The sequence below is a fragment of the Acomys minous genome, assembly GCF_964271855.1.
Source record: "Acomys minous genome assembly, chromosome: 1".
In the NCBI taxonomy this organism is placed as follows: Eukaryota; Metazoa; Chordata; class Mammalia; order Rodentia; family Muridae; genus Acomys; species Acomys minous.
In genome coordinates, this window is record NC_140483.1 from 30,035,487 (window position 1) to 30,107,575 (window position 72,089).

The 72,089-nt window shown below is 40.3% G+C and overlaps 1 protein-coding gene across 2 annotated transcripts; it reads left to right on the forward strand.

Moving 5' to 3' along the window:
- Nucleotides 1–2,332: 2,332 nt before the first annotated feature.
- MROH9 (maestro heat like repeat family member 9) lies at nucleotides 2,333–54,456 on the forward strand. 2 transcript variants are annotated; one of them, XM_084800880.1, is made up of 21 exons: nucleotides 2,333–2,438; nucleotides 7,710–7,756; nucleotides 13,826–13,905; nucleotides 14,464–14,599; nucleotides 15,155–15,241; nucleotides 18,353–18,457; nucleotides 23,703–23,838; nucleotides 25,699–25,823; nucleotides 29,581–29,730; nucleotides 32,246–32,400; nucleotides 33,315–33,480; nucleotides 34,561–34,706; nucleotides 35,710–35,847; nucleotides 37,808–37,928; nucleotides 38,368–38,505; nucleotides 39,431–39,607; nucleotides 45,428–45,580; nucleotides 45,674–45,790; nucleotides 46,600–46,702; nucleotides 52,458–52,520; nucleotides 54,122–54,456. In XM_084800880.1, coding segments are annotated over exons 1-21 (2,664 nt in total). In that variant the 5' UTR covers nucleotides 2,333–2,437; the 3' UTR covers nucleotides 54,442–54,456. The 2 variants fall into 2 exon arrangements, with proteins under 2 accessions (XP_084657006.1, XP_084657007.1); XM_084800881.1 differs by lacking the exon at nucleotides 45,428–45,580.
- Nucleotides 54,457–72,089: the final 17,633 nt, after the last annotated feature.

The window sequence follows — 72,089 nt, forward strand, 5'->3', positions numbered from 1 at the left end:
GTACAAACCAATGTCCAACAAAAAGTACAAAATAATCAAATGCCACAGGAGATCCTGTCTCTGGTAATCAAAATGAAATCATAAAACAGAAAGGCCAGATGATGTAAATGAAAAAAAAAAACACTAAGTTCATCAACAGCAGATTTGAGTAATGGGGGAAAAATCAGTAAACTTGGTGATATGTCTATTGCTAGCCAACTTAAAGAACAGAAGTAGAGAAAAAGGGATAGAAATTTATTACTATGGAACATCGTGAGGCACACTAACATATACATAATAAAAGTCTTAGAGAGAGAAGAGAATGAAGGCTAGAAAAAATCTATAATCATAATGGCCTAATACTTCCCAAATCTAATGAAAACCATCAATTCTATGAAGTTCAGCAAACTTCAAAGAGAATCTCTGATGAGTTCTAAAGGATCTCAGAAAGAAACAAGTAAAAGGCAACATATTAGAACAGGACATCATCAATCAAGGTAACCTGATCTGTGATCAGAAACCATGGGGGCTGAAGACAGTGGGATGCCATTTTCAAAGCACCAGAAAATATTCATCAACCAGCATTTCTAAATATAGCAAAATCACTCCCTGAAACTGGAGGATTAAAGACATTTGGACAAAAATTGTGTTTGCTTGATTTGTCAGGAGAACTTCCTATAATAAAATAAATGTTATAACAGGTAAAATATGAAGGAATACCATTCAGTAACTCAGTAACATGACAAACACTGTATCATGCAGAGATGAAACCTGTAACAGCAAATACAGTTATCAAGAAAGAAGATAGCTGGGCCTTTGGTACAGGGCTGCAAGCCCAGCTACTCATGTTAAGGCAGGAGTATCACAGGTTCAAGGCCAACCTCTGCAACTTGATGAAGCCTCTATCTACAAATAGGTAGTTATATAGGTAGGGAGGTAGATAGACAATAGATAGGTAGGTAGACAGACAGACAGATGATAAATAGATAGATAGATAGATAGATAGATAGATAGATAGATAGATACATACATACATACATACATACATACATACATATTAGATACATAATAATACATGATAAATAGATACATAAATGAAAAAGCCTTAAACTTTAACTTGCCTTGTTGAAAAATAGAGGAGATTGGGCAAGATGATGGTTAAGGAAAACCCTCCAGTGGATATGTTTCCATAGAATTTCAACACTATTCATACACTTAACAACATTCACAGCAACAGAAACAACCAAGTAAGAGACCACAGTACCTGGTCTTAGCATGTGACAATAAGTGCATTAAAGATGGCAGGAAAGAACTGTTCATATAACATTTCCCTCAATTCCAAGCAATGTAATATGGAGAGAGACAAGAATGAACAGCAGACCTTGGAACCTAGGATGAGGTAAGGCACAGTGAGACCTAGCATGACACAGATCCCATAGCTCCTGAATTGCAGCCTGTGTGGGGGACCATTTATAGCTGTTAGCCTAGCATCCCAGGGATTATTTCCACCATTCATCCCAAAAGGTCAGCCATTGTCACATGGCCCAGAGAAGGATTCCAAGCATTGAGCTGAGTAGAATGTAGAAACGAACATAGGACTTTGTTTGGGAATCCAGTGTTGGGTCTACTGCAGTGAACTCCACCACCAGACAGAGTCAAGTGGCCCTTGCCCTGGGCCAAACACATGGTCATAAACTCTGAGCCTGACAATACCAACCATGGACTCTGTCCCTGTGAGACATAGTCGTATCAGTCTGTCCTGGCAGCAGCTGTGGAGTGGGCCTGTGACATAACCTCAGAAACTACGTAGATCCCACTAGCTGTGAAGTACAAATACAGGTCAAGTGAGCATCGGCCTTGATAACCAAAGAACCCTGAAATGAACGCTGCCCACCCCCAGCTCTTTGTGCATACATTTTATGAATATTTTTGTGGACAATGAACCTATAATTGGGAATTCTAGGTGTAGACTCCAATTTTGCCATAAGCAGACCCAAGATTTATTTATTATCAATATGTACTTCTACCAACTGAGTAAGAAAATATACTTTTTTTATTCCTTGCCAATATTTAAAGAGATGCATTTTATTTTTACTTATTAGCTATAAAATAATAATTAATCGGTTTGTATTTCCACAACATCGAGTATGACTAATCTTCATTCCATATACTTATTAGCCATTAGGTCTTCTCGGTGAGTCTTATATTGAAATCTACCCAACTTCTACTGAACTGTATGAACAGTACTGACAGGGAGAACCAGCCACTGGATGGATATGTCAGTACATTCTACCCAGGTGCTGCATCCATTCTAGAGTGGAATCTTTAAACCATGCTGTTGCCATGACAGGTGTCAACCTTTCCTCAGAATCTCATAGTTGATAACTATCCAAAAGTGCGTGACCGAGTTTCTCTTCACTACTCTGTGTTATCAGAAATTACAGAGAAATTTCAGACAAGTAAGTGGTTGTTTCATTGTTTCTGTAAGCAGCTAAAGGCCTGCTTTTACTCTTTTCTTCTTCTCTTAGTTTGTACCTATGACTGTTGCTTTGTCTTTAAAAACTTATGGATAAAGTACAGACTGATGACAGAAAAAGTCATACAATCTCCTGTCTAGAAGCTGGAAACCCAGGAAATCAATGAGATCCTGAGAGCCAGAGAACTGATACCATACATTCCAGCCAAATTCTATTCATCTATTTATTTGTTTGTTTATGTATTCATTCATTCATTCACTTCACATCACAAGCATAACCCCCTTCCCTCCTCTCCTTCCAGTCCCACTCTCCCTCCCCCATCCTCCCCTTCCCTATTCCTCAGAAAAGGGGAGCCCCCCCCTACTCACCCACCCCAGATCATCACGTTGCATTAATACTGTCTTCTTCCCCTGTGGCCTGGCTTCAGACTTCACAGGCCCCTCTGGGCTCTGGTTAACTGCCTCTGTTGGTCTTCTTGTGGAGCTCTTTTCACCTCTAGGTCTTTTTATTCTTCCCTCCACTTTTCCACAGGATTCCCTGTGCTTCACACCCAGTGTTTGGCTGTGAGCTTCAGCCTCTGTTTTGAACCACTGATGGGTGGATCCTCTCACAGGAGAACTCTTCTAGGCTTCTGTCTGAAAGCATAGCAGAGTATCTTCAATAGTGTCAGGGGCTTGGCTCTCTTCCACGGGGTAGGTCTTGGGTTGGGCCAGGCATTGGTTGGACATTCCCTCAATCTCTGCTCTAACTGTTCTATCTTTATCCCTGTACGTCTTGCAGGGTTAAGTTTTAGATCAGAGTTTTTGTGGGTGGGTGGGTGTTCTCCTCCCTTCACTAGGAGTCTTATCCTCTTCAGTCTCCATGGCTCATGTTACCAGGAGTCTCAGCAATAGTCCTCCTCATACACTCTCAGAGGCCTGTTCTGAGTCACAGGGATGACTCAGACAACACTTTCTTTTTCTCTGCAGGCTTTCTGTCCTCCCACACCCCTGCTCTCCTCAGGTCTGATCTCCACCCTGACCTCTCTCTGTGCCCCTTCTCCTACCTTGTTCCCTCTCTTCAGCCACTAACTCTGTCTATTCTATTTCCCCTTCTAAGTGAGATTTAGGCATCCTCCCTTGGGTTCTTCTTGGTGCTTATCATCTTTGGGTTTGTGCATTATATATTACAGTATGTTTGTCCTGTGATAAATGATTAAAATCCACTTATAAGTGAGTACACACCACGCGTGTCTTTCTGAGTCTGGGTTACCTCACTCAGGATGATCTTTTCTAGTTCCAGTCATTTGCCCACACATTCCAGCCAGATTGTAAAGGTGTGAAACTAGGAACGGTAAGTGTAGGATGAAACCAGTGTCCTGGCTAAACAGCCAGGCAAACAACAACAACAACAACAAAAATCAAACAAACAAAAACTCTGGGGTTTCTGTGCTCCATGCACTCCTCAACAGACTGGGTGATGGCCACCCACACTGAGGACGGCTGCTTGTTTATACAGTTGAAATTGCAGTCACTCCAAGACACATTCTCACGGGCACACCTAGCTGAGACTCCAATAACTCAGTCAAGTTGGCACAGAAAACCTACCACCACCCCAATATCTATCTTCTTTTCCACCTTCAATCGTTTATTTTCTACTTTTGGGGACATTTGTATTAACTTTTAACTAAACCAGTTAGGTACCCACCAGAAAAACTTTCTCTAAACAGCTAAGTTCTAAAATTTCAGAAAACCTTTTCCTTATCAAAGCTAAGTTTTAGGGACTCAAGAAATAGAAAAGTTCATTGCTAGTTAAAATCAGACGATATAGTTTAAATAATGAAAGGGCTAGGCATAATGATGCCTGCCTGTGGTCCCAGCACTTGGCCAGCCGAGACAGAAGGGTTACACGTTCAGTGCCAGTGTGAGCTGACACAGAGACCCATTCTCGAAAACATCAAAGATCATACAATCAATAATTATTTTAAAAAATCACACATAAACAGAATGGCAAAAATTATATCATGGAGAAAATTCTAGACCTATCCTAGGATTTCTTCATGGGAGAATTTTGAGGAACAAAATTTACCACAGCAAGATCTTGATCTATCACTAACCTCCTTTAGTGAAGCATATAATATTTAGAAGCTAAAAGAAAATGCGTGTGTTCCTGTTATGTGAAGCAGCAGTAGATTTGAGAGTGCGTATGACATGTCTAAAATGTAATTTTATCCATACCAAGGTCCATGGCTGCTGCCTGCAAATGACTTTTCTTAGTTGATGGGAACCATGAGGGAAAGAAAGCTGAGCAGCTTAGACAGGGAAATAGAATGTATTCATTAGAAGACTGTCTATGGCTCAGTGCTGAACTAAAAGAAAGCTGGTGAGACTGGACTAACCAGGAAACCATGGACAAGTTACTGAGACATAGAAAGGGCAGGGGGAGGTCAACTCTACAGTCATCCTAGGGCTGCCACTAAACTAGCAGGAAAATAGTAAAGCTCTAGCTGAGCACGGTGGCACACGTCATTAATCTCAGCACTCAGGAGGCAGAGGCAGGTGGATCTCTGTAAGTTCAAGGCCAGCCTGGTCTACAAAGAGTGTCCAGGATAGACAAGGCTACATAGAGAAACCCTGTCTCAAAAAACAAAAAACAAAGAAAAGAAAAAATTAAAGCTCAAAGTTATGGAATAAGACTAGTTGTCCATGAGTGGATGAATAGATAAAGAAAATTTAAGGATACATACAGTATAAAGTATTGTTCTGTCATAAGGAATTATGTTATTTACAAAAGGTCTGTAGGACTAGAGATCACTGTGCTCAGTGCAGTAGGGCAGACTCTGAAGACAAATATCCCACGTGCTCTCTCCGGAGCAGAATCTGTACTTTATGATGTGAAAGTCAGAGGGAGACTGCAAAGAGGAAGATCAGCAGGAAGGCTGATGAGAGTGAGCACCATGGGCATAAAGACACGTTATATATACATGCGTGGAACACCGAGGGAAACCCTTGATTTTTTACAATTAGCATATGCTCATCAAAAGTAAGCTTAACTATCAAGTTCACATATTTAGTTCTGGCACAAGGGGATCCTCCATGATGCAAAGCATTTGATGTGAGAATGCTGTGTCTTCATTACAAACATGTAATAATTTAAAAGGAATCAATACAGGATATGAACAGAGATTCTACTTAAAACAGAGAAGTAGCAAAGTCAATTAAATAACTGTGAAGACGTTGTTAAAGAGTAAATAACTAAGATCTTTACATTTAATGCACAGATTTTTGTCTACAGAAAGTGAGCTTAAAAGTAGAGATGGAAGAATTTAAGGAACAAACTTTGCAACTTAGAGAAGCAGAAGAGAAAATAGAGCAAGGAATGTAATTGCCAGGAGCCCGTCAATAAACTAATAGAAAATGAACTTTATTAGCCCAGCAAGAAATGACCTGTATGCACAAAACTTATTCAAATATAGAGCTAAAGCATAAAAGAAGGTGAGGTGTCATTAGCAAACTGTATAAATATTATGTAAATGACTCACTAATGAAATAATGAAGTAGAAAATATGTGGAAAGTCATATAAGTACAAGTTAATCTCGTGCTATATAATAATATAATATAATCTCAGGTTAACACATAGTGTTAACTAATCAAGCACTGTAAACACAAGGTGTAAGATCTCATTAAGTTACTAAGTCAAACATAATTTTATGAGTGAAGAAGAGGAAAAAACACACGTGCAAAAGTCTTGTATTTGTTCCTATTTGGAAGCAACAAGTTCTGCCTAAAGTTTGACTTAAAAGGTAAGCCAATGAACCATTATATCAAAAATATAAACCCTTCATATTAAAAGAGCACATGAACACACACACACACACACACACACACACACACACACACACACACACACATACACACACACTGAAAAATAATAAGAGATTTAAAAGTAACAAGAAAAAAACCAGCCTAAGATGCATTAATAAATGGCTATGGATTGGCTATCTATTAAATAACACGGACCTGGTTAAATTGTGACTAAATACCAGTGATAGAGTTTATAGTGGTAGCATTTATAAATGAAATCTTTCAAAAGGTTGAAAATAAAAAGACAGGGGAAGACCCTACTGCAAACAGAAGAGTGAGATCAAGACAGAACAGAAAGGCTTTGATCTGAGCTCCAAAGTGCATATGAATGTGTTGTTGTTACTGTTACTGTTGTTTTACAAAGAATCACACACTGAGAAAGTACAATTCATATTGAATATTATTATGAAAAGCCTGCCTGTAAAAAGACAAGCCTCAAATTTCTTCATCTCGATAAGGATAAGAGCTGACTGAGCCTCTGAACAAGCCGCCTCCCATGTGCGGTACACATCAAGGCAAAGGGGCTTCAGCTATGACCAATTGCCTTTAACTTAATCTATAGAGCAATTATCTCAGTGGGCCTGACTGAACCTCAGGAGCTCTGTAATTCTGTCTCTAGTCTGTAGGCAACAAGACAATGTGGGTGCTCCGGGGACAATGTCTTTGTGACCAGGGAACTGTAAATGGGTTCTAGAAGCTAAGCAATGCCCTTGACCAAAACGCCCAGAGAAGAAGGCACAAAACTGATGGGCTCAAGAAGTCTACCAATAGCCCAGATGACCCTGAAAGAGGCTGGGAAAGAGGGACCCTGAGCAGAGGGCACGAAGAGCCTGTGCTTAGCGTTGTGCCTACAGAAACTGAAATGATAAAGCACAGGTGTGCGGTACTAGGAGACCTAGGATGGGACGTTAATGCCACTTCCACATTCTGTAATAGTCAACAAGAATAGATTGAAGCCTTATCAGGAAACTGTGCCACAATACAAATTATCATGAGCATTTTCTTTTTATAAAAATTAATGCTGAGATTTGAATCATGCATAGGTTGGATCATAAGCTCCTGTACACCCTCTGTTTAGAGTAAATGCCACTTAGCTAAGGCACATTGCTCTTCCATGTGACAACCTAGTGTGTGCTAATTTCTTAATTTCTGTTAAGTGTTACTCTGGAATATGATAACTTTATCTGTGGAGAGAGAGAGAGAGAGAGAGAGAGAGAGAGAGAGAGAGAGAGAGAGGGAGAGAGAGAGAGAGAGAGAGAGAGAGAGAGAGGAGAGAGAGAGAGAACGTGGTGTGTGGTCTTTCCATCCAAGTGAGTATGCCTTCAACTTTAGAGATAAGGTCTAACTAGTAACAAGAAAGAGAATTAGTTTCGTTGCTCTTTACATACTTTCTTTCCTCTTTCTGCCTAGTGGCGTGTCTCCAGACTCTGCAGTCTACCGTGAAGTGCTACAACACGGTATGTGCTATTCTATAAGGCCATTTATTAGTGCATCTGAAATCTTCCCCAAGGGGGGGGGGATTACATTCATTGTCTCTATTGCAAATATGTTCAATATTAATACTTAACTTGTGTCGATAAATAGTGGAGACAACTTAGTGGGAACTTATTTTTTTATGCTATCCTGTCCTATAGCATTTTGTTCTGATCTCATCCTCCTGAGTTTTTGAAAATGACCTTTAGCACCAATTCAAAAGGATCTCCCCCCAGTCCCACTGATTCACCACCCACCTGCCACACCCTGATGCCGTTGTCATGGAAATCAACAAGCTGCATGGCCTGCCCCCCCCACCACATCTGTCAGCTTCACTTCAGATGACATCAAGCCACCCTGCCTTGCATCCCTCTTTTTCTATTTATCTTCTACGATTTTTTTTCTAGGCCTTTGGACACTTTTCTTGTCCTTCACTTCCAGATGTCAGAGAAGTAATTATTCATTTTTGTGCTCTTACAGTGTGTAAACTACCCAATGTCTTAGTAGTTATTCATATATCAGTTTTTAAAAAGACATGAACTATAATATTAAACTTTTAACAAACTCTATGCCATTTTAGTATCAATATTTAATTTAAGTCAAAATTAATACAAAAATACCACCACAATAAAATGTGTAATCTTTCAGGAATGGGCCAATATAGTTATTAAAGCTCTTATAGACAGTTTTATTATGGTCCTAGGTATAAAATAATCACTGATAATTAAAATTAAAATATTGATGACAGTTTACGGACAAGTTGAGTTTTGACAGCCAGGACATGAGATGATATTTGCCAGCATCCTTAACTCAGAGGAGGAAAAAAAGGAAGGAAGAAAGAAAGAAAGAAGAGAGAAAGAAAGAAAGAAAGAAAGAAAGAAAGAAAGACGAAAGAAATTCATGTATTTAAAAGTAGTTTTAGAGTATCTGTGATGTGGCCAATAGCATGTTGTAGTTTTGAGATGCAATGCAGAATGAAATTCAGAAACTAATTTCAAATTGCCTGTGGTCCAATGGAGAAGGGTATTAATGCTAAGAAATGCCTGTAACTTATTAGAAAGGTGCAGCAGGTGGAATAGACAGGCACATGCTCCAAGAGACCTTAGAATTTACCTGTGTTTAGAGAAGACATAAGTGGATTTGGTAGGATGGGGAAAATATCTGATTGAAAGCACAGCACATCCCAGGAAGAGGATGGAGCACGGGTACGCAATAAAGCAAAGAGCGTCACATGCCGAGCAGTCATCCACTTTAGGTACGGTTCCCTGGCACACAGATTCTAAATCGCATTTTTACATCCAGCAGTTTCTTGAACATTCAGGAAATCTTCCTGAGGGTTAAGGCTGGGTGTGGACAGAGCCTCAGGATTGGGTAGAGTGAAGAAATACAATGCTCTGCAGTTGGGAAACTGTCCTTAGCCAGGGCTTCACAGGGAGGAACATCTAGAACCAAGGTGGCTTTTCAGACCTGCTTTGAGACAAAGGGGTGGAGGATTAGCTGCCTGCTTTACACCAACCAGTCATTAGCAACTAGTGACTTCAGCTAACGAGTAGAGGGAGGTTGTCCCTAGAGACGGCCATGTTCTGATGAGAGGAGGCTCTCTTGCTGATGAAAATTTCAGATTATTCCAGAGAGCTCTCTGCTGCCAACCCTAGCAGCAGCCAAGAAAATGTGTTTTAACCCTGAGGTGGGGAGTCTTGATCAACAGGGCTTCACGGCCTCCACCCGTGACAACAGTTGCATGTGCAACAAAGGCTCGAGGAAGTGGTACAAGCTGTGGATCTAGTAGTCTGAGCACAAAACCCATGTTCTTCGAGACTTCCTAACAAGTTTTAAAATGCTGAGTCATTGAATCAAGGGAGTCGCATTGCTTCAGAAGAATAATATATTCCAGGGCTGGAGAGACAGCTCACTTGTTAAGAGTACTCGCTGTTCTCGCAGAGGACTTGGGTTAAGTTCCCAGCAATCACACTGGACAGCTCATAGCCACTTGTAACTAGTTCCTGGAAAACGAATGTTCTCCTCTGGTCTCTGAGGGCACCTGTATGCATGTGGTACCTATACAGATAAGCAGGTGCACACACACACACACACACACACACACACACACACAGACACACACACACACACACACAGGCACGCACACGCACGCACGCGCACGCGCACGCACACGCACACACACACACACACACACACACACACACAAACACACACAAATAAATCTTTAAAAAAGGAAAGCCCAAATGATTAACTCTAAAAAATAAACCCTCCATAAAGAAACTCATTAGAAATCATAGGAAACATCTGACTGGAAAACTGAATTAAATGCAGATGGCGAAAACCAAATGCAACCTGTAGCTGGATCTTGAAAGTAACCCTCCCCCTAGATAATGAGTTCTTCATTAGGAGGGACTTGTGGCCACCACCTTCGGGAACAGAAGTGATGACCAATGGGAGGGAGATAAGACATCATGGCATGAATGGAAAGAGAAAGATGGAAAGTCATGAACAGGGAAGAGAGAGGAAGGGCTAGTGGAAGAAAAAAGGAAGGAAGAAAAACATCAATTCCAGAGCTACATAGAACCTCAGAGTAGGAAGAAAGGAGAGAGACAGAGACAGGGACAGAGAGACAGAGAGACAGAGTCTCAGAGTCAGAATCAGAAAGAGACAGAGACAGAGGGTAAACTTCCCCACTCAAACAACTCCAGCTAATACTCAACACTCACACAAACTAGTGAGTGTCTCCCCAAGGGCTTAAAATGAGTACGAATCATTCAATCCTCATAACTGCCCACTTAGGGGGTTGGGGTGGGGAGTGCTTCTGTCATCGCACTTTGAAAAGAAGCAAAATTGGCTGGAGGTGACTTGCCTGGCAGGAGAGTTGGTAGCCTAGCAATTGTTGGCACTAAAACCAAAACACTTACCTGCCTGGCCTGGGGACTGAGGAAAGCCATCGAACGGGTGAACTATAATGGTAAAGATTTTAAATAAACAGGATTCAGAGTTGACATCGATGATGAAACTGCTTTTTTAATTAAAATTTTTCATCTAGTATATTTTGTTTATCTTTGTCCTCATTTTACTACCGTGGATTCTTCCCACCTCCCTACCTATCCAGACTTATGGTCTTTCTCTCCCTCTATCCCTTTGCATCCCTCCCTCCCTCCCGCCATCTCTCTCTCTCTCTCTCTCTCTCTCTCTCTCTCTCTCTCTCTCTCTCCCTCCCTCCCTCTCTCTCTCTCTCTCCCTCCCTCCCTCTCTCTCTCTCTCTCAAAAAGAAAGCCCACAAAAATGAAAATCAAAGCAAACAAAGAACCAAGAAGAAAAAAAAATGTACCAAAACAAAATAAAAAGCACACAAAAGAGATCATAAATGCTTTTATATCGGCCAACTACTCACGGATGCGGGGCCTATCCTAGAATATGGTTGGTATACCCAATGATACTCCACTGAGGAACACTGACTCTCCCTTTGCCAGCCAGTATCAGTGACAAATAGCTCCTCGCTCAGTGGCGGGGCCCTGTGTCCACTTCCCCTTCTCATTCCTGGAACCCAATCTACCTTGAACCTGTGCAGACCTTGTGCCTGCTGCCATGGTCTCTGTGAGTTCATGTACATTGTTTCCCTGGAGTCACTCATGGCACTGCTAATAACCAAAAGTTATAGGCAACCTTTTGAAATTAGAGCTATCAGTAAGGAGACAGCCATCTAGTAGGGTACAGTGGTGTGCTTTAGAGTCACTTGGGAGACTTAAGGTCCACTGGTAACTGCCCTTGATGACAAATATTTAGGAGTGTAGCATAATAGTAAAAAAAAAAAAAAAGTTCTGTATTTTTAGTTTCTCAATGCACTACAGGACATTTTTGAATATTACTAACTGATTTCCAAGGGCATGAGGCCAATTGGAATCTGAGAAAAGACCTGGATGGTCATGCTATTCAAAGACAGGCTGTTAGGTTAGTCAGTGCTACAGGGACAGGAGCCAGTGTGGTTTCGGCCCAGTGGAAGAGGGTGAGGGTTGTCTGCAATGCAGATGCTATGACCTTCCCGCAGTGTGTGGTATGGTAACAATTCACCTCACCAAAAGTCATTCCCTAGAGGCTAAATCAAATCATACTTGGTATATTGTAAGAGAGGAAAAATAGTATCTCAGAGAAAGGAAATTAACTCCTCTATGCCTTCCAGTGTAAGTGAACCCTGAGGAGGAAGGGCTATGGAGTGTTTGTTGAGCTGTGTTTGAGACAAGAGTGCTACGCTTGAAGGGGGAATGCCATTTTATTTATTCAGACCACAGTCAGGAATCTCCTCTAATTTAATGCCTGGGAAAGAAGCGCCCCACCGGATGGGTTATTGCTCACACAGAGGCAGAACACAGATTCCCACAAGGCTCAACCCTGGAGACCCAGGAAGAGCATGTAACAAATAGAGAAGAGGTTTTCTGCCAAAGTAGTAATTAATCAATGGTAGGCATTTGTCTGTACATTAGAGGGACTGGGTCTCATTAGAGATGTCATATGATATATCATAAGGAGGGATCAAGAATTTCCATGGCCCTAAAAGCAGGAGTAACATGGCAGCAGAGGCTTTCGTGTGCAGGAGAGGTACAGAGTGAAAAGAGGGGCTCTTCAACTATTCTTCCTTAAAGTCTTCACTGTTAGGTGGCCGTTTGTCTTTCACTATTGAATTCTTTGTGTATTTCAGCCGTCAATGCTTTGTAAGTGTGCTTTGCTTTTCTTTTTCCCCACTTCATATGTTATCTTCACAGTGCTTTTAGTATTCCCTGTCTCTGAAGAAACTTTTTAGTTTAATTAAAATCTGACTTATTTTCTTGTTTCTTGTTTATGGTTTAATGTCACATCCAAAAAATCAATATGAAGTCCAATTTCAGGGATGATTTTTCTTACCTTTCCCAAGAGCTTTACATCTTTTTATATTACATTTAAATCTCAGTAGATTACTACTTAATTTGTACATGGCACAAGACAAGGGTCCAACATCACATACCACTAACAGAGGCGACCATTCCTTTGTCATTTTGTGCTCTTGGTACCTATACCAAAGGTAGACTGGCCATCTCTGGGTACCTATACCAAAGGTAGACTGGCCATCTCTGGGTACCTATACCAAAGGTAGACTGGCCTCTCTGGGTACCTATACCAAAGGTAGACTGGCCATCTCTGGGTATAACTATTCCTGAAACCTCAGCTCCACTTCATTGATTTTTGGGTTTGTTTTTAGTCTGCCTCTCTCATCACTTTACAATGTGCAAGAGATCCACTCTTCCTTCTCTGCATTGCTTTGGCTAATTGGAGTCTAGTTGTCCAGTTTGCAGGGGGCAGCCTTACCTGTTTCTACTGAGATCTCTTCAGTTACCACGTTTAGTGGCCACATGGTTATATTAGATAGCTGCACATCAAGTGGCACCTGATCTGTATTCTCCAGTGTGAATTTAGGTGGTCTGCCACAAGACTCAATTTAAATTGCCCCGCTGACATTTCCATAGCTTGACTCTATAGAATTGCACTCTCACCTACACCTGTAGATTGCACTCAACTTTTCAGTGGTATGCAGACACACACCAGGTATTGACATCCTGGACAAACTTAGTTTGAGCTGCTACAAAAGTGTAATGGCTGGCAGTAAAAAGCCACCAACACTGTGGGTGAAGTCACAAAACTTCTAGGTTTGGGTTTTTGGGTTTTTTTTAAGTTGTAGTTTTTTTTCTTAAGTTCTTATTTATTTATATGAATGCTCTATTTGCATGTACACCTGCATACCAGAAGATAGCATTAGATCACGTTATAGATGGTTGTGAGCCACCATGTGGTTGTCTGGAATTGAGCTTAAGACCTCTGAAGAGCAGATATGCCTTTATCCTCTGAGCTGCCTCTCCATGCCCAGAACTCCTAGTCTTAATACTGTGAACTTTTCCACCACAGTCAGATTTGCTTTCTTTATTTCTCTGTTTTGGATGGTGTTATGAATATCACTTGTCCATAATTGTTGATCTGCTGGTCTTGCTTTGTTTTATATTTGCCCCCATGGTCCTTAGGCATTTAAAACTGAAATCCTATTGGATATCTACTCGGGCCTGTTAAGTGATCAATCCATGATCTTGGCCATGAACTCCAGGTACGTATGCTAGTCTGCTCCCTGATTTACTAACTAAATATCATGCAAATGCTGTAGATTTAACAAAATAATCACAAGAACTTAATTATTCCCAATTCATCAAGCCTATTTCATTAAGCATAATTTCTCTCTGAGAATTTCAGGATTGCCTGGATACACAGATCATTGGGTGATGATGGTGGTCAGGTTTCTTTTGCAATGAGTTTGAAGATGCATACTAATATAGTGCCATTGGTTAGAAAAATGTAATAAGAGTACTGTCCAATTATGTGAGGCACCATGTAGCTTTGTGGATTTACCTGGGCATGTAATCAGCCTATAATGGTATTTCTAAGGAAATATATTCTTATTTCTAAATAACTGTACACCATATTTTCAAAGAACTTCATTCTTTTATATTTAAAGCATCATTGTTAAGAGAATATTGCAACTTGTGTGTCTTATAAAGCCCAGAACTGTATCTCATGCTTAGTACTTTTATTCTAAGAAAACTGCAATCAAGTTAGTTTACATTTGAAATATCACTGACTTACTAATTCTATTCCTTTTTCTTGTCAGTTTTGTTGATCCTTCATCACAGTTTGACTCGCAGTTGAGGATAATAAAGGTGTCTTTCAAAACGGTATTTTCCATGCCAAATCTTAGCATAATGAAAGCAATGAGGAACAGCTCTGAGGACATTGAGGACCTGGAGGTAGGCTCCTCCTTCCTTTGCTAATGTCAAAGCCTTGGCACACATTGCAGCAGGCTACATAGTGCAGCTCTGTGGCTGGAGTCTGTCTCTGTCTTTGTTTTTTTAAACATATAATATTTTCTTTCATTAAACCTATTCCTTGAAATCCTCATGACTATATCCATTGGATTCATCAGATAGTACAAGGTTTATAGACCAAATGCATGAAAAGAGCTTGAGTTAATTGGTTTAGCAAGACAAAGAAGCTTGTCGGAAAATACTGAAGGGCAGGGTAGACACAGAAAAATGCAGTAAGAAGAATCCTAAGATCAGCAATATTTGTGGCTTCTGTCTTGTCTACATTACTACATGGTGCACGTGGGCCATAAGCTGGAGCTGCAACTGATGAAAGATGCTAACAAGTGAGGTCTTAGCAGCAGAGCCACCAGCCCCTCAACTTTCTTACCTTCACTTTACAGAGAGAAACTAGGACACTTAAATGCAAAGCTATACATATTTGGTAACATTTTATTGAAGGCTGGCTGGTTGATGGCACATTTCTGTTTTGTGTTTCAGAATTTATATGAAAATATTTTCAACATATATGAAGACACTCTTCTTATTTTAGTGTCTAAAGACTTCTACAAGTTACAAATCTTAAAGGTAAAGGCAAGACAAATGGTTTTATTACAAATATAAACAGTTCAGTGCATTCTTCCAACTGGCCATATTTGTCTGTTCATCTAGTACTGAAATGTTGGATTTTTTTTTCTAGATTTCCAGTGGTGTGAAATTACAAAGTTAACCCTTTCCTTTATTTGAGTTGTTAAAAGATTAAGTTTTAGGAAATGGTATTAATGGCTGCTGACAAGTCAGGTACTCTGTAGAAATGTATGAGAGTTGAGGGCAGTGAAGAACAGTATTGGCTAAGCTCTCTTCCAGTCTACACAACAATAAAAACTCCATGACGATGCCTGTCGGTGTTCTGTTGACCACTGCCACACCTAAGGACTCTGTCACAGTTTGATTTCTGTTGCTGTGATTAAACACCTTGACCAAAAGCAGTTTTGGAGAGGAAAGTTTTGGGTTTTGTTGGTGGTGGGTTTGTTGTTGTTGTTGTTGTTTGTTTGTTTGTTTGTTGTTGTTGTTGTTGTTGTTTTCTTTTTGGCTTACAACTGAAGGTTGCAGTCCATAATTTCATTGAAGTCCTAGCTGCAAGAACTCAAACAGCTGGTCACATCATATCCATAGTCAAGAACAAAGAGAAGTGAATACACCCCCGGTCCCTGCTCGGTAGGTTGCCTGTACTCAGCAAGCTTTCTTCACTCCTGTAGTCCAGGACTGCCTGCTCATGGGATGGTGTCACCACAGTGGGTTGAGTCACTCATCAGTCAGGACAGTTCCTCATAGACACAGCTAGAAGCCAACCTGATTTAGGAAATTTCTCAGTTGGGTCTCAGGTGATTTGACGTTATGTCAGTTGATATTTAAAATTAACCAGCACGGGGGGGCGGGGAATACAATTAAGCAGCACAGGCATCCACGGACAGCTTATCTTCATGTCTACCACTCTCTACGCTTGACTACATCCCACCAACATTCACACGTTAGAACCTCCATTCTCCAATGCAACAGTGTTGAGAGCTTTAAGAGTTGGATGGGTCATGGGAAGTCTTCCCTCAGCAATAATTAATTCCATTATCATGAGAATAAGATCTTGATAGAAAGAGTGGCTTGCCTCCTTTCTTCTCTTTCTCCTTTAAACTCTTCCTCCCCTGCTTTCTGCCATGGGATGTGCAGCAAGAAGGGTCCTTCCTACGTAAGAGCTCACTGACCTTAAACTACCTCATAACCTCAAGAATTGTAAGAATTTCTAAGAATACCTTATTTATAAATCACCTAATCTCATATATTCCATAATAGCTTTACAGATATTCTGTAATAGCCTTAGATAGCAAATTGGTACCAAGAAATAGGACTATTCTTATCACAAGACATAAATACACAAAATCTGTTTGGGAAGTGGGTGATGAGGGTGGAAGAATTTGAAGACACCATCTAGAAAAGGCCTACGGTGCTATGGATGGAAATTTATAGGCCATTGTAATGAGAGCCAGAAGATGAGTGAAGCAGAAGCCTAAATCATCTATGGGCTATGTGTGTGATCCCGGTCAGGACACTGGTGGAAAGATGCGAACAGTGGCCAAGCGGACGAAGACTCAGAGAGGAGGAACTGGTGCTGGAGACTAGAATACAGGACAATCTTGATACACACCTACTGACACTTGGAGGAAGCGCTCCCATGTCCTAGGACTTTAAGGAAGGCAGAACTTCAGTGTAAGATCGTCTTCTGGGTGGAGAAGCTAAGATGTCAGTAACCCCATTTTGTCTGCCTCCCTTTTGGGACTAGGTTATCCAGAAGAAGTTTCTAAGTAACAAAGTACCTATTTCACTATATGACTTCTTTTGGATCCTTATAGTAAAACAAGAGAAGGGAAACAAGATTTAAATATTAAAGTTTAAGTGGAAAGTGTTGTACAATGAAAATATCTGGATAACTGTCACCCTTGGCTTGTAAACTATAGCAAAGTGTGCTTGAGAGACAATGCTAATGAATTGGTCAGGTGGTTACTTACTCAGGAGACTGAGCTGCATAGAAGTAAGCCAGGTTCTGTCCAACAAGTCAGCAACGTTAGAAGGATCCTTTCGGAGGCAGCTAGGTCCTCAAAGGCAAGGTTTCTGGGACAGTACCCGTTAACTGATCTGCACCATTTGGACGCTCCGCTACCTGAATCCCGGCAAACGATACTTCCACTGACTCAGGCAGGTCCAGGTCTGGCTCTGCCCACAACTCTGGACCGTATGAGCTATAAATCTTAGGGGTGACCTCTGGCAGTTCTTTTTTAAAAATTTTTATTAATTTATTCATATTATATCTCGATGGTTATCCCTTCCCTTGTATCCTCCCATTCCTCCCTCCCATTTTCCCCTTACTCCCCTCCCCTATGACTGTGACTGAGAGGGACCTCCTCCCCCTGTATATGCTCATAGGGTTATCAAGTCTCTTCTTGGTAGCCTACTATCCTTCCTCTGAGTGCCACCAGGCCTCCCCATCCAGGGGACTTGGTCGAATATGAGGCACCAGAGTACTTGTGAAAGTCAGTCCCCACTCTCCACTCAACTGTGGAGAATGTCCTGTCCATTGGCTAGATCTGTGTAGGGGTTTGAAGTTTACGGCCTATATTGTCCTTGGCTGGTGCCATAGTTTGAGCGGGACCCCTGGGGACACTGTCAAGAGAACAAAGCAACAGCCTACAGACCTCTGGTAGTTCTACAGGCACACAGACCCCAAGAGACTGTCAGCCGAACACACAAACCAAGAAGCAGGATCATTGTGAGATAAGTTGATGTTTCTAAACTAGATACAATTTCAATTCTCTCTTGAAGGCGAAATACAAATTCTATAGCTTTTAAAGGGAAAACTCGAACTTAAACAAAGAAGTGAGATTACATCATCGTCTCATTCAAAACGTTTAATGATACCCGGAAATTTGGATTGTTGTGAATATTAATAACTTGCATAAATTTTGTGTTCGTATATTAGTGGAAGTTGTACAGTAGTTGAAAGGTTGGGTTCTGTTGTAATTTTGCATTAAGTGAGATCAATAATCAGGAGACAATGTTGCCTGCCTTGGAAGAGTTAAAAACTACAAGGGGGAACCTTTCAGACAGGTCAGTACCGTGGCTCTACAACAGCTGTTATGTTTCCGGCAGGAAATGATCACCTGGATGACTCAGAATAATCTGTATCTGCAAGAACGAGCGATGATGGCCATCAACAGGGTGTTGATCTTCGCATCCAAGAGAGCCAAGAAATATGTAAGTCGCTGACTTCACTAACGCTGCCAACCCAAGTCGGCACTTCTAGAGGGCTGCTTGTCAAGCCCGAGGCCTGAGACCACTGATGCCTGCTCAGTGTTGGTGGGCAGGGGAGCAAGGCTCTGTGGAGAGTGTCAACAGCTATATGACTGTGAGTCAATTAGAGTAGTGTCTTTTCCAGTGATTGACTATACATGCGTTCTATTTCACATACCTGTGAGCAGGTCAAAAGCCCAGGTTTTCTATGCTGACACAGTGCTATTTGTAACACCCCAAATACTTTATCCTTACCTTCTTTTCTTTTTCTCTAAGATATTTTAGAACTTTTCTTATTTTAAATGTGTACAACTGACGGGGGGGTGTGTGTGTCAGACGTTTTGGAGTTTCGTCATATGTGATCACTCCCTTCTTTCTTTCTTTCCTTTGATGCAGCATAGCACATTCACCTTTGCTCACACTTCAGGTGTGAAAAGTGTTATCTCATACACTCAGGTATGAATCCAAAGTCATACAATGTTAGCTTCAGTGTCATACACTGTTATTTGGGAAAGTCCAACTAGGATAACTTAGAACTGCGGTGCTTTGCAGTGGTTGCTAAAGGCCACAAGGTGGCAGCACAACAGCGTGCTTCAGAGCACTGCTCGCTGCCCAGCTGCTTAGATTGGTCATGAGCACATACACTTCATCAAGTCAGCTTTCTTTTCAAATTAATGTCTTAGGAAATTGGTTAGGTCGGTGAAATATATAACAACATAACTTGAACTACTGATGATAAATTAAAAGCTAGGCTTCCCGGGCCTATGTCTACCTCAAGCTCTAGCACAAAGAGTATTTGTTCTGTCCTCTGACGAAGTCATTAAGACAACATATAGTCTGTGTGACAGTGTTGTCTAGACACTAGACAGAGCACTTTTCTTTATAAACCACTGTTGTCTAGGTCATTCCAGACTTCAGAGGCTCTTGGCCTGATAAAGAATCTTGATTTCCACTTATTTCTTGTTAAAAATACTTTTTAAAATGGTGATTCCCCTCACATAATGATGTAGTCATTAGAGGACCCCCCACATGCCACGGACACCTGTTCATTCAGTTAAACAAAGCAGCTCTCTGCAGGCACAAACATGTAAGCCAGGAATGTCTTACTGTATCTTTAACAGAAAGATCGCTCCTATAGTCGTTTCCTTTGGCACACTTAAAGATGAATGCATTGCTACTGCCCCCTAAAAAGACAGAAACAAGAGAGAACAGAAAGCAGCACAACAGTGTGCAAAATAATCAGGTCCAATGAGGCAACGTCTGCTCTGGGCAAGGATACGTCAGGGAAAAGTCAAAGGCAGAATTTGGGCTAAGTCTCATGTATTTGTAATTTATTGGTGTGTAACACATTACACTATTTGAGGTGTTGCCTATAAACTACACAACAAATTTAATATTAACAGTTTTAGATGACTACTATATTTATCCAACAGTTTCTGTTGCCAAGGGTCCAGGTACAATAATTAGATGCCTCTGGCATGTAAGCCTCTCAGGGGCTAATTGAGATTAAAGGGAATCCAATATCAAGTTCACTGAATTCCTTCTTTGTAGGCATTTATTCCTCAGGAGCCATAAGCCCAAATAAACTTCTCTTCCTTAAAACAAACAATAAAACAAAACAAAACAAACAAACAAACAAACAAAAACAAGTGAAATAAGGGTTTAGAAGCACAAAATGATAGTGTTCTTATTAGCCAAATATGTGCATACACAGCAATAAAGGGAATCAGTGAAGGGCTTTCACTGGTGAACTACTGGACGGCAGACTAAACAGAAGTGACAACTAAAACAGCAGACAGAGGAGGCCAGAGGCAGCAGCCAAGGACACTGCAGCTGCACAGCTGTAAAAGGGACATGGGTGGGGGTGGGGAGGTGTCCAGAGCCATGAAAATAGAGAGACAGTGAAAACTTACTGCCAATAGAAAAGATTGACTATTTATAGGGAAGACTCTGTGTCCCGCTTCTTGACACAAAATGAAGCTCAGTGGCAGGCCTTTGTGAGGCCTCGCTTTCCTCTGAGCATCCTTGCTAGGCATTCTGAGGAAAAGCAGTTCCTTAACCACAAGCAACATTTCCCAGGTGATGCCCCTGCTTTCATTTAAAACCCTGACCATGGCGCATTATTATATTCTTTTTTTTTTCAATTTTAGAGGTTTGGAGACAATTCTGTACACACGTCCAATGTATGATGTATATATCCACCCCTATCACTTTCTGATCACCCATCCCCACGCCACTCTGCTGACCTCCTCCTCCCTCAGCCTACTCTCATGCCTTAAAATATAGCTCATGTCTTGCGCAGGAAACCAGTGGTGCTGTGTTTTCCTGTTTGCCACAGCCATGGTATATGGAGAAAATGGTATTTCAAAGCAGTCCTCCCCATCCTTTGGGCCTTATAACCACTCGTTTTTATCTTCCAAGTCTTCTCAGGGCTTTGAACAATGCAAGGAGTGGATACGGGTCTTAAATTTAAGGCTGGGTTCTCAGTGGTCACTTATTTGCTGCCTGAAAAGAGTTAGTTGCAGGAAAATTCACAATAGCCCCAGCAGAAGCAACCCCAAAGCCATCATCTGAATGGGAAAACAGGACAAGACAGAGCCATACGATGGTGTTTCACTCACATAAAGTCTCATAGCAAAGGAGAGAAGATTAGCTGGAAACAGTTTCATATGTATGATCCCCTTTATGTAAATAGCATGATGGGGGTATCTTTAGACAGAGAGCAATGTGTAGGTGCCAGAGCCCATAATGAAGGAATGGTGAGTAGCTTCTTTGTGGGCAAAGGGTGACTGTCTACTTGAAAACACTGTGGTGCTAGGTGGTTGCAAAGCATTGTGAGTGAATGCCACCACTAGATTATATATATTCTATATATATCTAGTGGATATATATATATCATAGTGGTTAAAATAGCAAATCTTACGTACACATCAATTTGCCACGATAAAGATGGCAAAAGTATAGTTCAGGGAAGGAAGGCGATAGAAGTAGCAGAGAAAAGCTGAGGAGAAATAACAGCCCTCCAAACTGCATGTCATAAAATAGATAGCCGACACACTGTCTCTGTCACATGCGACAGGAAATAAAAGCACAAGCAAGAGAGATGGCTCAATGGGTGAAATGTTCTTACCTCCAAAAGTGATGACCTGAATTCATGCCCAGGACCTGCATGGTAGAGCCAGCTCCCAACTCCCAACTCCCACAAGTTATTTTCTGCCCTCCACACATACTCCATCTCTCTCTGTCTCTGTCTCTCTGTCTGTCTCTCTGTCTCTCTATCTCTCTCTCTTCTCTTCTTCTTCTTTTCTCTCTCTCTCTCTCTCTCTCTCTCTCTCTCTCTCTCTCTCTCTCTCTCTCTCATAGACATTCCACAAAAGCAGGGCATATCCTGTCAAAGTTCTCAAAAAGCCCAATGTCTGAGAAGCTCTAACTGTGACCGACTCCCTTCTCTGAAAGGACTGCTTGCAGTTTAACAGTCTACCTTGCTCTTCTCTTGGTCAATCCTAACTCACACCCTGGTAGGCAGCAATCTGGACAGCCACCCCTCCTGTGCCAGAGCTATAGGCCTAAACAGATGCTGTCCAGCAAACAGAGAGAGATCACAAATAGCTTTCATTACAAAGGTAAGTCTTCAGAGGTTCACACCCACACATTCATGGGAAGGAATAACGTGACAGTTGAAAAGCAAGAATATAATATGTATACCCTTAGGGCCTTCCCTGTAAACGGTCCCCAGCTTCAGTGACCTAAGCTATGAGAACTATTTCTTTTTCAAACCTAACAGAGAATGAAATCTTCACCATCCCATCCCTTAGGCCCATAACACAGGAATGGTCCTTAAGGTCTTGCCTGTTGAAGGCATCAAGAAACTCAGTAGGCTGACCCAAAGAATGGGGATGAGAGCACAGCTCCCCAGAACCACATGGCTCCTGCTGCCTTCTTGGAGACTCTGGGTTGTAGAACTCCCCAAAGTGGAATGTCCTAGGACAGTGTCACACCAAAGTGTGGGAGGGAAGACTTCAAGGACGCCAGAAGAAAAAGGAGATGTATTGTCTTCCCTTTCTCCCACTGGGACTATCCCTCTAAGCATCTCAATTCAGTTACGGCCCTGGGATTCACAGAAAACAGAAATGGCTTAAGAAAGGTGAGAAAGAAACAGAACAGGCTTTGAGATCATTCTAAAAGATGCATTTGATGTCCAACTCCTTCCATCAATACCTGCTACAACAAACACCAAAACCATCTGTCTAGGATAGTAATCACTCATCTTAGTTACCAGCTATGCGAGATGAAGACTGATGAAGAAGTTTATGTTTAAAAAAAAAAGTACCCCACAATTTGATGAAGGGTGTTCATTTGTTTACAAAAACACATGCCTTCCATCGCATCTCCGTTTATGTCTCTACAACCTTATGTAATTGCAGCCACAGAAATAATTCAAGACAGAAATCTAACTATTCAATTGCCTACTGTGTCAAGAAAGTGTGGGGAGAGACGCTTCCCTGGTGAGGACAGCCTGGAAATTGGAAGTGTTTGCTTTAAGGGTTTTGTTTTGTGGGGCTTTAGAAATTAATTGCTCTGGCAAGAGTCCATCAACTCAAGGAAGAAAATAATTTCACATTTCACTCATAGACTCATTTAAAGTGTTTCACCCGGGAAAACTGGAGCTTTGCAAGACCTCAATCCTGAGCTGTACACCGACAGGCGACTCACGCAGGTCTCTGCCTACGGGCGGCTCACTCCTCCCCAGAGGCATTTGCTACTGACCAATTGCTACCTGGATTAGGAGATTAAATGAGCTTTGGATTGCTGGTACTTCTAGGAGCCTCCCCCTACATTGTCTTTTGTCACTACAGCACCTCTACAAACGCAGTGTTTGCTTACTTTCATTTCACACAACAGGAAGCTGAGTCTCAAAAGCAAAGCGAGGATCTGTGTACAGATTAAGTCAGTGGTTCTTAACATTCCTAATGCTGCGGCCCTTTGATATGGCTCCTCATTTTTGTGGACCCCCAACCATAAAATTATTTTTGTTGCTACTTCATAATTGTAATGTAAATATCTGTGGAGCCAGAGGGTTGCCAAGAGGGTTGTTACCCCCAGATTGAGAACCACTGCTAAGTGTTACTCTTCCTCTCAAAAGGGTCCAATGTAAGTTTTAATGTCAGTATACAAAGCTAATGTTCTTTCTCCTTTATTCTCCAATTAGCGAAGTGTCAATGCTCCGTGCTTAGGTCTCCTGGCAGCAGAGATCTCACTCTTGTGTTTCCATAACGACCCCTTAATCATACAGCAAGCATTGGCCGCGATGAACTACATCTTCTACATCGCCATGTGTCAGAATCGTAAGAACAGCTCATCCTCTTTTTCTTTCTGCTGTTATGAATTTGTTCTAAACATGCGACTTTTGAAGAAGCCTCTATGTCTGTGATTTATCTGTAAATTCTACCCCAAGATCCATGACTTCATTTTCTAAAATATGGCTTTAAAATGACTTAAGTATTTTAAAGGACAATTTTTAATTAAATAGTTGGTACGTCAAGGTCTTTACAGCTTCAAGATCTATCTATACTTCTTGGACTAATGTTGCCCATTAATAGTAAGGGTAAGGATAAGTGTAGTGGTAGCAACAGGAAGAGAGGGGAAGGAAATTTTTACAAATGAAGAATTTAGAAGAGGCATGTTTTATCCCAATGGTTATTACAGAGAAATATTCAAGGAGCTGACAGAGTCTATATTGAGGGCTCATAAAGCTGTAACTTAGCATTGAAAATCTTGTAACTCACAAGTGATGTGAGTTAATCTTACTAGGAAGAAAAGCTATCCCTAGATTATGATAGTTGTCATTTAAGACTTTAAAACACAAGCTAGTTGTAATCAGGGGAACCAGTTCCAAATACTCTAGTTGCTCACCAGAACAAACCTGAAGACTGCCTCTGAGGCTCAAAGCAGCTCAGGTTCAATGAGGCAAACGTAAGAATGCCTGGCACCCAGTACGATTTACAGTGCTGCAGCCAGGTCTATAATCTCTGCCCTCAGGAAGCATATGGAAGATTTAAGTTTAAAACCAGACTAGCTTATACAGTCAGATACTTTCTCTAATGAAAAGCAAACAAGAAAAAAATCAGGCAGGAAAAGAGAGAGTAAAATACAACCCACTATGAGGATAAAACTAGCCAAAACTTATCAAACCACCTAACTAGTGGAGAGGGACCCTAAAAACAGCTGTTACAACTATATTTTACTTGCTTAAAAACTTAAGGAGTCAACATGGTACAAAGGGACACAGAAAATTTTTTGAAAAAACCCACAGTGCCCCACTACTTAGCAGACTGTGGCAGAAGAGCCATGAGATTGATGATCTCTGGGATTACATAAAGCAAGTGGGGGGAAAAAGAGAGACGGGAGGGCAGGATGGGAAGGAAAGAGAGAAGGACAGAGAAATTCACGAACTCATACTGAGCTTCTAGAGGACAACACACTATCTAATATGAAAAACACTTGGGCAGGAATTAACGGCAATTAGACTTTGCAGAAAAAAAAAAGTTCTTTGAGACTACAGCAATAGTGATTATCAATGGTTGAACCCAGAAGTAAGAGCAAACAATAAATGACTACATTTTATAAATTTTATAAAAGCTACAACTTATAGATGCAGAAAAATTAACAAAGTAAAAAAAAAAGCAAAGAAATATCTCAATTAAATTTTTTATCACCAGAGATAAAGATTTGATGGTCTTAGATTAGAAACTAGGAGAAAGAATGATTTATTTATGGATAATAAGATTTCTCATCAGAAACAATGAAAGTCTGAGAATGAAATAGATAAAGAAAAATTATCATATTGTTCTCTAACCACCAAAAAGACCTTTCGAATACAAATTTAGTAAAGAAGTTTTTCAGATGTGCAAGCAAAGATAAAAATGAAACAAAAGGCAACAGAAAACAGGAAAAGAGGAATGACAGATTCTTTTTGATGGTCATGGGGACAAGAAGAGAGAAAACTCAAATTGCCAGTGTTGAACACGGCCTCATTTAAGCATTTTATAAATTCTGGCTCTGTGCCACCTTAGGCTTTTGTGAGGATGAACCGTCGGCAGTGTTGAGTAACCAGAATGTTGTCGTTGGGTAGGAAGTGGAAATAACGTCGTCATATGTGAAAGCAGTGGTGTAATGGGAACCTTATCTTTCTTTCATCAACACAGCCAACAGTGTAAAATACAGAGCCATGAAGGTGGTTAACGAAGAAACCAGTAGCTCCAAGATGGTAATGTCTGAGTTTGAATTACTCATCAAGTTCACACAAGAAGACAGAAACAAAATTGCCCAGGTATCCTAGCTCCAGCTTTATTCTATGTAGTTTGTCTTAAATGTGTCGTTGCCCTTAGCGATCATTTATTTCCTCAAAGCTAATGGTTTTTTTTGACAAGTTTCCTTTTCTTTTTTAAAATATATTTTATTAATTTATTCATATTACATCTCAATTGTTATCCCATCCCTTATATCCTCCCATTCCTCCCTCCCTCCTATTTTCCCCTTACTCCCCTCCCCTATGACTGTGACTGAGGGGGACCTCTTCCCCCTGTATACGCTCATAGGGTATCAAGACTCTTCTTGGTACCCTGCTATCCTTCCTCTGAGCGCTTCCAGGCCTCCTCGTGAAGGGGACGTGGTCAAATATGGGGCACCATAGTTTGTGTGAAAGTCAGTCCCCACTCTCCACTCAACCGCAGAGAATGTCCTGTCTATTGGCTAGATCTGGGTAGGGGTTTGAAGTTTGCTGCATGTATTGTCCTTGGTTGGTGCCATAGTTTGAGCAGGACCCCTGGGCCCAGATCTGCCCATCATAATGTTCTACTTGTAGGTTTCTAGGACCCTCTGGGCCCTTCTAGTTCCCCATTCTCCCTTGCTTCTTTCACCTAGAGTCCCAATAGGAAGTCTTCTCCTTTGTCCCACTTTCCTGGTAAGTGAAGACTTTCATGGGACATGCCCCTTGGGCTAGTGTCCAGATATAAGTGAGTATATACCATTTGACTCATTCTGCTTCTGGGTTAACTCACTCATTATGGTCCTTTCTAGTTCAATCCATTTGTTCACAAATTTCGGAAAGTCCTTGTTTTTAGTAGCTGAGTAGTATTCCATAGTGTAAATGTACCACAGTTTCTTTATCCATTCTTTACTGAGGGACACTTAGGCTATTTCCATGTTCTGGCTACCAAGCCAAATAACCCAATTGAAAAATTGGGCTCAGAACTAAACAGAGAATTCGCAACAGAGGAATATCGAATGGCTGAGAAACACTTAAAGAAATGCTCAACGTCCTTAATCATCAGGGAAATGCTAATCAAAACAACTCTGAGATTCCATCTTACACCCATCATAATGGCTAAGATCAAAAACTCAAGTGACACCACATGCTGGCGAGGATGTGGAGAGATAGGAACACTCCTTCATTGTTGGTGGGAATGCAAACTAGTACAACCACTTTGGAAATCTATCTGGTGCTATCTCAGAAAACTGGGAATAAGGCTTCCTCAAGAGGCAGCTATTCCACTCCTCCTTGGAATATACCCAGAAGATGCTCCAGCACACAACAAGAGCATTTGCTCAACCATGTTCATAGCAGCCTTATTCATAACAGCCAGAACACAGAAAGTTTCCTTTGCTTACATGAGAAAGACAAGTGACTGGCTGACTCACAAAGCAAGTGGATTCCTACCTTTCATGCCTCTCAAGACTATCCTCAAGTACAGCAATTTAAATATACTACTTGCTATAAAGTAGAAAGTGCATAGATGTTCCTTGGTTATACTTTTATATGAAGTAATATCCCCATCAATTAAGTCTTTTCTAAAATGTGACAGTTTCCCCCACAAATATCAGAATGACATTGTAAGGTAGATTTTATTTTTTAAAAAACAATGAAGATTTACATATTTATACATGCCTGTAATTCTGGTACTCAGGAAGCTCAAACATTGGCGTGGCAAGTCCAAGGCCAGTGTGGGTTGCATAGAGATACCCTAATCTTAAGGTGGAAAAAAAAACCCTCTTTATATGATGTGCTGATAAGTCTTAGCATTAAGCAAATAATTTTTACCCTTTCTTAATCTAAAGATACCGGTAAGCTCTATAATCCTATATTCTCTTTCGTTCTTCACAGTTCACACTTTTTAATAGGACTTTGTGAGGTTCCCCAGCATTGGGCCCAGGTTGGGCTGTCAGTGAATTGACTTTCAGACACATTACTGTGCCAATAGCTGAGAAGGACACTCTGGTTAGCTTATCTCCTAGGATGAGGAGACTGAGGGCATCCTTCCTCCAAACTACATATACAGAGCGGTGGTTGTCCTTCCCTGGTTGACACAGTGAGAATTGTGGAGGGGCTAAGGACATAACAAAGCAAGGCATATGTATGTGTGTGTGCATGTGCATGTGTGTGTGCGTGTGCGTGTGTGTGTGTGTGTGTGTGTGTGTGTGTGTATACATATACATATATACATATACATATATATGTGTGGTCAAAAGATACTATTTAGGTGTTTGTAATATACATACACCCCATAGCACGTCTTTACAAAGACAAGGAGTTTTCCTACACACATAACCTCAAAACTCACAAGGCTGGCTGAGTATGAATATGTCTATTTCTATAAGAAAATTAGAATCTGTGTAAGCTTGCAAGCAAACACTTCTTCATCCACCTACTCTCCCTTCCAGGGCAATGCCAGGGGCTAGAACTCTGAGCACCAGCATCGGGCTATTGTGTCTGGGACTAGCATCCTTCTTGGGGCCTTTCCCAGTGGCTCATGAGACTTACTATCAACACATCCGGACTTGAATCTCCTTTCATCTGAGTTCAGTGTCTATCTGGTTTAGAACTCCTTGCACTTGAGTGCCCTGAATCCCTGTGTTTAGGATCTGTTACTCAGTTTCTTGTTGTTAAACCAGAGAGAGTTCATGGCTAACGGGGCATGCATGGAAGGGCAATGACTAGACCTCCTGGCTAGAACCCAAGATTCTAACAAGAATACCAAACCATGGGCCGGCAGAATCTAAAGCTGTACCAAGGGCACTCAAGGGATCACAGGCAGGTTCCAAGATGCGGACAGGAATACAAGGTTGTTCACTAGGAGAGCTGGGTACAAGGCACCCCTGACGTGTGGAGACCGTCATGAACAAGAAGACAGCCAACATGCCTTAATGAGAGAAAGGAGCAGTAATTCATCTCATTTTAAAGAAATGAGTGCTTTGTCTGAATGTCTTTATGTGCATCCCATGCATGCCTGGTGCCTACAGAGGTCAGAAAAAGGCATCTGATGCCCTGGAACTGAAGTTATGGAGAGTTGTGGACTACCACGTGGGTGCTGCAAAAAGAGCCCAGGTCGTCTGCAAGAGCCACTCCCAAGCCTCTGATCCAGTTGCAGTACTTTAGCCCTTTAAGGATAGTAAGTCAAATCTTTTATTAATGAGATTAGAGGCCTTTGGTGCTTGCATGAATGATGTGTTTTTCACACAAAGAGGTGTCCTGGCACCTTTATATATTCAGCTCCAGTCTGCTCTGTCTTAGAGTTTGTGGTCAGGTCTCTAACTTCAAAGAGGAACTGTTTACATAGTGGTTATTTGACTTCAGCCATCTGCATATGGAACTTCTCTTTGTTCCATACTTCCTCCTCCTCCTTCTTCCCTCTCTTCTTCTTCTTCCCTCTCTCTCTCTCTCTCTCTCTCTCTCTCTCAAGAGAAACTGTATACTTTCATATCATCTTTTCTTTCTTATTCCTACTTCCTCCAGCATCTTCTACAAACTACATTTGCCCCTCACACTGTTGAAGACATTTATGGTAATGTTTGGACATTGAAATTGTCTTAAAGGCAGAAAATAAGTTTTGTATAACAACACCTCAGTCTCCATCATCATTACACTGACACTACCGCAAACACACTTTTTGACTTTTTTTTTTTTAATAGAGAAAACAGCTTCTATAGTTCCTGAATGTCTTGTGGCCCTGCCTGGTTTAGAGCGTCCCCTGGGATATCTCTGCTTTGCTGTGTTGCTTACACTGGTTATCACAAACATCCTTTTTCAGAATGTGGGACAGATATTACTGCCCAACTTGCTGACTGACTTTGTGTGGATTCTCCTGAAAAAACTCTCCTCTTCTGACAATGAAACAGCGGTTGAGGCTGCATCCTTACTGACGCTGACTTTGCAGTATCATGCCCAGAAGATCAACTCGGTAACGTGCTTGGCAATGAGCTAAGAGGAGCAGAACGCGCTCTCAAAAGTGCACTCTTCAGCTTTGCTATATCTCTGTTTCTTTGCATCCCTGTCTATTGCTTTTGTCCCTTGAGTCACTTGAATTTGATGAGGCTTTTGTGAAGTGTTTTAAATGAGAAAAACTGTTGAGACTGTTCTAATAAATATTCACCTATCAACGATATTTAAACTAGAACACTCTGCTATATTTACTTTGTTGGCTTTTTAAAGGGAAATATATTAATAACAAATAACTTTGTACTTAAAATCTCCCATACAGCATTTAACATTTTCAAGGACTCTCAGACTGTGGTGTTGCACTAGCTAAGGCATTTGTGCAGGCTGATACAACAGGAAGCAATAGAACTTTGTCTCATTCAAAGTTCAAAAAGATTAAGTTAGTTGTTCCTTTTACTTTATGGCTTCCACCTCTCCATTCTTTATGTCATTTTTATTTGCTACTAGATGTCTAAGTGAAAGAAAACTTACTTTTTATTATTAGCATAGTCTGTTCAAGTGAACATTGTACAATGACATAATTGTGATTATAAGAATAAATAACTTAAATGCAGAATCAACAAAATAATGGAATTCGTATTGTATAGTTCCTACATGAATATTCATGTCAGTTTCACCATGAGTTAATACTAAACTAGCTCACTTGTTTTTATTTCATCTCTTATCACTCATATCTTATTAATATTTTCTGACTTTAGTGCAGTGACAAATAAGGAAAGATTGAAAAGAATTAATAGGTTGCCATTGTATCCCCATTACAGAATGACTTTAGAACGAGTAGCTTATAGTGAATAGAAGTCCGTTTCTTACAGTGCTTGATATTGGAAAGACCCAGGATTGTATTTAGCAAGGACCTCTTTGCTGTATCATCTCATGGGGAGAAGTAGGAAAAGCCAGGGGATATTGCAAGACAGAGAAGAGGCCAAACTCATTCTCTTATCAGAAACCTACTCCCACACTAATAAGCCCACTCCTGAGGATAATTATAATGACCACTCATGAACACTGACCAACCCCTAGGACCTAGTCACCTCTTAAATGCTGCACGTCTCAGCCTGGTAAAATGGCTCTGTGGGTAAACATTTTGGGTTTGTTTATTTGGTTGGTTTGTTTTGTTATTCTGAGCAATCGTAGAGATGTGAATTTGATTCCCAGAACCCATATAAAATCAAGGCACAGTGGAGTGTGTCCATAACTCTATCACTGGTGGGCTGAGGCAGGTGGGTTCATGGGCCTCCTTTGCTTAGCCAAAATAGTAAGCTTTAGACTCAAAATACACAGTAACTCAAAAACATAAGGTAGAGAAATGGTAGAGGAAAGTCTTTATGACATCAACCTCCAGCTTCCATATGCACTCACACACACACACACACACACACACACACACACACACACACACACTCATTCACAGTTGCCTTTGAGAGCTGGGTTCTACCATGACATTTGAGAGACATACCTAGACCATAACACTTTATTTGTTTTTCTTGCCTTCCACATCATGATTTTCCAGCTAAGTGGTTGGAGTTTCAGTTAGGTGACTCTCACAATCAGCTTGTTTTCTCACTGAGCTTCTCTGTATTGTGGCAATTCTATGACGGGAAGCACAGTGAACATTACATGCAACTGGAGTTGCAGGAACCATGCAAGCTTCGCATACTGCAAGGATTTCCTGTGCTCCATTGTACCACTGGGCTTGAATTATAAAACTCAACCTCGAAGATTAATTGACATCTTCAAGATGACACATCCAAACATTCGACGGGAGCAAGAAGGCCGTTTGAGCATGCATCTCCACGCAGATGCTTAAGTCGCAGACCCACGAACACAGTCTTGACGGTGATAGGCATTCAGGGCTCACCGTGCCCTCTCCTGATACATGTGTGCACTGTGAAAGAAAGTAGACTGAGAAAAGTTATTCAAACTCAGGAAGCAGGCAAGGGAACGTGCCGCCTCATAGAGAGTCCTCGGTGCTGCTGTGGGCAAGAACATTCCACAGGCCAAACCTAAGGGAGGTGAGAGGGAGGTCCATGGTCATCTCCTTCACTGAACTGAGTTTTCCAACAGAATAGGAAAGGACACCCAGAGAGCTTAGAAGAGGCCATAGGACATCACTGGGGCAGGGTGGGAGGTCAAACAAGAAACTGAAGGTGTAAAACTAGCTTCTACTATAGGAAATCACTAACCAAGGAGAGACTGAACAGAATTAGGGCTTAGCAGTTTATCACCGCAACCCAGCTACCCCTTTTAAAGCTATTTTCCCCAATATCCATAACTACATTACTCCATTCCTGACCTTAATAAGCATTTTTGTATTGTAATCATGTAAACAGACTTTCTGGTACTGCTTGCTTGTAGGCTAATCGCTATGTTGGTCGTTCCAACAAAGGCTGGATTCTGGTAACTGAGAAATGGCTCGCTTTAAAGGGGAACGAGGCGCGAGGCGACACTTTTGTTGACCTAGGAAACTCTTCTTCCAGGTGTCTAAAATTGTGGATGACATTTATGAGAAGCTCTGTGAGAATTCTTCTCACAGAATGCAGGGCGCCATGCTGCAGGTCATCACTCTGTTGACGCGCGCTTCCCCTAAGAAGGTTATCTTTCAGCTCTTGGAATTCCCGGTCCCTGCAGACAAGTAAGGCTTTCCCCACCTCGCCCCTTGCCGCACTCGCCCGCCAGCTCCACAAACATATGGCTCCAGGACGAGTCTTTCTCTCTGGTAGTTAGGCATAGTTTCTTCTTCTGAAAAAAAAATTCATTTTTTGCACCATCTAGGCTGGCTATAAGGTTTAAATAGGATCATAGGTTACATGTAACTTTGTGCAATGCTTAGCACACAGTAGGACCTCATTATTATTTACTAATACCACTATTGGAGGTGGTAATTGGGTTCTGTTACAAATCTTACAAAAACAAACTTCCTTCAAAAAGATAATGATTTTTCCCATTGTTAATTTACTCATTTTTCTTGAGAAAACCCTCAAACAGAGTTTTTTTCTAATGTATAAAGAACAGAGATAAGCTATTATACAAACCAATAAAATAGAGAAAAAAATTTTAAATTACTAAAACAAGGGCTAGAGAAATGGTTCAGTGGTTAAGTGCTGCTCTTACAGAGGACCAGAGTTCAATTCCCAGCCCTCATACTGGGTGACTGCCAACCATCTATAACTCCAATGCCTCTTCTGTTATCAATATGTACCCACATGCATGTGTGCACACACATATGGATACACGCGTGTATACATAACTAAAAACATTTTTTAAAACCTTTTTAAAAAACTGAAACCAATTGAGAATTTTCTGTCCGTGAACTGTTTATCTGAAATTCATGACCCAGGGACCACAAGGAATCTTAAAGAATGAAAGTGTTGAGCCTGTGGGTCAGGGCAACTCTAACTGGTGAACTAGAAGAGATTGGAAAAATCACAGGGCTCTATTTCTATAGTTCAGACACTGGGGGATGAGGGTGTCACCCCTCTTCTACTGGCTGTGAAGAAGGTAGAATATTAAAGGATAAACATGGCTCTCAACACCTTGTGTTTACAGAATTCTGCTACTGATGTGGCAAGCAGCAAGTGTGGAGTCAAGTGTCGCACCTCAAGTGCTGAAGACAATCTTGTCAATATTGAAAGGAAAACCCGGGGAAATAGAAGATACCCTTGTAGAAAAAAGGCGCTTCTCCCTCAATGCCACCAACATGATGCCTGTGGCGGTAAATGACACCATGGGTATTTCTATTCCCTGTTGACTTCTTCACCAGGAGGTTCCTATCTGCATAGGTGAAGACCTGTCTTGTTGGCAAGGTCTCCACTCATGCATGCATGCATCCATCCATCCATCCAACCCACATTCATTGTGTACCACATCTTGATCACAGAGCATAACTTCTGCAAAAATAGAGAGACAGAGAGCAAATATGCACATTCGAGATCAAAAGAAATATAAAGCAGTATGTGTGAGAGAAGGAAAGTGACAGGATGGTTTGAGGTAAGCTGGACATGGCACATTTCCATATGGAAAGGACTTAAAATCAGAGCCCTGGGCTGATCCAAGGTAATTTGCGTATACATCTTGGAGAGGCAGAGAGCCGAGCAAAAGTCCCATCATGGTGGAAGTGGGGCTGACATGGCAAGGAGGCCAAAGAATCTGAGGGAACTGCCTAATGGCAAAATTGTATGTGACTGTAGAGAGTTGGCCACCAGCTAAGTCATAGAAACTTCAGTAGTCGTACGATGATCTGACATCACCCGTATCTATCGTGTCCCTCCCATGGACCGACATCACCACACCAGAAAGGAAGCTGAGAGAAATGTAATGGAAAGGGGTAACATTGCTTATTAATATGGGGTGTTGGGATGAGAGTGAATATTAAAGGGGTGACTATGAAGAAGTAAAGTGACTCAGGGATGACTTGATGCATCTGTTGATTACATCACTTCCCTGGTGTTTTTTTTTTTTTAACAAGCTTAAAGAATACTTTGCTTACTGGTAAGACTGCTTCTCATGACCACATAGGAAGGGGACCTTGGGATATATGACCTCCTTGCGGACCAGCTTCGTTTTCACCAATTTGGCAGCTAGAAGGGAACCATTAACAGTGCCCTGGAATCTCATTACCGAGAGAGCTTGGCCCATTTCCTGCTTCACAGTGGACATAGTGCCTGTGTGGTTGATTAGGCATGCATGCTGAAGGAGCACAGAAGGCTTGTAGCCTTTTCTCGCCTTCTGTATGACTGGTAATGTTTGAAGGGAGCCAGTTGCCATTTTTAACTCCCTTTTCCTTCCCTCATAGGCATCTCAGGCCCTGTGCACGTTCCTACCTGTGGCTTCTTATAGGAAAGTCGTGGCCAAGTTATTCCCTGAGTTCCTGATGGCCCTCTTGCTTCAGTTCTTCTACTGCAGTCATCATTTAAAGGACACAGCGCACGGCAGACCTCTGTAAGAGAATGCCATTTCTGGTTAAGTGAGAGATTAAGCATCCAGAGAAGCTCCCCTGGATTTAAGTGGGGCTTGCTAGAAGCCTTCGTGAGGCTCTGTTCTCATTTCTTTCCCTGGGCTCTCCTCTAAGGGTAGAGTGTCTTCAGAAAAGTAATCCTCCCGGGGTGCATTACCATTCACTAGGCTCTGCCCTCCATATGTGGGTCACATAGAAAGAGTCACTAGCACGGAACACTGTTTAATTCCCACTGCACCTGCTGTCAACTCAGTGGGAAGAGGAAGACGTGAAAGGGAGCATAAGCTCCAAATCTAGGTAAGTTCAACCTCTGCCCTTCATATATCCCCCAAAAGTAATGTCTCAGGGCTATCACATATGCAAATCACAAACAGAACAGTGTGCAGAAATAGCCTCTGTAAATGGAAAGCTGTCTCACGTTTTGATATGGATATGATACGGGTGAGGACAGTATGACATCAGTCCTCCATTCCAGGGCAAAGTTCACAATTCCCTTTTAGACAAGAGACTTAGTCTCCCTGCCCTGAAAAGGAAGTGTCAGTACACCTGTCAGCTACCTGCCGTGTCGGGTATGAACATCCAATCTAAACAGAGCAAATTGATCTCATTAACATATTTAACACATTCATTGTATTTTAAAAAGACACACACCAAACCACCACCAAGGAGATAGGAACGTATCCTGCTTATTGAAGTCAAAATCCAAAGGAAATTGATAGTTCTACCAAAGCATTGCACTTCTGGGGAAGACAGTAAGCTGCTAATGTGACCCAATCTAGATTTCCTGTGCTACCATTTTATTTTCACTTCTGCAGTCCATGCCCTGTTCATCGGGAAAGGTGAAGATCATCTAACAATTACCTTCCTCTGAGGTAGCCCTCTCTCTAAAATTGTATCCTCCTCAAGATGGAATGGAAAGGCAAGTTGTGTGTACTTAGTTATGCGCAGGTCACTGTCCTATACTGTCTGCTCTTTTCTGGGCCACAGCTACGTAAGAGATGCCCTGAAGGCTCTCCTGAATTGTTCTGGACTACAAGAAGTGAATAAAGCCCTGGAGAAAAAGAATTTCTGGGACCAGTTTTCTCAAGTAATGGATCACCAGTATGGGATCAACCTCATCGCAAAGTAAGAATGGGGGATTCTGGGTAGAATTTCTGCCTCTCCATCTCACCATGTGTGTCATCCCTTCTGGTGTGTCTCAGATGGGAACCAATTTTCTAAAGCTCTTCTAATAGTCTAATTGCAACTTGATTTCTGATTTTTTTTTCTTTTTGGTGATTTGAAGATTTATTCTGAGATAGCCTTCCCCTTCTTTCCTTCTACTTAATGGCCCAGAGATCCCCAGCCTTACTTCCCTCAACACACTGTACCCACCACCATAGCATAGGGTTCTCTTTCACACACGATGCACTGAAAGCAAATGTGATGTTTCCCTCTCTGGTGTTAGTTGCTCCCTGCTCTGTGGACATTCCAAAGCTCCAGATGCCCTCCAGCTTTAGAGGGGTCTAACAAAGGTCTGTACTCAATAAGCCAAACATATTCTGGAAAATATAATGGAAGAGCGCTTTTTATTTTTCCTGCACTAGAAATGTTTTGGGGGTTTTTTTGTTGTTGTTTGTTTGTTTTGTTTTTATTTAACCTTTCTGATGATAGGGATCAGATTTTCTGGACAATAACAAAAACTAAGAATGCAGGGCCTTGGTGACATGAAAGACAATGTGTAATTGTGACCAACTCAGAATATACTCATGTGTCCACAGGCTTTAGATGTTTCTAAAACTAGTATTGTGTTAGCATATTACTTTCAGAACATATCTTTTTAAATGAACACTATCTTTATTTGTATTTGTTTTGAAATTGGCAAAACCAAAAGATAAAAGAAACCATGCTATATGACTTTGATCATCTCCACATACATATCATTAATTAGTGAATATAACAAGTAAATTTTATAATTTGAATTTGCTTTTCACCAACTTTGACTAGATGAATGTTTGGTCAAAAGAAAAATCCCACAGCTACATGAGCTCCTAGAACATGACTGTGTAGGGGAATAAATTTCTAACTTTACAGATTCTGAAAAACTAGACCTCTCCAACTTCAAAAACAGGTGTTTTCATAGGTGGGGGATACAAGGAAAGTATAGTCAGAGTCCATTAAAGCATGAACCAATACAGGAGCAGAGACTTTGCAGCTTTCCAAGTTCTCCATAAGACTATGAAAATGACACTATCATCCTCCTGGCAGCCCAGGAACAATTGGCAGCTGCATCAATAGCATCCTCCACATTGTACCCTAAGTGAGATTAATATAGTCTACTGTAAAAATAACGGTCCATTTGCACTCTATAAGTAGTCACTAGTTAAGTATCATCCTGTTCTTAGTACTCAAAGAATACTTAGTAGTTCAAAATACAGTCAACAGGCCAGCAGAAACATCGCTTGGAAGGTAAAACATTGTATATATGAGTTCTGTGTGGTTTCAATGCACATTTACATTTTAGCAAAAGAATCTGAAGTTTGACATGGAAAGTTATCACATGATCTCTCAATATCATACCTCTACCCATTGAATTCAAGACAGTTCATAAAGACGAGTCTAAGCCTGGCCACCTAAATGCTTCTGGAAAAGAGTTTGCTACTTCAGAGCTCACCATCCCTTCTCTGGAGTAACCCAAAGCCATCCCAAAGGAAGAGCATGATTTGACTGGCACCCTTTGTGGCTACCTTGGATTGTTGTTTAGATATATATTTCGTCTCTCTTTGGTCAAGGCCTGATGAGAGTTTATGCAAAAATAGGGCTTCTCTTAATGTGGAAAAAATAAGAGAGAAAAGAAAAGAGGGTGGTGATAAAGAAGGAACTATTGTAGTGACCCAGGCTTTCATGATTTCCCAGTGTCTATGTAGGCTTTGTAGTGATGGTGAAGTTTACCTTAGACTAGGGAATATTCTAGAATATCTTTCTTTCTAATCTGGGTAGTCAATAGCATGCAGGGAATGACTGACTCCTTGTCACTGTACTTGCTAAATGCTGAATGTTCTTCCTCTTGGTTGACATGGTGCCTTGTACTCCTACTCCCTTACAGAACACTCAGTGAGTGCAACTTTCCACAGTTTCCAGAGACCCTACATTATGTCTACAAGGTCGCGGTAGAAGGTCCTAGAAGGTCAGAAGACAGCATTGTCACAATAATATTCTTTGCTGAAGTGAGTTTTAATAGTAAATTGGGGCCCACTGATCTCTCATTCACACTTTAGCATCTTATCTCCCTCTCAAAGTACTTTTCTCATAAAAATTTAAGAAAGCGTACTCTGGTGCCTCACCTTTGACCACGTCCCCTGGAGAGGGAGACCTGGTGGCACTCAGAGGAAGGATAGCAGGCTACTAAGAAGAGACTTGATACCCTATGAGCATATAAAGGGGGAGGAAGCCCCCCTCAGGCACAGACATAGGGGAGGGGAGTAAGGGGAAAATGGGTGGGAGGGAAGAATGGGAGGATACAAGGGATGGGATAACCATTGAGATGTGACAAGAATAAATTAATAAAAAGAAAAAAGAAAAAAAAGATATATGAAGCCAACAGGGGAGGTGTGGAGGAGTCCTGACTCTACTCTTTAATTTATTGACTGTATTTTTTTTTTAAAGCTTCTAAATAACTTCTTCAAGAAATCATTACCAGAAGAATTTTTGGTCCTCTTCAGAAACTGGATTAATGATTCCAATCCTTCAGTTGGCAAAATGAGTCTTCAGAAAATTGCCAGCATGGCACCAGTTTTCAGTGAAGTATGTGTGGGTGAATTATGGCGTTGTGTGTCATGATTGGCTGTTTTGATGCTGCTCAGGATCTTGTAAAGAAACCTTGGTGCTTTCTCAGTGTATGTCCAGCTAAAACTATCAAAGTCTGAAATTCAATAGGGTAGAGAGAATATAAATATAAAGTTATAAGATTTTATCATCATACTCATAATTTTTTCACAAAACCATGTCATACTCAAAAATGGTTTATCCTCATTGTTCATGGTAAATATTCTTTTACAGTTTAAATTATAAACCCTGTCCATTGCATCTCCATATTTGTGTGCTCATATTTTGGGCTACTCACTGGACCTCCACTTATAACTCTTCCCTTCACTCATATGTGTTTGCATTTTTTGCCCTTTTTGATAATCACCTCAAGTCAGACTCCACTAATCTCTAGCAGCCTTCTCCCTCTGTCAGCCACCCCATCTAGGAGCAATCATGTAACATTCTATAACATTGATGCTCAAAGTATGGTCTTTGAGCCACCCCCAATAATAATAAATCTTTGTTTATCTATTGATCACAAGTTTAAAGCCCTCAGTCCTGTTTGTTGGTGGATACACATTTTTTGCATTGCGATTTCATGTGCTGTGGTCCATCTGCTTTAAATAAAACATGTAAGTGAACAAGAGACTTTAGTTTTATTCTTTTAGTAAGAAGAAAGTTATTTGCTGCTTTGCCCCAAATTCTTCTCCATGTTGTTCATAAGGAAGATTTTACTTAATTATAAACCTATGTAATTAATTTTTAACAGTGACCTTTAAAAACATTTAGTTTATAAAATGTTTAGCAGTTTTAAAGAGGACTTTTAAGTTTGTATGCTAAACTCAGAAGTGTACATACCAATTATCAGAACCCAAGTCTCCTTGTCTCAAAGTTCTACAATTTTTTCCCCTTTTATACATAGATAGAAAGTGTCTGCAAGCTCTTAGTCCCAGTCCTGGATGCATTCCTTTCCAAAGAGCACACTGTTATCATCCGGGCCATGCTTACGCTTCGTAATATTCTGACCAAACTGGAAAGAGCTACCTACTCCACGGTGTGTGTCAGGATTGCTTCCAGCTACTGTCCTCTGATGGATCACGTGAGTGATGTGGTGTGATGTAGATGTAAGACCCTTAGTTTTTGTTGCTCTGTTAAGGCCCAAATAGTCTTGTATCCTGGAATAATCCAGCACAAGACAGGTTTCTGTCCCTGGATAAATTTCATCTTAGTTGAGACATTGATTAACACTGGACCTGGCCTGGGTGGGTGTAAATCCCTCTCCTACCTATAATATCATGGTGAGATGGAGATTTCTTCAAAGTCTTGGTGCATCAGTTTTCCCATCTGTAAGACAAGCATGGAAGTATGTTTATTATAAGGCTAATAGTTCACCCCTCCAAGGCTTAGAGAAGCACATAAGAGGAGGCAGGAAAAATGAAAGGGACAGAGGATGGAGTGCAAAAAAATGATGTCTTCTGGATATGACATGTCCCCTGAGCTCATGAACTCACTAAAGCTGTAGATATCCACAAACACCTGCCCAAGACTGAGCTTGTCAACATATTGTAATGAAGGGAGAGAGGACTCATAAGGCCCATTCTTTCCCTGAGGAACTAATGCAATTACTGGTGTCTAGAAGAAGAGATGGAAATTTTTTCAGTGGTGAAGCCACTGCTAAATTAGAGATACTCCAGTAAGTAGCCACCTACCCACACTCATCCAAGCAACCTTAATTAAACCCCGGGGGTCAGTACACAAGTAAGATACTAAAGTATAAAGAGAAGTGTTGAGGCAAAGGAAGGGTTAAACAAAAGGAGGAGAGATGAGAACAGGAGGTAAAAATGACTGACTTTCATCATACACATATATGAAGCTAGCAAAGAATGATAAGCAAACAACCCTTCAATTGGAAAGTGATTTATGAACAAGTAAACACTCACAAATTCTCTTTCACTTAAATTTTACTTCAAGGAAATATTTTTCATCCTCTATATTACTTCACTCCATTAAAATACACAATTTTTTGCTGCATAATTATAAAGTTGGTATGTGAAATACCTCAAGTAGATGTTTGTTATCAACATAAAAGACTTTGTCTTGTTTTAATTGTTTTCTTTAGTTTTGAGAATTCCATTCGTATATACAAGTTGTTTTCAACGTTCCTAGTGCTGATTCCAGTTAGTAGTGCCATAGGGGGGAAATAATACCGTAAACATAGAAGATGCGAGGGAGAAAAGAAATGAACGACTAGGGAGGCCTCCTATAAAGCTAAGTGTCTCCAATTTGCCACCTAGGAAAGTTTTCCTGGCAACACCACTTACTAATTGTTGGTGTACTTTTAAATCTATTTTTATTTTGGGTTAATTTTGGGTTCCTTATGTTTCTTTCTCCTTTTTCCCCTCCAATCCCCTTCCAACACCCCAACACCAGGTGGGTAGGAGAGAAAGAAAGTCAGTCAGGACAAAGGGCATAGTTTTCCTTAGCTGCTTCCTGCTGTTTAGGGTTCTTGGGTTCCTTAGGGCAAGTTCAATCTCCATTTTAGGATATCTCCAACTTTTTCCGTCATACTGCATCAATAGCAACCAGGAGAAGCAGGGGGAAACACCAGCAGCTACTTTCTTTCTCAGAGGCCCCAGTCTCTCTCTCTCTGGGACTGAAATGTATTCCCACTGGCAAAGACCACACCCCCACACTAGGTAGTTCTCAGCTGACAAAGATCACATGCCCTCTCATGAGGCAGTTATCAGCTATAGACAAACTGGAGCAGCCCCCATACCCCACACCTGGGCTTAAAACAAAAACATGTTTACATATGCACCAAAACTTCCACAACAGCTAATAACAAACACAGTTAAAAAGCTAAGCAAATAAGCATCAAAACTAATATGTGAAAGAACCTCAACCCTGAGCTTAAACTGATTGCAGAGCTGCTTTTCAATAGCTTAAATAGATTTTAATTAAAAGGATAAGCAGTCAGAAAAAAAGAAGACTGGCAGGACTTAACAATTACATTACATGATAATATTTAAAATGATAGAAGCAAACTTTTCTTTCAGAACAAAGAATCTTTGTTGAAATTAACAGGTTAATCAGAGAAAGTCTCATGGTCAGATCTAGGAATTAAACTCCAGAGAATCCCAGTATTTAGGACGGTGGGCATTTAGCAGTAGAATAATAGTATCAGGTGTTCCTTTAGGGCCACAAATTCTTGGCCAGCTAATGGCACCAGGTATGAGTTTCTTCTTGTGGGACAGGACTTACACCCAGTTAGAGTATTTGGTTAATTCTATGATATTCATGCTACTATTGCACCAGTGGGCATGTCTTGCTAGGCCGGATGTTAGTGTAGCTCACAGGGTCACAACTGGGTGAGACTGGAGATTCCTTTCTTCTTAAAGGCTATCCAGTAGAAATGGAGTGTCCACGTAAGTAACAGCTTGAATCCTCCATGCTCTATGGTTCAAGTCCATGTTGTCTTCAGCCACGGAATCTTACCATCACGTTCTGAGTGGTGACCTAGAGCATTGGCAATAACCTGTAATATTTCTGTATCTCTGTATCTATGACACTCCATTAGCCAAGAGAGGTACCAATTCCTGCCACTGAGCTTTTCATTTATTAGCCTGTGTTACCTAGTAGGAACATTGTCATCCTGGTAACTCCGTTTTAACTATTTTATTATGCATATATAAAATAACATGTGCATATTATGTATACATATGTATGGATGATCCAACAGTAGTAGTTTTATATGACATTTTTAAAAGGACCTTCGTATTAAATCACATTTCTGACACTTCTTCCTCTACCCTGCTCTCCCATATCCTACCAATTTTAACCTTCCTATTCCTTTAATCCACTTTTAGCTTTTTTACTACTGCCTTCTATTCCTCCCTTTAAAGCCCCTCTCCCATGGCCCATACTAATTTCTTAACCTCTATGTGTAGTCTCAATTTTTTTAACCAATATATTTTATTGCAACTTATTAACCGAGCGTATGTCACTTATAACCCGACTAACCAAAACAGTAGGAAATGAGGACTAACAGACACAATAATGAAACCATAAGGATATCTGTTCTGAGGAATGATTCTCCCGGCATACTCAGCAGGATTTCCTCTGCTGGAACCTGGAGTATCCAGAACCCTGAACCTCAGCAGAAGCCTGGAGCCCCGAAGCCTTGAGCGGTTCTCTCTAGGAGCATATTGAAGTGCAGCAATGAACAACCAAAACTATCCAAAGTTTCCAAAAAGCCCCACCTCCAGTTCTGGGCTCATTTACATATCTCCTCCCAGAGTCTGTTCACAGGATCTTTTCAGCTGGCAGCAATCAAGCTCCTGCACAAGGTGGCTGGTCTTCTAGTGGATTAACCTCATCTGTTCTCACAAGACTGTTCCGATCCCACGCTTGGAAAATAGTTTTACCTCTCCTTCATTTATGGGTATTCCAAATGGAACCTACATACATATTTGAAAATTTAAAACTAACATCTACAAGTGAGAGAAGATATGTATTATGTATCTCTCCCAGGTCACGGTTTCCCAGCTTCATCCATTTATCTGTGAATGTTATAACTTGTTTTTTTTTTAATGGCTGAATTCCATTGTATAAATATATCATATTTTCATTATCCATTCACCAACTGACACACCTCTCAGTTGTTCCCATTGCACGGCCATTGTGAATAGATTAGCAATGAACATGTAGAACGTGTGGTAAATCTATTCTTAACTTTCATGCTGATTTCCACAGAGGCTAGTAGGAGAAAAGGGCTCCCCTTTCCCCACATCCACAACAGCATTTGTCAACATTATTTTTAATCCTCACCATTCTGAATTCCAACATAATTGTTGGTAAAATTAGAATTAATCTTAAATTACATATAGAAACACAAACAATCCAGGATAACCAAAATGGTCCTGAACTATAAAAACAACTGTATATGGTGTCTCCATCTTTTATTTCAAGTTATATTACAGAGCTATAGTAACAAAAGTAGCACGTCTTAGCATTAAAAACAAAAACAAAAAAAAAAGACACATTGGTAAATTAAATAGAATTAAGGACCCAAACACACAAGTCTATGTTCCTTTAAACACCTGATTTTTTTTTTTTTGACAAAGAGGTCAAGAGTATATTAGCAAAAAAAAAAAAAAAGTGTCTTCAGCAACTAGTGCCAGTCACACTGCTGGATCGCTATGTGTAGATCCTGATCTGCCACCTTATACAAAATTCAACTCCAAAATGGATCAAGAGCCTAAACATAAAACCTGATATCCTGAATCCACTAGAGGAGAGGAAAGTGATAGGTTTGAATTCATTGGCACAGGAAAATGACTTTCTGAATAAAACCCTGATAGTGCAGAAATTAAAACAATTAACAAATGAACCTCATGAAACTAAAAAAAGACAGCAAAGGACAGCATCGTTCTAGGGAACAAGCAGCCTGCAGAGTGGGAAAAGTCCTTAGCACCAATGTATTTGACAGAGGGACAGGAAGTAGAATATATAAAGAACTCAAAAACTGTTATAAAAACAAACAAACAATTTTTTAAAGTGAGGTATGAAACTAAATAGAGTTCTCAAAAATGAAATAGAAATTGCTGAGGAACACTTTAAAAAATATTCAGCATCCTTAGCCATTCAGAAAATGTAAGCAACAACATATAAAATTTTAATTAAGCAAAGTCTCACCAGAAAGTTGTGCATTTTGAGACTTCTTGTGTTGTCCATTTTCCATGTAGAAAATTGAGACAGAGAGTTCAATATTCACAGAAGGCCCTATAGCTGATAAAGTGGTTGCTATATTTAAAATATATATCCAAGATGAAATCATAACTGCTTCCTTGAGTTGTAATTTTGAAAATTAGCCTTGCCCTCTAAGTTTCTGTACTGCAAACTCCTTCCATTTCCCTACTTGGCACAAACACCTCTTGGAAGCCAGATTGTGTGCCAGTATGCAGAGCTACACTGGGATTCAGGACTCTAGCACTGAATGCAGGATGCCTACATGAATCTGAGTGCTTTTATAGAATGGCCCCCACCTTACACGGTTTATACTAGTTTATTCTTTTTAAATGTTATTAACTACTATCTTTCTAAATTTAAGTAACTCACTTGTTACATAATCTGAATCATGTCTTTTTTATTTAAAATATTTTCATAGAATATATTTTGATGATATTTTCCCTCTCCCACCTACTTCCAGATCCTCCCCCCATCTCCCTACCTGCCCAGCTTCATAGGCTATCTATCTATCTGTCTGTCTGTCTGTCTGTCTATCTATCTATCTGTCTGTCTGTCTGTCTGTCTATCTATCTATCTATCTGTCTGTCTGTCTGTCTATCTATCTATCTAGCTAACTAGCTAGCTAGCTAGCTAGCTATCTGTCTATCTATAATCTCTCTCTCAAAAATCAAAACAAAAATTAAAGCAATGTAAAGCCAATAAGACAAAAAGTATTAAAACAAAACAAAATGAAAAAAAAAAGACTGCAAAATGAAGTCCATTTTATAAGCCCTTTTAAACACAGCTTCAATGTTTTATTAAGGTTAACACTTTAAGGTATATTTTAAGAAATAAAATTTTGTATATTAAGAATGCACATTATGATATTATTAAGTAAAGATAAATAATACATCCATCACCTAGCATATGATTGAGTGGTGAGCACCTTTATTTGACCTCTTAGCAATTTTCATGGGTAAAATACATTATTAAGTACAGTCACTATGCTATGCATGGAGTCTACAAATCCTCTGCAATCCCAATCTTCACTAAAAATGATAGTTATATATGTATATATCATAGAAATACTCAGTATATATTTATATATGCTACTTATATATACCACCATTAAAGAAAGTAGCACTGATACGGTCAACTGAGGCCTTGACCTTTTCTTGTGTGCGCACCCCAGGCTAACGGTGGCATTCAGTGTATGGCCATCCGGCACTTTGGGGAGTTACTTCTGGATATGAGTGAATACAGACAGATGCTGAACCATATCGTCCTCGGAAGCCTTGTGCCACTAATACTGTTTTTGGAGTCTAAGGAAGCAAGGATTGTGAATGTAAAGGCTTTGATCTTATTTCCCTTAATTAAAATCATCACAGTGTTTTATGTAATGGCAAACCGAGCTGCACTGATCTTTTCTGTTGCTCAGGCTTGCAGGTATACACTAACTATCTGTGTGACACAACTACAGTGGCCAACAGCATATCTGCTCAAAGAGGAAAATTACCATTTTGAGTCTGTGGTTCTTAACATCTGTAACAACCTGGTAAGTGGCCCTCTGCTTTACCTATCGTCAAAGGTCTTAGCACAACTTGAAGGTTACGCAAATGATGAAAGATGCAGAGACAAAAAGGAGGGCCTTGCAGAAAGGATGTGAATGAAAAATGATAATACGTATAATTACAGTAAGCATTTTACATCAGTGGTTCTCAACCTTCCTAATGCTGCAACCCTTTAATACAGTCCCTCATGTTGTGGTGACTCCCAACGACAAAAATTTTTCATTGATACTTTATAACTGTAATTTTGCTACTGTTCTGAATAATAATATAAATGTCTGTGTTTTCTGACGGTCTTTTGGACATCTCAACCCATAGGTTCAGAACTGCTATTATAGTTGAAAGAAAGAGTTTTTCACACTCTCAACACTGATCATTCATTCTGTTTTCTCCTTCCTATTTTGAGCTGTGGGTAGTTATAAACACAAATAGAACACTGCACATCAACAAAAGAAAAACTGGAATTATTTTGACATGACCTCATGAGCTGTTCATTTGAATTCTAGTATGAGCAAGGGTGAAAACATGGGGCTGAGCGAATGCTAACTATGAGTTAGAAACACCAAGATGGGCTAGAGATACAACCCTGGGTTCAGGAATCATATGATAAACAGATCAAGCTTTGCTAGCAACAAGGGGAGTACAGTTCATACAGAAAAATCTCCAAGTCCTAAATTGGTCTTAATTTTATAATAACAATTAAATAATTCAGGTCTCTTGCTTTGATACTTCTCTAGAGGAAGCAAGCATGCTCTATCAACAATTAAGAGAGTATTTTTCCTTTTTTTCTTCTCAGCTTTCTTCTTATGAGACTTACATCACAAACTTAATATCTGATACCTTGGGATTCCTGGGGAGCTCCCGAGCCTTTCTTAAGAAAGGAGCCATTGTATTAGTAGGTAAATAATTTTAATTATTTCTTAAATTGTCTTTGATTGTACAAAATAGCATTTAACTCTGAAGTATTCATTAAAGTATTTACAAATTTTTATGGTTGACAATATCTGTTATGAAAAATGTGATGACTAGAGGTTAATATGTGTAATCACCATAGTTATATTTTACAACATAAAATGACTATATCTATACCAGTAATCATGACATAAAATGAGTTCAATAAGATGGATAATAATATTTTATTATGTGTTGTCATTACTCTCTACTGCCTAAAATCAGTATCTAAATAACAAGGGTGATTTTTAAACTTTATATGAACATCGTGTTTAACACAACCTCAATACACGTAACTACAAACTACTAATAAGGAAGAGCTGTCAAGTCCAATGAGGTTAAGAAATAAAATGTGTATGGGAGAAGCCCAGGAAGACATTAAGAGAGGAGAAGACAACTGAAGCTTTTGACCTTGGACAAATCTGACCAATAGTGGTGGTTTTTCTCATGACATTCTCACTATGAAAATAGAATTAATACTCCTCTAGTTTGGAATTCGGTGATAGTGTCTCCCCCTTGTTTGTATTTGGAACCCTAGAATATCAAGAACAGAAAGAAAGGAGGCAATTCATGGTTATGGTCCACTGTATAGACGAGTTGGGCAGTCAAAACACATGACCAGCTGAGCCTTGTTGAGTATTAGGGATTCTGATCTGTGCTGCTAATAGAGCGTGAAAGGGGAGGGGAGGGAGAAGGAGGTTGGGGGAAGAGAAGGGGAAGAGAAGAGGAAGAAAAGGAGGAGGGGTGTGTGTGTGAGAAAGACAGAGACAGACCCAGACATCTATAACTTTATTTCAAGCCATTATAATCTCCTGAATAACCTGGAGCTTTCCATCTCTGTGTGTTTAAACTGTGGAATCCCCAATAAATAACTTTTCCATAAAAGGGAAGCATCATGTACTGTAGAGATAATACAAGGAAAAAGACACAAAGAAGAAAAGAGAAGGAGGAGGAGGAAGAAGTCAAAAATATTTTTACCAAACAGATGAGATTCACAGCAAATAATTCTGTTAATCTAAAACTGTAAAATAAAGATTGATGGCAGGATATTTCTATTGAAACAAGGCAAATCCCGTGAAAGACTTTATAGTCTGTAGGACAAGTGTGAGGAAAGATACATGAGCATCACAGAAAAGGAAAACAACTGTAACCAGTAAATGAAAAAAATCTGCACTATTAGTAGTGAGAACCCACTATTACAAGAACAAAAGTCATAAAGGAGTGGTCAGTGTCCATCCTACTGCAGTGCTTTAGTATGTACAGTTGTTTGCACATATATTTTTTCATTTAAAATGTAACTTAAATCTCACAAATCTTATAGAACAATGGTGGTCCTATATATTTAAAAACCCAATAGGAAATAAAACAGGGAAAAATGCTCTCATTTATAATGGGTAAAAAAATAAGGAAAAAATTATGGGGGAAGAAATGGGAGGGAAGGAGAGAGAGAAAAAAAGGAAGTGAGGATAGGAGGGGGAGCTGGAAAAATGAAGAATAGAAGATGGGAGGAAAAGAAAGGGGAAAAAAAGAAGGGATGGCAGGCTGGCAGAGGGAGGGGGAATAAAACAAACTCTGGAGTGCATGCAGAGCACACATAAAAGTTACTCATGAACATATCTGAAGAAAAGAACATTTCAACAATGAGTAGAGGATACATTCTGTTCTGAAAGAGGAATAAAATTAAATGTCCCAATGCTTTTTTAACCTTTACATATATCAACAGTTTGTTTTCAAAGGTGGTACACTGATTCCCTAGTTAATATAAGAAGTTATGGGCAGTAACAGTGAATATTCCAACCGGAAAGCATCCCAAGAGATGAGCATCTGTGCCAGATGTTGGCTTAGCTACAGTAATTAAAGATCACATGCAATGAACAGAAAGAAAACACTGAACAAAATAGCATTGAGGAATAAACTCAAATTATATAATATTTTGAAGAGTGAGCCACAAACTTTGACAGTGACAAAATATGGAATATTCTTTAAATGCATAGACACCTAGGAAATCATATATTCACTCTTATATTAAGCAAATCCCAGATAATCAAACATTGAAACTCTAATTACAAAAGAATTTGACAAACCAATGTGGAAAATGCATTTGGTGATCACAAGGGAGAGCTTTTCACATGGAATTTACAGTGTAAACCATAAGAAAAGGCTGCTAATTCTACAAAAATAAAACATTTTACAATTTTTTAAAATTTTATTAATTTATTCTTGTTACATCTCAATGGTTATCCCATCCCTTGTATCCTCCCATTCTTTCCTCCCTCCCATTTTCCCCTTATTCCCCTCCCCTATGACTGTTCCTGAGGGGGATTACCTCCCCCTGTAGATGTTCATAGGGTATCAAGTCTCTTCTTAGTAACCTGCTGTCCTTCCTCTGAGTGCCACCAGGTCTCCCCCTCCAGGGGACATGGTCAACATTTTACAATTTAAAAAGCACTACAAAGTTAAAGTCCGAACTAAAAGCTATAGAAAACAATCTGATAAAAAAAATATATAAATAGCATTAAAATTGGCATTTAAGCAGAAAGTTTTCACAACTTCATAAAAAAATAAATGCAAGACTGCTTTTTTCAACTTCCTTGGAGGGTCTGCTCCTAATCTCTATGCTCTTGCTAGGTCCCTAACTTCTGTGGTCATTATAAATGAAGCACACCATATCAAAGGCATAAGGGCCAACATCCTCATATAGGAGAAAATATACAATGTTTGTCTTTCTCCTCACTCGGGATGACTGTCTCTAGCCTCTAGCTCCACCTATTTACCTGCAAATTTCACAGTGAATCTCATTGTATAAGTGTACCACATTCATCATTATCCATTATCCATTCTTCAGCTGATGGGCATCTCGGAAGTTGAAAGCCCAATTGTTTTACTGTATTGTGCTATGTAGTTCTGGCCCTGTCAAAGGAAGATGGAAATGAATTTTCATCATACTGATGCTATGGATTATTATCTTTCCCTAGAGGGACAATTTGACCACACCCATTAAAATGCAGAATAGGTCTTTTTATTATTATTATTGCCATACGTTGAGTTTCTGGAGATCATGATAGGCACTTGTCCACTGAGCTACGTGCCCAACTCTGGTTTACTTTTTATTTGATCGTTTCGTGCACATACATAATGAAGCTTATCCTCCTCACTCTCGGTTGTCCCATCTCATCTCTCTGTCTCTCCCTGAAAGCCTATTCCCCAACAAGCTCCCCACCTCCTCCTTTCAGGCCTTTTATGTGTGAGAGAGTTTAAGTAGGGTTGCTTCCATGCACATGGGCGGGAAGCTGTTGAGTGGAATATGGACAACTTACATGTGGTTACACAACTGAGGAATGGAGTCCTGTAAGGAGATTTCTGAGTGCTTGTCAGAAAACCAAAAAAAAAAAAAAAAAAAAAAACAAAACAAAAAACAAAAAAAAAAAACCAAAACAAGAGTCTGGTGACCTCAGTTTCTTAAAAGCAAAACAAAACATGGAGCTGTTGCTTTACACTTTTGTGCCCATCGTAGATGAGGATAGGAGTGAGTTTGCTTCGGATTATTCATTACAACTGGCTATTGCTGTTTGTTCGTATGTCTCTATGGAAAACCATGTTTTTTTTGCCATGTGCGGCTTGCTCTGTGATTGTACACTTTACTCGTGTCACTCTTTTTTGTCCCTTTATAACTCCTTGAGCTTGTTTTGATTTACTATGGACCACAATTAGAAACCTACGGGTGTCCCCCAGTTTGGTCACTTCCCCTTAGTGGGGAGGCCCAGTGGCACACAGAAGAAGGGGAAAGCAGGCGATCCATATGGATGAGATCTGCTGATTGGCTGTGGGCAAATGGTGGGGGAGGTGCTCCCCTTCTGTCAGAGGTCTAGGGGAGGGGAATAGGGCAGAAGAGGGAAGGAGGGTAGGAACAGGAAGATACAAGTGAGGGGATAACAAGCAGGGTGCAATCTGAAAAAATTATAATAAAAAATAAATTAAAAAAAAAAAGACTACACATTGATGTAAGAGTCATGAATTGTAATGCTGAAAACAATCCCCTAAGCTCTGGGTTCCTCAGCTCCCAACAACTTCCTTCTTCCTTCTTTTGTATTTATTATTCTCTCATAAATTTCCCCTGCCTGCTCTCCTCCCAGTCCCTGCCACCACCTACCCTCTTCCCCAGAGCCACTCCTCCTCCTTCCCTTTCAGAATAGGGAAGGCCTCCCAGGGACACCAAACATGGTATATCAAGTTATAATTAGATTAGGCACATACCCTCACATCGAGGGTGGATAAGCAACCCACTAGGGAAAAAAAAGATTCCCAAAAGCAGACAAAATAGTCCTAGACACCTCCCTGCACACACACACACACACACACACACACACACACACACACACACACACTCCCTCTGTGAGTAGTCCCACAAAAATACCAAGCTTTACAACTGTAACATGTATACACAGAGGACTCATGCAGGCTTCCTGGTTGTCTGCTCAGTCTCTGTGAGCCCCTATGAGCCTTGGTTAGTTTATTCTGTAGACTGTTTTCTTGTGGTACCCTTGCTCCTCTGACTCCTACAATCCTTCCTCATCCTCCTCTGCAGGATTCATTGAGCTCTGCCTAACACATCTTGCAGGCAGGCCAACCTGTAGGCCAAAGGTTTTGTAGCTACATTGTTGTACCAGTCCCTCTGCTTGAAGTCTTGTCTGGCTACAGGAGATGGTTAGTTCAGGCTTTGTATTTCCCATTCCTAGGGGTCTTCGCTAGGGTCACTCTCATGGACTCCTGGGAGTTTCCATTGTACTAGATTTCTACCTTGCCCAGAAATGCCCCACAATTCCAGCAGTCTCTCCCAGTACTCTCTCCCTCTTCCAGTATCACCCTGCCCTGCTCATCCCTCCTGTTACCATCCCCACCTGCCCCCAGTCAACCCATGACATCTATTTATATTTCCCCTTTCCAGGTAGATGCAAGAGGTCCCTGCCCTAAGCTCCCCACTCCCACCCAGTTGAGTCCTCCTCATCACTTAGCCTCTCTGGGTCTGTGGATTTATAGCATGATTATCCTCTCCTTTACAGCTAATGTAGACTTATAAGTGTATACATATCATGTTTGTCTTTCTGGGTCAGGGTTACCTCACTCAAGATTATTATTATTATTTCTAGTTCCACTCAAATTTCATGATGTTATTATTTTTTTTAATAGCTGACCAATACTCTATTGTGTGTGACTCTTCTTAACCCTCAGAGTATACCTTGTCTGTTGCTCTAAATAAAGCTGGCTATTGCATGAGACTTTAGTCCATGGCTTCATTCTTCCGGGTCCCACCACCAACAAAATGAGCCAGTAGCCAGGTTGTGTTTCAAGAAATCTCTGCTCTCCAAGTCACAATGCTAACACGTGCGCTGTTGCTACAGCAAGGAACACGAGTGTCTCTCCCAAAGCCATGTTGAGCGAAGATCATGGAGCCCCAAATACATTGTGAAATGGGAGGGAATTTGCAAGAGGCGTGGGGTTAGGGTTGTGCTTCAGGAACCTACAGGATAACTAAAGTGTGTTCGCTTTGTGGACCGTCTTCATGCACACATTTTAATTTTTCATTAAGTGATAATTGAAATCACTAAAAGATGGTTTAAGGATAATCTGGGATCTAGTAAGATAACAAGAGAAATGTATTACAGAGTTTATTTTGGTCTAACTCTGCTTCTATCTTACACATAGGGTACTTGGGGAAATCGGGAGCACATTTGCTACTCAGAGAGGAAATAGACATCATGATTGAGGGTAAGATTGAGGTCCTCGTGTATATTCAAACAAATTCATGATTTTTATTCCAGTCAGATAAAAGTTCTATATAAGGGTTACAGAATGGAAAATCAGGTGGTGGTTGGGAAAGTCAGTACAGGGACTGGGTTAAGGATTGTTTTATTTTTCTCTCTCTCTCTCTCTTTCTTCCTATTCTATATCTCTTACTGTCTCTGTTTCAGTCCCCAAATTTATCTCATTTATCATCTTGAATCAAATTACCATGCAAGAGCCTTGAGAAGCTACTGGAAGTTCAGGAATCATTCACTTACATACCCTGCAGACACCTTTCCAATGTCCTGTATAGTAATAGCACGGTGTTAGGCTACCCTAGAGAATAAAGTGGCTCTTTCTCATGGGTTTTACATGTTAGTGGATCCTAGCATGCATCACATTCAGAGGGGGAGGAAATGAAGAAGGGCAGTGCTATTCTTCCAAATGGCTTGGGTCCTGGGCATCACTCTCTCTTAGCATCTCTCTGCTGCCTCATTAGAAAATAGCTGCTGTGGCAGGCTGGAGAGACATAACAGCACTTAGAAGCACTTGTTCTTGCAGAGGACCAAAGTTCAATGGCCATCACCCACACGGGTGGCTCGTAACCATCCGCAACCACCATTTCCAGGGGACCCAACATCCTATTCTGACCTCCTCAGGCACCAGGCACATACATGCATTGACGCAAATGCTCAGAGGCATAAAAAAAATAATCTAAAACAAAAAAAAATTATAGAAAACAGCTAGGATAGCTGACTGCCTCTCTTTCTCCTCCTTCCTTCCTTCCTTCCTTCCTTCCTTCCTTCCTTCCCTTTTTAAAGTCTACCATTATTCAGAGAATTTTCAAGTTCACAACACCGATGGAAGTTCAGGATGTCCCATGCACTCACAGCCCCCTCCCTTGTCAGCATCTCTACCAGGGTGGTCCAGTTGTTATAAGGAGTTGTGCCCACTTGGTGCATCATTATCCCGCCTTCTTCATTCACTCAGTCACTTGCATTCACTCTACACTTCTGGCTACCTGCTAACTGCCAAGCTCTACACTTCTCCCTTAATCCTTCATCAGATCTTTCTCTGCTTTCTTCTTCTCCTTCTCTCCTTTTCTTTTCTAGAGTATCTTCTTTGTTCTATTTCTTTCAGCCCTCTGCCAAAAAATACATGGCTCACCCTGTAGTCTGAGCACTTGAAAGGCTGAAGCTGAAGGGTTGCTCCAAGTTTAAGGCTGTTTATCACGAGCATATTTTCATTCCAGCGGTTATGCATTGAGCTCATTATAGTAAAACACATGTGCTATCTTTATTTTGTGGTAACATATTGACAAGCATTTGGACTTATTCCATTGTTTTACATGGCTGTCACCAATACAATGCACATGAGTCTCTCGTTACCATACTGGGCAGAATGCTTGGCACATATATGCCATATGCCGTATTTTTCTTTAATCATATTAGTCAAGTAAAGAGAAAGGGTAGAAAAGAGTTACAGGGGAAATAGGAGGGGGAGAGCCACTTGATAAAAGGTGTCTGCTTAGACTTAATGTTGCTTGGAGACAGCAAGACCTTAAACTAAGGACCTCTCTGTTACAGTTATTGATCGAGTGGCCCGGGATGGAGACCCTGTGATCAAAGTGTTGGCAGAAAAAACCCGTAACCTTTTTAAGCAAATAGCCTATCAAATGGCGTCCTCGACCATTAAACAGGCCTTCCGAAAATGGATGAAGATGGTCCGTCCCAAAACATTGAACTTCATTTATAACTTGGCTACAGAGAGTATCCTTGAAGAAAGCAAAGAGAGCAGCACAGAAGACTCTGAAGAAGAGAACCCGGAAGAAATAATGGAAACCTTAAATGAGGAAGACTCTGATACGTTCCTTAAAATAAATGAGATGCCTCTTGTCTCCTCATAACTTCAGTCTAGGCTTAAATCCTTTCCTGAGGAATACTAAGAGTCATCATCAATCCTTCTAATTCTCTATTAAAATATATAAATCTGAACATACAACCACCATCTGAGAATGAGCAAACCCCTCATTCGTGCAATACCAACACACCTGAGGTACATTTTAATGCTTTCTTAGTCGAGTGGGCACTGTTCTCGTCTTGTCTTTTTTAAATATATTTTATTAATTTATTCATATTACATCTCAGTTGTTATCCTATCCCTTGTATCCCTCCCTCTCATTTTCCCCTTACTCCCCTCCCCTATGACTGTGACTGAGAGGGACCTCCTCCCCCTGTATATGCTCATAGGGTTTCAAGTCTCTTCTTGGTAGCCTGCTATCCTTCCTCTGAGTGCCACCAGGCCTCCCCATCCAGAGGATGTGGTCAAATATGGGTCACCAAAGTTCATGTGAAAGTCAGACCCCACTCTCTACTCAACTGTGGAGAATGTCCTGTCCATTGGCTAGATCTGTATAGGGGTTTGAAGTTTACTACACATATTCTCCGAGGTGGCTGAGTGGTTAAGGCGATGGACCGCTAATCCATTGTGCTTTGCACACATGGGTTCGAATCCCATCTTTGTCGTGTGTAGCTCCCGTCTTGTCTTAACTTACCAGTTGAAAATATCTCTCATTGCACTTATCAGATTGTACTAAAATAATTTTCTCCTTCTGTCTCACAAAGCTAAAGTGTATTGAAAACATCCATCTTATCTTACACCATGTGTGCTCTAGCGTTCATGGTGGCTGGCATCTCGTGTAGAAACAGCCAGTGAACACTTGCCAGGTTAGTGAAATGCCAATAGAACAACATATTACTTTCATGCCTTAGTGAAATCCCCACCTATTCATATAAGTGCAACTTCACAGAAGTAATGAACAACTGGCTATTTAAAAGGGAACTGACAGATGTGTGTTAATTGTGTCTGAGGTACTTCACATGCCTCTAGCCATCTATAATTCTCATGGTGATATTTTAAGGCAAACTGTATCATGCCGGAATTATAGAGAAGAAAAATCTTTGCAAGATTTGACAAAGGGCAGGGAGCTTGTGCCAGGCAATGTGTAGGGACAAGTGTTCCTGCTAAACTCCACAGAGCTAGCTCTTTCCCATCATAGCTGGAATTTGTCAGACTCCTTCCTATACTAATGTGACACATTTCATCCAAAAGTCACAGACACAACTCTCTAAATGCACTAAAAATCCCACCAGATGAAGATTTCAAAATGATTGACTTTGTGATGTATAAATCTCACAACAGCTTTTTAAAGACTAATAGAACACGCGTCCACTGTGCCTGAGCCATGAGAACCCTGATGCTCCATGATTTCCTGACTAAGCCTGTGGCCAACCTGAACCAGGTGAGAGTTATTTTTAGCCTCCTCTGGAATGTGCATCATTCCCTTCCTCCCAGGGGTGATCATGCCCCAGGAGGACTCTCCCTGGAGCTCCTGGTATGTGACCTTAGGCGACCTTGGAAAAAATGAAAAACACCTGCAGTCAGGTTCTCTCTGCTTATAGTGCCCTCACAGTGATCAAGGAAGATTGGCCTGCAAATACATATTTTAAATTGCATCAATATGAAGGTCAGTGTAAATAGGAGAGCCCCAATCCACAAACAAACTCCTCCCCCAGGCTATAGGCAGACTGAGGGGAAGAATTCACCACTTGAACTCTATTACATAGTGATAATCTCCCTCCCTCCCTCCCTCCCTCCCTCTCTCTCTCTCTCTCTCTCTCTCTCTCTCTCTCTCTCTCTCTCTTTCTCACAGAGGAATTATGATTTCTCTATTTACTGTTAAGGAAGTACTTGTGATGATATTTCAAAGCAAACACTACACCATGGAGGTCATTTGTTGCCCACACCTTTTTAGGGCTACACAACCAAATACTTGTCCTCCACAGGGCTAGATGCGAGAAAGTTTCAGCAGTGGATGCTAAGCAGAAGGGAATGTTCCAACTTCATCAGCTCTTGCCTGATGAAGAAAACACTTGATACCTTGATCTCTCCATCTTGATTTCGGTAGAGAGAACTCACATCAGAAACACGGCTCTGCCACTGAAACAGAAGTCCCTGGAGCATGGCAGAGACTTCCTGTCCCATCACTAGCATGAGCGCCTGGATGCCTTCTCAGTTCAGGCTCCATCCATCAAGGTCTGGTACACGAGAGTCATTTGACATGTTTGCACATAAATATTTCACTGCAGCAAGTCAGCTTCCACATATTTATCCAATTCCCCCTTCAAAACCATCTACCTCCTTAAAGCCTGGAAATGCATTATTAAAGCTTGACCTTTGCCTATAGAATATCTCTATTAAAATTAAAAAAAAAACTTTACCTCTGGGAATCTGTGACAGTTAATCTGAATTGTCAACTTGGCTGAATCTAGAAGCAGCCAAAAGAAAATTCATGGGGCATACGTATGAGGGACTTTCTTGATCAGTTTAACTGAAATTGGAAGACCTGCCCTAAAGGTGGATGGCACCTCCCAGGAGTAGACCATATAAAAGGAAGTCCAAGAGAGAAAAGCTTTGATTTTTGCCTTGTTGCTTCACATTGTAATGGCAAGGTCATCCACTGTGTTAGTATTTTGCTGCTGCTGCTGCTGCTGCTGCTGCTGCTGCTGCTGCTGCTGCGCTCTGCTGACATTAAAATACAGTGTGTCCTTGGCCTTCCAATGTGAACTAAAAACCAGAGATTCTCCAGGAATCCTCTGTGTTTTCAGCACTGCTCAGGAATCCATCCTCATGATCTGAATAGATACTGGGTTCATAGCCTCTCCAGTGTGAATTCAGCCACCGTCGCACTGCTTGTAAACCAATTTAAGAAGTTCTCTCCTAATATATATTCATTCAATCGGTCCTGTTCCTTTAGGGAACCCTAGTATAGAGCTTTTCTGGAAGAGAATAAAGAACACAACACAATTTCCCCCACATTGCCAGAACATATATCTTGCCCTATTATCCTGTTATTGTAGCTTCAGTTTTGTGGCCTCTCATGACATGCATACTCCTTAGTCATGTGTGGCTTTCTACAACCTAGTCTACAGTTCACCTTTAACGCTACATGTTAGAGCTGTGTTCTAAACTACTCAATTCCTTTTTATGCTATTGTTTTTTTTTCCAACCTAATGGAATTCCTGGTACTGTCTTCGTTCCTTTGTTCTCATAGCCAAATCTCACACTATTATGACATATTTAAATTCCACACCATTTTTTTATGTACTGCAAAGTAAAAGGGTCTGCCAACTAAGACTATAAAATGTCATTGTTACAAGATACATATATCTCTATTTAAGAGAAATTAAAGTATTATTCAATTATACTAACTATACTAAGTAGTCATCTGACACACTGACTTTTAAAATGATATGTGTGTGCAGTGCATTGTACATGCATAATTTTAGAAATATACACAAATATCTTTTCAAAATCTGAGGATAATACATGAAATTTTTATGCATAACCCTTTTTTCATTTTTTGCTTTAAAACTTTATTTGTATATATTTTTTCTCTGCTATTCTAGATCAGAATATAAATACAATAGGAATGAACAGTGAATTTCTCAACCACTGGAATTTCAAGTCCTAGAGCAGAGTCTGTCCATTTGTTTGTTTGTTTTGTTTTTGTTTTTTGAGACAGGGTTTCTCTGTTTAACAGAGCCCTGGATGTCCTGAACTCATTTTGTAGACAAGGCAGGCTTCCAACTTACAGAGTTTTGTCTTCCTCTGCCTCCTGAGTTCTGGGATTAAAGGTGTGTGGTATGGCTCAGCCCTAGCACGTACCTTTAATCCAAGAGCTTTGTATAAACAGGATTAAATAAAGTTAACCATAGATAAAGAGGCAGAGCAAGAAATCAGTTGACAAGGATTAAACAGGAAAGAGGGACATTGAGTTGAAGGGTATTCAAGACACCATAGAGAAAGAAGAGGGACTTTTTCCTACTGGGACATGAGCCGATTAGGAAGAGTTTTTCCTTCTGAGACATTAGATAAGGAGGAAGATCAGCTGGGTGCTTTCTCTGCCTTTCTTAGCTAGTAGGCTTTCACTCCAGCATCTGGCTCTTTAGTCTTTATTGTTAAAAATTGAATGTTTGGGATTTTGTTTTTAAATTGACATTTTGACATTCTAACTTCTGCCGTGACACCACAGACAAATCAGTCCATCTTTGGACAAACCGGGAAGTCTTGGTAAGTCAGACTTGGTAAGTCATCTGGAAAGTCCTCAAGAAGAGAGTTAAGTATGTGAAGGGCCATAATAGAAGGCTTTAGGACCCTGGATAGTGCTACTCTAGGTGGCTTGAAAATAGGAACAGAAAATGAAAAGGTAATAACTTAACTGAAATTAGCTCAATACCAATTGTTGTTGTTGTTTTTGTTGTTGTGTTTTATACTTTATTCTTAATAGGCATAATGACTTTTTGTACCCACTCCAAAGAAAAGCTTTAGAGATACAGGAAAAGGAAAATTGTAAAAAGTTTATTGATAAGATACAAGCCTTGGAAAGACTTACAGAGGAATATCGACAAGCCTTAGAAAGACCTATAAATGAGAATAAGGAAAAGTCTCAGATATAGACAGATGAATTTAGACAAGAGCCTACAGCTCCACTGCATAATGAATCTGGAAGGTGGAAGGCTAGTGTATCCTGTTATTATACAAAACATACCAGAGATGATAACTACCCCCAAGGTTATGGAGAAGATAAATGGAATCCTACAGACATATTAGATTTGAGGAGACTTAAGGAAATTATCATTTCCTACGGTGTTTATTCATCCTATGTGAAGCAGATACTAAATTCATGGGCAACTCAGAGCAGGATTATCCTCCCAAGATTGGGAAGATTTGGCAACAGCAATATTGGAACATGATGCTCAGCTACAATGGCAACCACACTGGAAAGAGGAAGCAAAGGCCACAGAAGAACAAAATCAGGCCAGGCAATTGATATTTCTCATGATCAATTGCTAGGTGAAGGTCAATAGGATGATTTATAAAAGCAGCTTGAATTTGATGATCACACCTTGGTAATATGTCACTGGCAGCTTTAAATGCATGGGATAAGGTTGAAGAAAAAGGAAAAAGGTGTGAGTCATTTACTAAAATTATACAAGGCCCAAAAAGAAACCTTCACTGAGTTTTTTGTTTGTTTGTTTGTTTGTTTTTTGTTTTGCAAAGATTGACTTCAGCTATAAATAGAATAATATCAGATTCAGAAGTCAGAAAAATACAAATTGAATCTTTGTTTTTTGAAAATGCTAATTCAGAATGCAAAGGGGTGATTAGACCTTTAAAGGCAAGATCAGCACCAGTCGAGGAATGCATTAGACATACAGCTGGTATTGGATCTCATATTTATGATGCTACCCTGATAGGAGAAGTAATTTCTAGGCATGTTAAGAAAAATCAAAACGTCATATGTTTTAATTGTGGTGATCAAGGTCATTTGAAAAGGGATTGTAGGAAAGGCATTCCTAGAAACAATGTTTTTTCTAGAAATAATACAAAAAGAAAGACTCAGCATTCTTGAGTATGCAGAAGGTATGGCAAAGGCCAGCAATGGACTAAGAAATCAACACGGGATAGTCAAGGTAACTCTTTGCCATCAGAAAATGCCCAAGGGAGCCTCCCACAGGCCCTAGCATCACATTCGACTCAACCATTCCTTGTCTGCATCAGAGAAACTCATCCTCAGACCAATTAAAAGGGTTAATGCCTATTGTTAAACATGACTTTGCTCTGGATATAATCAAGGATAAAACAGCTTCAGTAGATTTAAAAAAAAAAATCAGAAGTGACCAGAAAACAAATATCTTGGCAAACTGCTATAAATGATCAGATGCCTAAGTTAAAAATAAAAATTGTGTTGAAGTTGAAGGTTTAGTAGATACAGAAGCAGATGTAACAGCAATTTCACCAAAATCATGGCATTCAGATTGGCCTCTTCAGGAGGTGAATATTTAGCTCCTAGGGATTGGAACTTTATCTCAGATTTTTTTTTTAAAAAGTGCAAGATTGGTCAAATGTATAATGACAGAAGGACAAATGGGAAAATTAAAGCCATACATAGGTAGCTAATATAGCCATGAATTGGGGACATGATTTGTTGCAGTAATGGAAAACACAGATTAACATTCCTCCAATCTCAGGAACAAACCATAAAATAAAGAATGCTTCTTAGAAAATATTAAATATCAAAACCAGTCACAGACTGTCCAGATGTCTATAAGCAGGACATGACAGGTGTTGCTCTTTCAAAGATACCAACTGCCCTACCTTTAAAATGGTTAACTAGGTATAAAAACCTAAAAATTAAAAAAAATTTTTTTCAAATGCTAATTTATCAAAGACACATTTGCCTTTCTGGAATGAAATAAAAAATGGGTTTTCTTAAACCATGTGTCTTAATTCCATGTTAGAATGTTAGACTGTAGAAAAGTGGGGCTTTTCCATCTAGGATGAATAGGAAGGTCAGCTGGGTGCTTTCTCTGCCTCTCTGAGCTAGTAGGCTTTCACCCCAGCATCTGGCTCCTGAGTCTTTATTAGTAAAATTGAACATTTGTGGTTTTGTTTTAAAATACAACAGGGTGGGGTTGCATTTCTATAGCACCATGAATATTTCCCAATACAATATTAGGCCCATCATAGAAGTGAGCATCTATTTTAGACTCCAGTTCACTAACCGCAGAACAAGATCTAAAAAGTGAATCCATCAATTAAAACACTTTAGTTTTTAGTTTTAGAATATCTTTTTTTTTTTCGGTTTTTTTTTTTTTTTTGGAGACAGGGTTTCTCTGTGTAGGCTATCCTTGACTCACTTTGTAGACCAGGCTGGCCTTGAACTCACAGCGATCCGCCTGCCTCTGCTTCCCGAGTGCTGAGATTAAAGGCGTGCACCATCATGCTCAGCTCTTTTTAAAACTGTTATTATTTACTCACTTAAATCCTAATTATAAACCTCTCCCTCCTCTTTTCCCAGTCTCTCTCTCTCTCTCTCTCTCTCTCTCTCTCTCTCTCTCTCTCTCTCTCTCCATCCTCTTACCCTACCCCTCAGAAAGGGGGAGCACCACTCGACACCAACCCACCCCAGCACATCACATCGCATCAGGACTGAACACATCTTCTTCCTTGGTGGCCTGGAAAAACAGACCAACCAGGGGGCAGTGCTCAAAAAGCATGCCACGAAGTCCTTGTCTGAGACAGCTCCCATTCTCCTTACTAGGGGACCCACATGAAGACTAAGCTGCCCATTGAATATATGTGTAGCGAGCCTAGATCCAATCTATGCATGGTGCTTGGTTGGTACCTCAGTCTCCACAAGCACCCTCCCCACATTAGTTGGCTCTGTTGGTCTTCTTTTGGACTTCTTGCTCCCTCCGGGTCCTTCTATCCTTCCCCCAACTTGTCCACAAGGCTCCTTGTGCTCTGCCTAATGTTTGACTATAAGTCTCAGGATCTGTTTCAATCTGCTGCTGAGTGAAGCCTCTCAGAGCACAGTTATTCTAGGCTCCCATCTGCAAGCATAGAAGAGTGTTGTTAGTAGTTTCAATGGTCGGCTTTCTCCTTTGGTGTGGGTCTCAGGTTGAGGCAGTAATCCATTGGATAGTCCCTCAATCTCTGCACTGTCTTTATCCCTGGACATCGTGTAGGCAAGGTAAATTTTGGGTCGAAGTTTTTGTGGGTAGGTTGGTGTTTCCCTCCTTCCTCTTCTCTCTGATTAGAGGGTGGCCTCTTCAGTTTCCATGACCCCTGCGACTAGGAGTCTCAGCTAGAGTCCTCCATATCCTCCCAGGAGCTTACCTTGTTGTAGGTCTCCAGTTTGTCTCCAAGATTACCCTGCACATCGTTTCTCTTCTCATTGCAAGCTATCTGTCCTCCCACCCCTCCTCTCCCTACGTCTGATCTCCACACTCATTTCACTCAGAACTCCCTCTCCTATCCTGTTCCCTCTCTTCAACCATTTCTGCATCTATTCTATTTCATCTTCCAAGTGAGATTCAAACATCCTTCCTTGGAATGTCCTTGTTACTTAGCTTCTGGAGTCTGCGACTTATAGTATTGTTATCCTGTATTATCCACCAAAATGTCTAAGATAAAAAACTCAAGTAACAGCACATGCTGGTGAGGATTTGGAGAAAGAAGAACATTCTTCTATTGCTGGTGAGAGTGCAGACTTATACAACAACTTTGTCAATCAATCTGCAGCTTTTCAGAAAACTGGAAATAGTTCTACCTCAAGACCCAGACATACCACTCCTGAGCATACACACAAAGATGCTCCACCATACAACAAGGACGTTTGCTCAACTGTGTTCACAGCAGCTTTACTCATAATAGCCTGAAACTGGAAACAACCCAGATGTCCCTCAATCAAAAAGCGAATTAAGAAACTGGTACATTTACCCAGTGGAATATTACTCAGCTAATAAAAAAACAAGGAAATCATGAAATAGTTTTCCCAGTGTTCTATTTATAGAAAACTATCAATTCCTCCACTGGAATCTTCCCTCTTCACCTCTCTCTTCTTCAGGTTCTTCCCTCTGAATCCCTCTCTCCACCAACTTACCACAACATGAAGAAAAATTAATCTAGTTGAACTCTGAATCTATACCATGGAAGAATAATTTTTAAAGGCATTTTGAATTTTTTTCAAACACTATGACAAGTGTAAGAGCAGTGTAATTCTATAATGGAAATGCATGATTGGAATTAGATAGCCTCTTTGACATATATTTATGAAACCATGAGAACTCAGCTATTGCATGGTGTCAGCAAATCTCTTTCCTAATATTTTCAGCTGCCTTTTCTTTGCAGTATGAGTTCTCCTTCTCTTCTGTTCTTCTTTCTTACACTTACAAGTATGAAAAATGTCTGGTCCTTCACACCAGACACAGAGAGAGCACTAAAAAGTCACTCTTGAAAAGAGGAGAATGGTAAAAACCCAATGTAGTAGAAGTTTTCTGGGCTGACAGAAACTATAAAACATAGAGACTGTTGCATAAACTAGCTAGTTAATTTTACAGAGTGCACCACAAAGATACAGAAGGCATAAACCAAGATCAATATATAATATTACAATATATACACACAACATTAATCATATAAGTAACTAGATAACATTTCAGAATTCATAAATATTTAATTCAGTTTCCATTCATAGCACATCCATCATTCCACAGATGCACTGACTGATAAAAATCTATAAACTCATTATGACAAAGAAACATTCTCTACTTAGAAAAATTTAAAAATAAATGACCCTATGTACTCAGAGAAATGCACAGGCATTTGAAGCATCAGTTATGCCCTTATTACGTGAAATTTATTTTTAAATAGATATCTCAGATTACTAATTAACGATACACATAAAAACTTTGGAAAAATGAGAACAAACAGCTTCCTCAAAAGACAAACGAGACAGAAAGATATCATCAAAATTAGGTCTGAAATTAGTGGAATAAGAACAAACAAAAATTCAAACAGTGGATTAAATGAAGAGTTGGGGCCTTGAAAAACATAACAAGGGGAGTTCCAAGATGGCGGCGCCTATCACGCACCGGACCGGATTGGGAGCCATAGACTGTAAGAACTGGAGAACATTAGGCGAGTGAGGTCCCGCACAGTGCAGACCACAGGCAGGCTTGGCCCCAGGTCAAGCAGCAGCCTATGGAGGACCTGAATCCACTCTCCAGGCTTTGGAATGGAACCCACCTGCAGACTGCAGCCAGACTCTATAGCCCAGGTGCAGTGTGTGCGACAGTGGAACACCAGAGCTCCTGGTCTGGGAAAGTCTCAGTGAATCTGTCCTCAGATGCCCGCACCTGCCCCACCCCAGTCCACGGGGAGCCCTGGAGGCTGTGGCATGGGCAGTCTGGGCAGGTCTGGCCCGAGCTAGGCAGCAGGCCTCAGCGAACTAAGCCTGCAAAATTGGACTGATAGAACCCAGCCAGGGCAGTTCCCATGGTCTGGCAGGGACTCCCATGCTCGTAGGAGAAGCTGGACTGCCCTGGGGGTCTGGAAGGGGGTGTGAATTGTGACCACAGCTCAGTAGGACTGAACCGCCAAAAGTGCGCAGTCTAGACTGGTCTGCTATCTAGACTGATCCAGGCAGGAAACTGTCTGCAGCCACAGCAGTTTGGGCCTGGACAATGGGCAGATAAAGCCCAGCAAGGACTCCCACGCTTGGACTTCCCTGGGTGTTTGGAGGGGAGTCTGAATTGCGACCATGGCTCAGTGGGACTGAGCCGCCAAAGGTAAGCAATCTAGATTGGTCCACTGTCTAGACCGGTCCAGGCAGGAACCTGACTGCAGGCCTGAACAATTGGGCAGTTAAAACCTGGCCTGGCCAGTCCCCGCAGCCTGGCAGGGTCTCCCACATACTTAGGAAAGGCTGGAAGGCCCCAAGGGGTCAGGACAGAAAATTAAACAATGGCCTCCAACAGAGCTGATCTGAATCCCCTCAGTTGCTTGAATGGACTCAAGCAGAAGCCTACCTCTGCCGACCCAGCCAGGAGCTTAAGGTATAGAGCAAAGTCTCCTGGAGCAGAAACCAGGTCACCTGCTGGTTCCAGGGAAGAACTCCCTGATCCCCACAGGCAAGGACATGTGACCCATAATCACTCACCAACTATCCTTTCTCAATGACCAGTGAAGGACACCAGAAGCTACCACGCATCATCAGAGATAGTAAGATGACTAAAGGACAGTGTAAAAACATAAACAACAAAACCAAAACAACTTGGCATCTCCAGATCCCAGCTATCCCAAAGAAAGTAACCCTGTGAACTCAAACAGAATCTAAATACAAGGAAATGACCTCAAATCCTTACTAATGAAGATGATAATGGAGTAAAAAAATAAAATCTGTAATCAAATGCAGGAAGATGCTGTCAAACAGGTGGAAGACATAAAAGAGGCCTATATAGAGGCACTGGAAAAAATTCAGGGAAATATAAACAACCAGATGAAGGAAATCAATAAAATACTTCTAGATCTGTAGATGAAAATGGAAACAGTGTTAAAGGCACAGACAGAAGAAAAGCAGGATCGAGAGTCCTTAGAGAAGAAAGCAAGCAACAAAGAGGTGACCTTCTTTAACATAATCGAAGAAATAGAGGAACGAATCTTGGGACTTGAAGACACAATCGTGGAACTCAAAACAAACATCAAAGAAAATTCTAAATCTGAAAAATTCCTGACACAAAACATCTAAGAAATGAAGGACACTATGAAGAGATGAAACCTGAGATTAATAGGCATTGAGGAAAGAGAAGATGCCTGACTCCAAGGCCCAGAAAATAATCTTCAACAAAATCATAGAAGAAATATTCCCCAATTTAAAGAAGGACACGCATATAAACATACAAGAGGTCCAGAGACCATGAAATAGAGTAGACCAGAAAAGAAAATCTTCCCACCACATAATAATAAAAACACAAAATATACAGAACAAAGAAAAATATTAAAAGCGGCAAGAGAAAAAGTAACATACAATGGCAAAATTACATCTGACTTCTCAGCAGAGACAATAAAAGCCAGAAAGGCCTGGACAGAGGTCTGGCAAACCCTAAGAGACCATAGAGGCCAGGCCAAACTACTATACCAGCTAAACTATCAATAACCATTGATGGAGAAAACAAAATATTCCATGACAAAAACAAATTCAAACAGTACCTATGCACAAATCTGGCTTTACAGAAGTTACTAAAGGGAAAACTCCACCCCAAATGGACAAGTTACAACCAAAACTACGAGGAAATAGATAACTACACCATTGCAAAAACACAACCACACAAACTCTCTACTGTAACCAACAAAAAAGAAAATTAAAGGACTTAACAGTCACTGGTCATTAATATCTTTCAACATAAATGGTCTCAATTCTCCAATTAAAAGACAGACTAATTAAATGGATGCATAAACAAGATCCAACATTCTTCTGCATTCACGAAACACATCTCACCCACAAGGACAGACATTACCTCAGGGTAAAAAACTAGAAAAACATATTCCAAGCAAACGGTCACAAGAAGCAAGCTGGTGTAGCCATTTTAATGTATAATAAAATAGACTTTCAACCAAAATTAATCAAACAGGATAAAAAAAGACACTTCATACTCATCAAAGGTAAAATCAACCAAGATGACATCACAATTCTGAACATCTATGCTCCAAATACAAAGGCACCCACATTTGTAAAGGAACTATTAACAAAGCTTAAACCACACATCAATCCCCACACATTACAACACCCCACTTACACTGAAGGATAGCTCAGTGAAACAGAAACTAAGCTAAGAAATAACATCATTAACCAACACCATGAATCAACTATATCTAACAGACATTTACAGAACTTTTCACTCAAACACAAAGGATTATACCTTTTTCTCAGCATCCCATAGAACTTTCTCCAGAATTGATCACATCATAGGTCACAAAGCAAGCCTCAACAGATACAAGAAGAGTGAAATAATACATTGTATCCTATTAGATTAGCATAGTCTAATGCTAGACTTCAACAACAGAAATAACAAAAAGCTTACACACACATGGAAACTAAACAACTCTCTACTTAATGACACCTGGGTCAGGGAAGAAATAAAGAAACTCAATGAAAATGAAGTAACAACATACCCAAATTTGTGGGATCCATTGAAAGCGGTGCTAAGAGGAAAATTCATAGCACTAAGTGCCTTTATAAAGAAATTGGAAACATCCCACATAAGCAACTTAACGACACATCTGGAAGCTCTAGGGAAAAAAGAAGCAGAAACACCCAAGAGGAGTAGATGTCTGGAAATAATCAAACTCAAGGCTGAAATTAATAAATTAGAAACAAAGAGAGCAATTCAAAGAATCAATAAAGCCAGGAGCTGGTTCTTTGAGAAAATCAACAAGATAAACAAACCATTAGCCAAACTAACTAAAAGGCAGAGAGACACTATCCAAATCAACAAAATCAGAAATGAAAAGGGAGACATAACAACAGACACTGAAGAAATACAAAGAATCATAAGATCCTACTTTAAAGGCATATGTGCCACAAAATTTGAAAATCTAAGGGAAATGGACAATTTTCTTGGTCGAGTCCACTTGCCAAAATTGAACCAAGATCAGGTAAACAAATTAAATAGTCCTATTAATCCTATAGAAGTCGAAGCAATCATTGGTAGTCTCCCAACCAAAAAAAGCCCAGGGCCATATGGTTTCAGCACAGAATTCTACCAGACCTTCAAAGAAGAGCTAATACCAATACTCTTCAAGCTACTCCAAAAGATAGAAATGGTTGGAACACTACCAAATTCATTCTATGAAGTCACAGTCACATTGATACCTAAACCCCACAAAGACTCAACAACAAAAGAGAATTTCAGACCAATTTCTTTTATGAACAAAAATACTCAATAAAATATTCGCAAAACAATTACAAGAATATATCAAAGATATCATTCACCATGACCAGGTAGGCTTCATTCCAGGCATGCAGGGATGGTTTAATGTATGGAAATCAATCAATGTAATCTACCATATAAACTAACTGAAAGAAAAAAAAAACATGATCATCTCCTTAGATGCAGAAAAAGCATTTGACAAAATCCAATACCCATTCATGTTTAAAGTTTTGGAGAAATCAGGAATACAAGGCACCTACCTAAACATAATAAAGGCTATATACAGCAAGTCAATCGCCAACATCAAATTAAATGGAGAAATACTCAAGGAAATTCCTCTAAAATTGGAGACCAGACAAGGCTCCCCACTTTCTCCATATTTCTTCAATACAGTTATTGAAGTTCTAGCCAGAGCAATAAGACATCAAAAGGAGATCAAGGGGATCGAAATGGGAAAGGAGGAAGTCAAATTATCCCTACTTGCAGATGATATGATAGTGTACTGAGACACCTCCAAAATTCCACCAGAGAACTACTACAGCTGATAAACACCTTCAGAAAATTGGCTGGATGCAAAATTAAGTCTAAAAAGTCAGTAGCCTTTCCATATAAAAATGATAAACATGCAGAGGAAGAAATTGGGGAAACTACACCCTTCAAGATAGCCACAAGCAATATAAAATATTTAGGAGTAATTCTAACCAAGCAAGTGAAGGACTTGTTTGGAAAAAACTTTAAATCTCTGAAGAAAGGCATTAAAGATGACATCAGAAGATGGATGGATCTCCCTTGTTCATGGATCAGGAGAACTAACATAGTAAAAATGGCCATCTTACCAAAAGCAATTTACAGATTCAGTGCAATCCCTATCAAAATACACACACAATTTTTAAAGACATTGAAAGATCAATTCTCAACTTCACATGGAAAAACAAAACACCCAGAATAGCTAAAACAATCCTATACAATAAAAGAACCTCAGGAGGAATTTCCATACCCTATCTTAAGCTGTACTATTGAACAATAGTAACTAAAACGGCATGGTACTGGCACAGCAATAGGCTAGTTGATCAATGGAATTGAATCAAAGACCCAGAAATGAATCCACATACATATGGTCAGTTGAATTTTGACAAACAAGCCAATGGAAAAGGGATAGCATCTTCAACAAATGGTGCTGGTCTAACTGGATGTCTACATGTAGAAAAATGCAATTGGACCCATATGTGACACCATGCAAAAAACTCAAGTCCAAGAGGGTTAAAGACCTCAACATAAAACTAGGGACACTAACCCAGTTAGAAGAAAAAGTGGGGGAAGAGCCTGGAACACATTGGCACAGGAGACAACTTCCTGAACAGAACACCAACAGCCCAGGCCTTAATGTCAACAATTAATAAATGGGACCTCATGAAGGCTGAGAAGCTTCTGTTAAGGCAGGAGACACTGTCAACAGAACAAAGCAACAACCTACAGACTGGGAAAAGATCTTCACCAACCCTTCATCTGACAAAGGTCTAATATCCAAAATATATAAAGACCTCAAGAAATTAACCACCACCAAACCAAATAACTCTTTCTGGCTCTAACCCCCACCCCCCAACACCATGATTGTTTAGTTCTTCCACTTTCATATCATCTCTGGATTATCATGTGAGGTCATCATATCCATCACTCCAATGCCTCCCTCACCTAAAGATTCTAGTCACGAAGCCTTTGGCATCAAATACCTTCACAATAGTTTTGTTGTAGAAAACATATCACTATTTAATTTTATTTTATCCTATTTTTTTAGTATATGTGTGTGGGGTATGTGTCCATGCACACATCCATACATGCACTTATGGAAGCCATTACATGGCCTACTTTATCATGATTCACCTCTATTCCCTTGAGACAGGGCTTCTCACTAACCTTGAATCTCACTTTCTTGGCTAGACTAGCTGGCCAGCCATCTTCAGGGATTTTCCTGTCTCTATGCCCTAGCACAGGGTTTAAAAGCATGCATAGCCATGCCCAAGGGGTGTGTGTGTGTGTGTGTGTGTGTGTGTGTGTGTGTGTGTGTGTGTGTGTGTTTAGTATGAATGATGAGGATTCAAGCTCAAGTTCCCTTGTTTGCATAGTGGACACTCTTACCCATCAAGCCGTTTCCTCAGGCTCATATACCCTATTTTAAATAAAAAAGAACTCTTTAAATTTGCTAACTTCATTTCTCAAGAACTGGTCACCACTAAGCTAGGTTGGGGTTATATAGGAAAGTACTAGCACTGGACATCTGAGGACATGCAGGTTCTTTCCCTAAACAACCTCCAGGTATAATCTATGATATACTTTTATTTGCCATCGAGTCAATATTTATCAAGCACTTCCTGGCTGGCCATGCCAGGAATACAGTATCAAGCATGATGGGCACAAGTGTCCTTTTACATAGAGTGTACTATCTACCAGAGATGCAACCTCAAACAAATAAGCATACAGATAAGTATACAGTTATGCTATCATGCATGCAAGGAAAGTGGATACAACATCCTCATCTTGCTCTGAAGAAACCCAATGCAAAATGGAGATTCAAAAATGTTCATTTAACAGGAAAGTAAGAATTACATAGAGCTTTATCATTAGGAGAATTAAAGAAAATTGTCCATCACATGTGAGGGAGATTGACATTGTAATGACCTGATATGTTCATGACACAAAGACAGCCAAGTTGGATGGGCAGAGCATGTGAGGGACAGAGAAGTAGGATGACACTTGAGTTGTTGACAATGGCATAGGATATTCTGAATGTGTGGTTATTCTATTCCAATGGGAAAGCACTGAGGACTATTGCGTGAAAATAAAATCCAAATTGAGATTTGAAGAAATATCACCTTGAGCTTTCTGTCCAGAAAGGGTCAGAGGTGAGAAAGTATGTAAAATAGCCAGGCTGTGTACAAGATAAAGAAGGAAAAGGTTGTAGGGAGCTACACTCTGGTTTGAAGGACACTCAGACCACACCAAGCAAGATGGACATCCCAAACAAAGCTCAAAGTGTCTTAATAAGAGACTGTCCATCTGCGCCATAAGACCAGGAGTAACTGGTGTGTCAGGTGTGTCAGTAAGCACATAGGTGCTTATGTTTGCAAGGAAAAACAAATAGTTCTCTCCACATTGTGTGTCCAGTAGTGTCCTGCTTTCTCTGCTCTGGCTTAACCATCCTGTGAGAACCAGCCCCATGTTGTACACACTCCTTTCTGTTATTTCATCCTCAGACACCAGCTTTACATGGTCTACCGCTTTCCCTCATGCCCTTTGGTAGTGACTTAAACAGTTGTGATGCCAGCAAAAACGAAAGGCAAACATCTTGTATTTTGGACAAAGATTCCCTATATCTTAAAAATTGAATATGATGGATGAAGGAAACTGGGACTGGTTCCAATTTTAGTGTTTTATCACATTGCCAGGAGATAAAACCCTGACTAATTGGTGAAATGTTTAGGAGCAAGAATTTTGGACTGAGTGAGATGGAGATTAAATCCTTATGTAACCTAGCTGTTACATAAATTATTCATTTAACTCAAGGGTGGAAAATAGAAGCCCTGTCTAAATGCCTAAGATTAAATAGATCAGCACAGTCTTAGAGTCCATTATACAATAAATATTACCTGGTGGGCTGGAGTTTTCTCATAAGTAATCTAAAATATATTTCTCTTCATCTGCTATATCATTTTTATAATTTTTAAATCACAATTCTTTTTAGGGGGGTCTGGTGACAGAAATATTCTCAGTCATTTAAGATTGTTGCCCCAGATCCATCCTATATGAAGTATTTCCAAGAGGCTCAAGTGGCAACAAATCTTTCAAGTAAAAGGTAGAGAGGTTCAAGGGCAACACAGCTGCTCCTCAGTCATCAACAAGGATTCACAGTGACAGTTACTGAGCTGGACTCAAGCCTGTCATAATCACCCACTAGGTTACAGGAGACTCTATTTACCCCATCTCATCATTAGCTCTCATCCAACTATATTTCTCTGACTGATGATAAACTTTTTTTTTGTTAAGCATAAAACTTGGGCAACTAGGTAGTATTATTTAACTATGCCTCCGTATCCTCTGAATTCTTATTCTTACGCTGTCCTGCTTCTGAGAAAACTTACAGCATCTTACAAGCCTCTGTGTGTTTTTCTGTTCTAAAAAGATGGCATCAGGCCTAAGTCCTCTCGGCAACAAGATTTGC

Coding starts and splice junctions, on each gene's coding strand:
- MROH9 (XM_084800880.1), top strand. Junction 34,707..35,709: donor ACAGCGCACGGCAGACCTCT/GTAAGAGAATGC, acceptor TCTGGGCCACAG/CTACGTAAGAGATGCCCTGA. Junction 46,703..52,457: donor AGGAGCCATTGTATTAGTAG/GTAAATAATTTT, acceptor TCTTACACATAG/GGTACTTGGGGAAATCGGGA.